Source organism: Arvicanthis niloticus, chromosome 17 (assembly GCF_011762505.2).
Source record: "Arvicanthis niloticus isolate mArvNil1 chromosome 17, mArvNil1.pat.X, whole genome shotgun sequence".
Lineage (NCBI taxonomy): Eukaryota > Metazoa > Chordata > Mammalia > Rodentia > Muridae > Arvicanthis > Arvicanthis niloticus.
In genome coordinates this window covers 586,213-647,160 of record NC_047674.1, presented here as the reverse complement: position 1 = coordinate 647,160, position 60,948 = coordinate 586,213, and the positions used below count along the sequence as shown (strand labels likewise).

The 60,948-nt window shown below is 48.5% G+C and overlaps 1 pseudogene; it reads left to right on the top strand.

Moving 5' to 3' along the window:
- Positions 1-16,410: 16,410 nt before the first annotated feature.
- LOC143434886 (igE-binding protein pseudogene) lies at positions 16,411-21,477 on the top strand (annotated as a pseudogene).
- The last annotated feature ends 39,471 nt before the right edge of the window (positions 21,478-60,948 follow it).

The window sequence follows — 60,948 nt, the reverse complement described above, 5'->3', positions numbered from 1 at the left end:
AGGGACATTCTTTCAACTGTTCACCAAACAGATGTCCTTCCCACTGTCCTCCACAGGGACATCCTCCTCTGTACCACAAGGACATCCGTACCACTGTCCCCAACATGGTTGTTCTCACCAATATCCACTACAGGGACGTCCTCACCACTGTTCACAACATGAATATCCTCCACACTGTAAACCACAGGGACATCCTACACATTGTCCACAACAGGGAAGTTCTCCCCACTGTCCACAAAAAGGAACATCCTGCCTTCCCACCACAGTGATGTCCACCACACTGTACACTTCAGGGTCTTCTTCCTGTGCACAACATGGATGTTCTTACCACTGTAGACCCCACAGATATCCTCTGCACTCTCCACTACAAGGACATCCTTCTCACTGTCCACCAAAGAGACATTCTCTTTGCACCGCAGCAACGTTGTTCTTACTGTCTACAAGGCTATCATCTGTACTGTCCACCACAGTGACATCCTCCCAACTGTCCACAAGAGGGATGTCCTCCCAACTATCAAACACAGTGAAGTCTTTCCCACTGTAAACAACAGGGACATCCTCTCCACTGGGCAAAACAGGGATGTCCTAACCACTTTCCACCACAGAGATATCCTCCGCACTCTCCACCATATGTGCATCCTTCTGATTATGCACCAGAAGGATGTTCTCGAGGGCACCACATTAACATCCTCCCCACTGTCCACCAAATTTAAATCCAATTCACTGTCCACCACAGGGATGTCCTCCCAACTGTCTACAATCAGGGTGTCCTTACCACATTTCAAATCAGAAAGGTCCTCCCTGCTGTCCACCACAGGGACATCCTTCCCTATGTCCACCTTAGTGATACCCTCCCATCAGTCCATAACAAGGATGTCCTTCCCACTTTCAACCACAGGGATGCCCTCCCCACTCTCCACAAGAGGGTCATTCTTCCCACTGTCCACCAAATGATCTTTCCCAATGTCCACAACAGGGACATCCTTCTCACAGTCCATAACATGTATGTCCTTCCAATGTCCACCACAAGGACCTCCTTCTCACTGTACACCACGAGGAAGTCCTCTCAACTGTCCACCAGAGTGATGTCCTTTCCACTGTTCACCACAGGGATATTCTCCACACTGTCCACAACAGGCCTTTTCTCATTCACTCTCTACCCCAGGGACATCCTTCCCACTGTCCACCACAGAAAGGTACACCCTGCTGTACACAACATGAGTGTACTTCCCAATGTCTACTAACTGATGTCTTCTCCTATGTTCACCACAGAGACGTCCTTCCCACTGTCCACCACATGGTGTTTCTCCCCACTGTCCATGAGAGGGACATTTTCCCACTGTCCACCACACAGAGGTCTTTACAATGTCCACAACATTGACATCCTTTTCACAATCCACAACATAAATGTCCTCCCCACTGTCCAACACATGGACCTTCTTACCACAGTTCACCACAGAAAGGTCCTCTCTACAATCCACCTCAGGGATTTTCTTACCACTTTCCAAACCAGTGACATCCTCTGCACTTTCCAAAACAGGGATGTCCTTACCAATGTCCAACACCAAAAGGTCCTCCCCACTGTCCACCACAGGGATGTTCTTACCACTTTCCATCTAAGAGACATCCTCCCCTCTGTTCACAAGAGGGACATTCTTCCCACAGTTCACCTCAAGGAGGTCTTTCCCAATGTTTACAAAATGATGTTCTTCCCACAATCCACAATAAATGTCCTTCCCACTGTACAAGACAGGGACCTCCTTCCCACTCTCCACCACAGGGACATCCTCTATACTGTGAATCAAAGTGATGTTCTTTTCACTGTCCACCACAGGGATGTACTCTGCACTGTCCACCACAGGGATGTTCTTACCACTCTCCACCCCAGTGATATCTTCTGCACTCCCCACTACAAGGACATCCTTATCACTGTCCACCAAAGAGACATTCTCTTGTTCACCAAGGGAATGTTGTCCTTACTGTCCACAAGGCTGTCATCCACACTGTCCACCACAGTGAAATTCTCTCAACTCTCCAACACAGGGACATCCTCCCAACTGTCCACAACACGGATGTCCCCCAAACTATCAAACACAGTGAAGTCCTTCCCACTGTAAACAACAGGGTCATCCTCACCACTGTGCACCACAGGGACATCCTACTTTGCACAGTAGGGATGTCAGCAACACTCTCAACCCCAGAGAAGTCCTCTGCAGTCTCCACGACAGGGACATACTCCCCACAATCCAGCAAAGAAACATCTTTCCTACTATTCACAAGGATGTCATCCCAAATGTCCAACACAGAAAATTCCTCTTCACTGTACACCACAGTGATGTCCTTGCCCCTGTCTATCACAGGGATGTCCTTCCCACTGTCCACCAGAGGGATATTTTTCCCACTGTTCACCATAAGGAGGTCCTTCTCAATATTGAAAACAGGGCCTTCCTTCCCACTGTTCACAACATAAATGTTTCTTCCCACTGTCCACCACGGTGTGTTTCTCTCTACTGTCCACCACAGAGATGTACTTTCCACTGTCCACCAAAGGGGCGTTTTCCTTTTTACCAGAGAAATATCCTCACCAGTTTCCACCACAGAGCACCAGTGTCCACCACTGTGATGTAATTTCCACTTTCCACCATGAGGAGGTCCTCTCCACTGTCCACCACAGAAACATCCTTTCCACTGTTCACCACAGAAACATCCACATCATTGTCTCTCACAGGGACATTTTTACCACTATCCACCACAGAGTGGTCCTCCCTGCCTTCCACCACAGGGACGTCATTCACACTGTCCACCACAGGAATGTCCTCTCAGTTGTCCAAAACAGAAACATCCTCCTCACTGTCCACCACAGAGAGGTCCTTTCTGCTGTCCACCACAGGGATGCCCTTCACACTTTCCACCATAGTAACATCCTCTCAGTTGTCCAAAACAGAAATGTCCTCCCCACTCTCCACCACAGGGACATGCTACTTACTGTCCACCACAGGGAGAACCTATCCACTGTCTACAACAGAGACGTCCTTCCAATTGTCCACCACATGGACATCCTTTAACTGTCCACAAGAAGACTTTCTCCTCACTGTTTACCACAGGGAAGTCTTCCTAACTGTCCACCACACATATCTGTTCCCAACTGTCCTCTACAGACACAATCCCTCCCATTGTACACTACAGGGACATAATCCCCACTGTCCTCCACAAGGATTTTCATCCAACTTTCCACAACAGAAAGGTCCTACCCACTGTTCACCAAAGGGACATCCTCCCAATTGTCCACCCCCAAAAGTTCCTACCCGCAGTCCACCACATGGACATCCTTCCCACTGTCCACCACAGGGACATCGAACCCCACAGTACACCAGAGTGTGGTCCTCCTCACTGTCCACCACAAGTCATCCTCCTGTGCACAACAGAAATGTCCTCACCACTGTGAAAACAGGGAGATAGTTTGCATTGTCCACCAGATGGACCTCCTTCCCATTGTCCACCACAGTGAGGACCTCCCTCCTGTCCACCACAGGCTCATCGTCACCACCGTCCACCACAGGAATGACCTCCTCACTGTATAAAACATGGAAGTACTCTCCACTGTACACTTCAGAGATGTCCTCTTTACTTACCACCACAGAAACTTTCTCCCCAGTGTCCACCAGAGGAACATCCTCACCACTGTCCATCAGAGGGACGTCCTACCCACTCTCCACCATAGAAATATCTTCCCCACTCTCCACTACAGGAACGTCCTTCCCACTGTCCACCACAGAGAGGTCCTCTCAACTGTCCACCATAGGCATGTCCACTACACTGTCCACCACAAAAACATCCAATCAACTGTACACCACAGAAACGTCCTCAACACTGTCCATCACTGTGACATCTTTCCCACTGTCAACCACAGAGAGGTCCTCCCTGCTTTCTACCACAGGGACATCCTTCCCATTGTCCACAACTGTAACGTCCTCCCCACTGTCCAAAACAGGGATGTCCTCCCCACTGTCCACCACATGGACGTTCTACCCACTGTCCACCACAGGGAGGTCCTTCCTACTGTGAACCACAGATACGTACTTCCAGCTGTCCACCACAGGGACATCCTTCTCACTGTTCACCACAGGGAGGTTTTTCCCACTGTCTACCACAGCGAGTTCCTCCCAGCTGTCCACAACAGGGATGTCCTTCTCACTGTTCACCAAAAGGACATCCTCCACACTGTGCACCACAGGGACATTCTCCTGTGCACACCATGAATGTCATAACCACTGTCTACCCCAGAGATGTTCTCCACACTCTCCACATAAGTGACATCATTTCCAATGTCCACCAAAAGAACGTTCTCATTTGCACCAGAGAAACGTCCTCACCACTGTCCAACATAAGACATCCTCCCCACTGTCCACCATAGGGATGTACTCACCTCTGCCCACCGAATGAAAGTCCTCACCACTGTCCACAACAGGGATGTCCTTCCCACTGTCCACCATAAGACATCCTCCACCCTGTCCAACACAAATACGTACTCCACACTGTCCAGCAAAGGGAAGTCCTGTCAACTGTCCACAAAAGGGACATCCTTCCCACTGTCCACCAGAAAGACATCCTTCCAACTGTCTACCACAGGGACATCCATCCCAGTGTCAACCAAAGTGCCGTCCACCCCACTGTCCAACACAGGGATGTTTTTCACAAAGCCCAACACAGGGGCAACCTCACCAATGTCCACCACAGGGACATCATACTTACTGTCCATCACAGGGAGGTCCTCCCCACTGTCCACAACATGGATGTCCTTCCCACTGTAAACCAAAGAAATGTTCTTTAAACAGTCCACCACAGGGACATCCTTTCAACTCTTGACTACATGGACATCCAACCTAAGGTCCAACAGAGGGAAGTCCCCCCCACCGTCTACCACAGGGAGGTCCTCCCCATAGTCCACCACATGGAAGTCCTCCACAGTGTAATCCACAGGGATGTTCTCCTCAGTGTGCACTACAGTGAAGTTCTTACCACTCTATACCACATGGTTGTCTTTCCAATTGACCACCTCAGTGACTACCTCCTCTCTTTCCATCACAGGGACATCCTTCTCACTGTACACCAGAGAAAGGTTCTCCCTGCTGTCCACCACAGGGACATCCTTACCACTATTTACCACAGGGTCGTCCTCACCAATGTCCACCACAGGGAAATCCTTCACACTTTTCACCACAGGAACATCCTTTCCACTCTGCACCACAGGGAAATTCTTCTGTGAATAACTGAAATGTTCTTACCACTGTTCATCACAGAGATGTCCTCTGCACTCTCCACTCCAGGGAAATCCTTCCTTCTGTCCACCAAAGAGACGTTTTCTTGTGCACCACAGGATCATCCTCCACACTGTCCACCGCAGTTCACCACAGTGAAATTCTCTCACCAATGTTCACCGCAGAGATGTCCTTCCCACAGTCCACCACAGGGATTTCCTCCCAACTGTCAAACACAGGGACATCCTTCCCACTGAAAACTACAGTTACATCCTCCCCACTGTGCACCACAGGGACATCCTCCTGTACACAACAGAGACATTCTCACGAATGTGCACCAGAGGGACATCTTCCGGTGCACACCATAGATGTCCTCTGCACTCTCCAAAACAGAGACATCCTTACCAAAGTCCACCAAAATAATGTTTTCCTGTGCACCACAGAATAGTTCTCACCACTGTCCACCACAGGGACGTCCTCATCACTGTCCAGCACATGGATGCCCTTACCTCTGACCACCACAAGGACATCCTCCAAACTGTTCAGCACAGGGATGTTCTTCTGCCTGTCCACCACAGGGATGTCCTCCCCACTCTCCACAAAAAGACATCCTTCCCAGTGTCCACCACAGAGATGTCATCCTAACTGTCCAAAACAGAGAGTTCCTCTTCACTGCATACCAGAGAGATGTCCTTCCACTGTCAACCACAAAAATTTCCTCGCAACTGTCCACCAGAGGGATATCCTTCCCACTGTTCACCACAAGGAGGTCCTTCCCAATGTCCACAAAAGGAACGTCCTTTTTACGGTCCACAACATAAATGTTTTTCTCACTGTCCACAACAGGCACATCCTTCCCAATGTCTACCACATGGAGGTCCTCTCTACTGCACACCACAGTGATGTCCATTCCACTGTTTACCACAGAGATGTCCTCCTCACTGTCCACCCCAAGGACATCCCTCCCACTGTCCACCACAGAAACCACCGCCACACTGTCCACCACGGGAACGTCCTACACTCTTTCATCCACAGGGACATGCTGCCCAAATTCCACCACAGGGATGTTCTCACCAATGTCCAACACAGAGTTGTCCTCAGCACTTTTCACCACAGGGACATCTTTCCCCCGTCACCCACAAAGACGTTCACCCCACTGTCCATCACAGAGATATTTCCCCACTGTCCACAACAGGGGCGTCCTCACCAAAGTACACCACAGGGGTGTTCTTTCCCAATGTTCAAAACAGGAACATCCTCCCCACTGTGCACCACAGGGACATCCTCCTGTGCACAACAGGGATGTCTTCACCACTGTCAACCACAGAGATGTCCTCTGCACTCTCCAAAACAGGGACATTCTTCCAAAAGTCCACCAAAATGATGTTCTCCAGTGCACCACAGAAACATCCTCACCACTGTTTACTACAGGGATGACCTACACACTGTCCAGCACAGGGACATCCTCCCCACTGTCCACAACAGGGATGTTCTTCCCATTGTCCACCACAGGGATGTCCCTTATACTGTCTACCAAAGGGATGTCCTGTCCATTGTCCACCACAGTGACATTTTTTCCACTGTCCTCCAAAGTGTTGTCCTTCCCAAAGTCCACCACAGTGACATTCTTCCAACTGTCTACCACATGGACATCCTAACCACTATCCACCAATTCAACATCCTCCCCACTGTCTATGACAGGGATGTCCTTCCAACAGTCCATCAAAGGGACGTCCTTCCCACTGTCCACCACAGGGACATCCATCAAATTGTCCACCACAGTGACATCCTTCTCTCGTCTACCACAGAGATGTAAAAACCACTGTCCACCAAAGGCATGTTTCCCCACTCTCCTCCACAGGGTTGTCCTCATCAATGTCCACCACTGAGGTGTTATTTCCAACTGTTCACGACAAGAACATCCTCCCTACTGTGCACCACAGGAACAATCTCTTGTTCACAACAGTGATGTCCTCACGACTGTGCACTACAGGGACACCTTTCAGGGCACACCAGGGACGTCCTCACCACTGTCCATCCCACAGATTTCCTCTGCACTCTCCATAACAAAGAAATCCTTCCTAAGGTCCACCAAAGACACGTTCTCATGTGCACCACAACATTCTCACCACAGTTCACCACAGGGATGTCCACCACAAGGACATCCTTCCCACTGTTTACTACAGGGACGTCATTCTCACTATCCACAACAAAGACGTCCTTCCCACTTTCCACCACAGAAATATCCTCCCCACTGTCCACAACAGTGATGTCCTTCCCACAAACCACAAAGAAGACTTTCTACCCACTGCCCTCCACAGGGACATCCTACGCACTCTCTACTAAAGGTACATCTTTCAACTGTCCACCACAGAGACATCCTCCCCACTGTCCACCACAGGGACATACTCCCCAATGACCACACGAGGACATTCTTCATACAGTCTACCATAGACAAGTCCTCCCTGTTGTCCACCAAAGTGACATCCTTCCCACTGTCCAACACAGGGACATAGTCCAAATTGTCCGCCACAGTTACATCCTTTTCACTGTTCACCACTGTAACATCCTACCCACTTTGCACAACAGGAACATTTTCCTGTGCACAACCGGGATATCCTCACCACTGTGCACCACAGGGCCATATTTCTTTGTACACTAGGGATGTCAGCAACACTCTCCACCCCAGAGATATCCTCTGCACTCTCCATAACAGAGACATCCTTCCCACTACCCACCAAAGAAACGTCTTTCCCACTATTCACCAAGGGGATGTCATCCCAAATGTCCAACACAGAAAAGTCCTCTTCACTGTCCACCATAGAGATGTCCTTTCCCCTGTCCACCACAGGGATGTCCTCCCCACTGTCCACCAGAAAAATATCCTTCCCACTGTTCACCACAAAGAGGTCTTTCCCAATATCCACAACAGGGACTTCCTTCTCACTTTCCACAACATAAATATTCTTCCCACTGTCCACCACAGAGTGTTTCTCTCTACTTTCAACCACAGAGATGTACTTTCCAATGTTGACCAAAGGGATGTTTTTCTTTGCACCAGAGAAAATTCCTCACCACTGTCCACCACAGAAAGTCCTCACCACTGTCAACCACTGTGACGTCCTTTCCACTTTCCACCATTAGGAGGGCCTCTCCACTGTCCACCACAGAAACATCCTTTCCACTGTTCACCACAGAGACATCCTTCCCAATATCCACGACAGGGAGGTCCTCACCACTGTCCACAACAGGGACGTCCTTTCCACTGTCCATCACAGGGACATTTTTACCACTGTCCACCACAGAGATGTCCTCCCTGCTGTCCACCACAGGGATGTCCTTCACACTCTCCACCACAGCAATGTCCTCTCCATTGTCCAAGACAGAAACGTCCTCCCCACTGCCCACCACAGGGACGTCCTACTTACTCTCCACCACAGGGAGAACCTCCCCACTGTCTATAACAGGGACATCCTCCTTATTGTCCACCACATGGACATCCTTTCACTGTCCACAAAAAGGACTTCTTTCCCACTGTTTACCACAGGGATGCCTTCCTAACTGTCCACCACACAAATATGTTCTCAACTGTTCACTACAGAAACATCCATCCCACTGAAAACAACAGGGACATATTCCGCCCTGTCCTTCACAAGGACATCCATGCCATTGTACACAACAGCAAGGTCCTACCCAATGTCCACCACAGGGACAACCTCCCAACTGTCCACCCCACAGAGTTTCTCCCCCAGATTTTACCACAGGGACGTCCTTCCCACTGTCCACCAAAGGGACATCCTTCACACTGTCCACAACACGGACATCTTCCCCACTGTTCACCACATCGATGTCTTTCCAACATTCAACCACAGGAACGTCCTACCCTACAGTCCCTGAGAGTGTGGTCGTCCCCACTGTCCTCCACAAATACATACTCCTATGCACAACAGGGATGTCCCCACCACTGTTCACCTCAGGAACATACGATGCATTGTCCACCACAGGGTCGTCCTTCACACTGTCCACCAAAGTGAGGTCCTCCCTGCTGTCCACCACAGGGTCATCCTTACCAATGTCCACCACAGGGTCTTCCTCACCACTGTCCACCACAGGTAATTCTTTCCCACTGTCCATCACAGGAACACACCTTCTCACATTCCACAACGGGGTCATCCTCCCCATTGTCCACCATAGGGACATACTTCCCACTATCCACCATAGAGAGTTCCAACACCCTGCCCACCACAGGGACATCATACCCATTGTCCACTATAGAGAGTTCCAACACCCTGTCCACCACAGGGACATCATACCCACTGTCCACCAAAGAGATGTCCTTCCAACAGTCCACCACAGGGACATTTTTCCAACTGTCAACCACACGGACATCCTCCCGACTGTCCATTGCATGGATGTCTTCACCACTGTTTACCACAGGGATGTCCTTCCCACAGTCCATCAAATGGACATCCTTTCCACTGTCAACCACAGGGACATCCTCCAAATTGTCGACCACAGTGACATCCTTCCTTCATGTACCACAGAGCCTTAAACCCCACTGTCCACCACAGGGATGTTTCCCCACCACAGGGTTGTCCTCATCAATGTCCACCACTGGGGTGTTCTTTCCCACTGTTCAAGACAGAGACATCCTCCCTACTGTGCACCACAGGAACAATCTCCTGTTCACAACAGGGTCGTCCTCATAACTGTGCAACACAGGGACATCTTAAAGTGCTCACCAGGTACATCCTCACCACTGTCCAACCCAGAGATGTCCTCTGCACTGTCCACAACAGGGAAATCCTTTCTACAGTGCACCAAAGAGATGTTCTCATGTTCACCACAGAAATGTTCTCAACACTGTTAACCACAGGTATGTCCACCATTGTGTCCACCACAGGGACATCCTTCCCACTGTCCACCAAAGGGATATCCTTCCCACTATCCACAACACAGACATCTTCCCCACTGTCCACCACATCGACTTCTTTCCAACTTTCAACCACAGGAACATCCTACCCCACAGCCCACCAGAGTGTGGTCCTCCCCACTGTCCTCCACAAATACATACTCCTGTGTACAACAGGGATGTCCTCACCACTGTTCACCTCAGGAACATACTATGCATTGTCCACCACAGGGAAGTCCTTCATACTGTCCACCAAAGTGAGGTCCTCCCTGCTGTCCACCACAGGGGCATCCTTACCACTGTCCACCACAGGGTTGTCCTCACCACTCTCCACCACAGGGATGTCCTTCCCACTGTTCACCAGAGGGACATGTTCCCCAACGTGCACAAAATGACATCCTTTTACTGTACACAACAGGGATGTCCTTCCCACTGTCCATCACAGAGAGGTCCTCCCTGCTATCCACCACAGGGACAGTCTTTCCACTGTCCAGCATAGAATGTCCTTTCCACTTTCCATCACAGGTACATCCTCTCCACTGTCCACCAGAGGGATGTCCTTCCCATTGTACACCACAGAGAGGTCCTTTCCGCTGTCCACAATAGGGACATTCTTCCCACTCTCCACCACAAGAATGTCCTCCATATTTTTAACAGGGATGTCCTCCCCACTATCCACCACAGAGAAATCCTACCCATGTCCACCACAGGGAGGTCCTCCCCACTGTCCACCATAGGGATGTACTCCCCTTTTCTACAACGTGGACATCCTTCCAATGTCCACAACAGAGATGTCCTTCCCACTGTAGACCACAGAGATGACCTTCCTGTTGTCCACCACAGAGACATTCTCCCCTATTTCCATCACTGAAACGCCCTCCACACTGTCCACCAAAGGGATGTCCACCCCACATTCTGCCACAGAGACGTCCATCCCACTGTCAACAACAGAAATATCCTCCCCACTTTCCACCACAGGGAGGTCCTCCCAACTTTTCACCACAGGGACAGTCTTCCCACTGTCCACCACAGAGATATTCTTCCCACTGTCCACCACAAGATGTCCTCCCCACTCTAATCCAGGGTGTCCTCCCCAGAGTACACCACAGAGACATCCTACCCATGTACACCACAGGGAGGTCCTTTACACTGTTCACTATAGGGATGTACTCCCCTTCTCCAAAACATGGACATACTTCCAATGTCCTCCCCACTTTCCAACACAGGGACATACTCCCAACTGTCCACCACAGGGACGTCCTTTCCACGGACCACCAAACAGATGTCCTTCCCACTGTCCACAACAGGGACATCCTCCAAATTGTCCACCCCAAGGAATTCCTCCACACACTCCACAACTGGGGTGTCCTTCCAACTGTCCTCCTCAAAGACATCATACCCCACAGTCCACCAGATTGTGGTCGCCACCACTTTGCACCACAAGGACAGCCTCCTGTGCACAACAGCAATATGCTCACCACTGTGCACTACAGGGACATACTTTGCATTGTCCACAACAGGGACGTCATTCCCGCAGTCCACCAAAGTGAAGTCCTCCCTGCTGTCCACCACATGGGAATCCTTACAACTGTCCATCACAGGTTCGTCCTCACCACTGTCCACCAAAGGGATGTCCTTCCCACTCTTCACCAGAGGGACATCTTCCCCAATGTGCACAAAAGTGACATCATTTTACTGTTCACAAAAGGGATGTCCTTCCCACTGTCCACCATAGTACGTCTTTTCCACTGTCCACCACAGGTACATCCTCTCCACTGTCCACCAGAGGGATGTCCTTCCCATTGTACACCACAGAGAAGTCCTTTCCGCTGTCCACCACAGGGACATTCTTTCCAATGTCCAACACAGAGATGTCCTCCCCACTGTCCATCACAAGGATGTCCTCCCCAATCTAATCCAGGGTGTCCTCCCCACAGTCCACCACAGAGACATCCTACCCATGTACACCACAGGGAGGTCTTTTCCACTGTTCACCATAGGGATGTACTCCCCTACTCCACAACATGGACATCCTTCCAATGTCCACAAAAAGAACATTATTGCCACAATTTAGCACAGGAATGTCCTCCCCACTGTCTACTACAGCAACGTTCTACACATTGTCCACCACAGGGAGGTCCACCCAACTGTCCACCACAATGATTTTCTCCCCACTGTCAATCAGAGAGGTCCTCCGCACTGTCCACCACAATGTCATCTTCACCAATATCCAGCACAGTGAAGTCCTTCCCACTCTTCAGCACAGGGACATCCTCCTGTTCACAACAGGGACATCCTGTCCAATGTGTACCACAGGGACATCCTTTCCACTGTCCACCAGAGGGACATCCTCCCCAATGTTCACTACAGAGTGTCACTACAGAGTGGACAACCCCACAGTCTACCACATGGACGTCTTTCCCACTGTCCACCAAAGAAACATCCTGCTCACTTTGCACTACAGGAACATCATCCTATACACAAAAAAAGACATCCTCACGACTGTGCACCACAGGAATATTCTTTCCAGTGTCCATCAGAGAGATGTACTTCCCACTGTATAACACAGAGATGTCCTCCCTGCTGTCCACCTCAGGGACATTCTTCCCATTTTCCACCACATAAACGTCCTCCCCACTGTCCACCAAAGAGATGTCCTCCCCACATTCTGGCAGAGACGTCCATCCCACTGTCCACAACAGAAATGTCCTCCCCATTGTCGACCACAGGGAGGTACTCCCAACTTTCCATTACAGAGACATCCTTTCCACGCTCCACCAAAAATATATCCTTCCCACTGTCCACAACAGGGACATCCTCCTGTGTACTAAAGGACATTTTTACGACTGTACACAACATGGATGTCCTCAACAATATGCACTACAGGGAAGTCCTCACCACTGTCCACCACACGAATATCCTCACTGTCAACCACATGGACATCCTTATGCCTGTCCACAACAGTGATGTCCTCCCCACTGTCCTCCAAAGGGACATCCTTTCCACTGTCGACCACAAGGACATCATTTCAATGGTGTACTACAGGGAAGTCCTCTTCACTGTCCACCACAGGGATGTCCTTCCCACTGTCCACCACAGGGACATCCTCCTGTGCACAACAGGGATGTTCTTACCATTTTCCACACCAGTGATGTCTTCTGCACTCCCCACTACAAGGACATCCTTATCACAGTCCACCAAAGAGACATTCTCTTGTGCACCACAGGAGCGTTGTCCTTACTGTCCGCAAGGCCGTCATCCACATTGTCCACCATGGTGTGTTGCGCGCGCCTCTTGAGTCCTCTTCGCCCGCGAAAGAGAACACGAGAGACAGTATTCGGGTAGTTACTACAAACGAGGCTTTACTCTGTATCACACACGTGAAGAATGCGGAAGGCCTGAAGACAGGAAGAGGCACCGCTTAAATACACGCTAGAGTGACATATTCACTTCTGATTGGCTGTTCACTCACCACCCAATATTACGCCTCGGGATTGGCCAGTGACTTTGGCGCGCTTTCTGCCTTTGCAGCTGCGCAGTTACTTGTTTACTTGTGGGAGGACAGGATGCCCACGCCATCTTGGAATGGCAGGTTATACCACCACTAACAGTGGCTTCCTACATCTCCCCCTGTTTAAATTATTAATATGAAACAGCCTTTTGCTTATTAAGCGCAGCACCAATCAAGATTCGAACTCAAACCCGATCAAGCAAACTCCATCTTGGGGGAATAAGCGATCAAGAGCTTATAGCCCGAAGATTCTCCTTTACCCTACCAGGTGCAATGGAAACAAGTCCTCTGGGTGCAAGGGCTAAGGGGATGTAAAGAGGAATTGACACCCGTCCCTGTGCAATGGAGTATAGCTCCCAGGAGTGCAAGGGCTGTCAACCTACTATTCAGGTACCACAGCTGTTTAGGCAAGGGCTGGCCGGACTTTTAGACCTCTCATCGACCCAGTGCAATGGGCTGAACCCTTGGGGTGCATTGACTGAGGGTCTCAGTCATCGGTTACTTTCTCAGCCTAGATAGTCAAATTTCAGGGAGAGATGCTTGCTCCAAGACTGCGAGTGCTTGGGCTATAACGGCCTTGTCACGTTTTTGTTGGGCTCTGAGCTTACAGACCAACCATCATGAACACCAATCCACAATATAGGGCTGCATCAAAGAGGGTCATCCTCACCACTGTCCACCACGGGGATGTCCTTCACACTTTTCAACAGAGGCACATCTTCCTCAATGTGCACAAAAGGGGACATCCATTTACTGTCCAAAACAGGTATGTTCACCACTGATAAGTCCTCCCTGCTCTCCACCACAGGGACAGTCTTCCCACTGTCCACCAAAGAACATCTTTTCCTCTGTCCAACACAGGTCCATCCTCTCCACTGTCCACAAGAGGGACGTCTTTCCCATTGTACAGGACAGAGAGGTCCTTTCTGCTGTCCACCACAGAGACATTTTTCTCACTGTCAATCATATAGATGTCCTCTCCACTGTCCACCTCAATGATATCCTTCCCACTTTAAACCGGGATTGTCCTCCCCACTGTCCACCACAGGGACGTTTTTCCATGGTCCGCCAAACAGATGTCCTTCCCACTCTCCACCACAAAGATGTTCTACCCACTGCCCTCCACAGAGATGTCCTCCCCACTGTCCAACAAATGGACGTCCTTCCCACTGTCCACCAAAGGTACAATTTTTAAACTGTCCACCTAAGTTATGACCTCCCCTGTCTCCACCAAAGGGGCATCCTTCATGCTGTCCACCACAGGGAGTTCCTCCCCAACGTCCACCAGAGGGACATCCTTCCCACTTTTCACCACAAGAAGGTCTTTCCCAATGTCCACAACAGGAACGTTCTTCCCACAGTCCACAATATATATGTCCTTCCAATGTCCACCACAGGGACCTCCTTTACACTGTCTACCAAAGGGAGTTCCTCTATACTGTCCACCACATTTATTTTCTTTCCACTGTCCTTTATAGGCATGTCCTCGGCCCTGTCCACAACAGGCATGTCCTTTCCATATTCCAACACAGGGACCTCTTCCCACTGTCCACCACAGGGATGTCCTTTCCACTGTCCACCAAAGGGATGTCCTCAGCACTCTCCACAATAGGCATGTCTTTCCCACTGTCCCCCACAGAAAGGTACACCCTGCTGTCCACAACAGGAACTTACTTCCCAATGTCCACTAAATGATGTCCTCTCCTATGTCCACCACAGAGACATCCTTCCCACTGTCCAGCACATGTTGTTTCTCCCTACTGTCCATGAGAGGGATACGCTTCCCACTCTCCACAACACTGACATCATTCCCAACATCCACAACATGGACTTCCTTCCCACAATCCACAACATAAATGTCCACCCCACTGTTCAACACATGGACTTTCTTCCCACTGTTCACCACAGTAAGGTCCTCTTTAGTGTCCACCAAAGGGATGTCCTTACCACTGTCCAAACCAGTGACATCCTCCACACTGTCCACAACAGGGATATCCTTCCCACTGTCCACCACAGAAAGGTCCTCCCCACTGTCCACCACAGGGATGTCCTTCCTGTAGAGATCTGTGCCCGTGTTTATGAATAATCGCTATTGCAGGATGTCGCCCACATCAGCTGATGATTTTGGTGGATAGGTTCCGTGGGCATGCGCAAGGGCTAAGAGCGTGCCAACTCATGGCTCAACCCGGGGCATCATATGGGTAATGAGCGAACAGCCAATCAAGTATGTACATGCCACTTTAAGGACTATTTAAGCTGGCACCATTTGGGGTTCTTTGTCTTCCTCTTTCCATCGCAATAAATGCTTGCTGCAGAAGGATCCTGGTGCCCGCGTGCATTTTTGCTGGTGAGATGATAGCACGGGTTACAGCTGGTGCTAAAACCTGGGAACTCTGGGAAGCCTCACCATCTCCTGCTCCGAGGAGACCCTCTGTTATCACGGAGAGGATTCAGAACTGCAGGACAAAGGTAAGCTCTGAAATGCATGTTTGGTCTTGATTTGGCCCATTTCTCACCTCAATTAACAGGAGCGGTTGTAGCATTCCCTCTGGTTTTAGTAGTTCTCATTCTCTTTCTTTTGGTTTCATTTTGCTTCCATAAAGGCTGGTGTTAAGAGACTTGCTGCCATTGGGCGTGGTTAGACAGATGTACATAAGTGGTGCCCCTCCCTGTGTGTCAGCTTCTCTGGTAGATAAGAGAGCAGCATGGGGGCTTCACATTCCGTGATTATGGTGCTTCAGTCGCTCTTGCGACAGTATGAATTAAAAGTCTCTACAAAAAACATTGGAGGGGTTTGTGAAGGAGGTAAACCACATGGCGCCCTGGTATATATGCTCAGGGTCACTAAGCTCACCTCCTGGGACAAACTGGAGGGTGACTTGATTAGAGAACAGCAGAATGGGAAATTAATGCCTAGAACTAGACTGCTGTGGAGGCTTGTGAGATCGTTTTTACAGGACGAGAAATGCCGCTCGACTATAGCCACAGGCCAGGGAGTATTGGAAGAGTTACAGGACAGCATGTCAGAAGCAGAGTGGGATAAAAGGTTAGGAGCTCACAAAGAAAGAAAAGGTATACCTAAGATGAAAGTCCCTTCCAAAGACGGCCAGTCTGCGGAGGAGAGAGATAAGGGAAAGGATGCCCTGGGAGAGAAACTTAAGGAGAACAAAGATAAGAGAAAGGATGCCCTGGGGGAGAAGCATGAGGAGGGAGAAAGGAAGCCGGAAAGGAAATCTCTTTATCCGGTACAGGAACTGGAGGCCTTAGAGATTGATAGCTCTGAGTCAGAGGAACTAAGCCCCTCTGAGGAGGAAGACTTAGATGAAGAGGCAGTCCGCTATGAGGAGGAACGGTACTATCCAGATGAGCGGCTGCCGCTACAAAATCGAAAGCAAAAGAAAACAGGAAATAGGAACTGCACAGCCTCTCAGCCTGTTGCGCCCACCCAACCTATTGTCCCCAGTGCCCCTCCGCCTTATGCAGAGAAGTGCTGCTCAGACTCCTTCCTTTCAAAGGGAGATAAAAGAAAGTTATTACAAGCCTTTCTGGTGTTTGAGATTGCGGAGGGAGATTGCGCCCACGTACCAGTAGACTATACCCCTATTAAGGAACTTGCTGAACCAGTTAACAGATATGGAGTTGATGCTAATTTCACAGTCATGCAGCTTGAGAGACTTGCCACTATGGTAATGACTCCGAATGATTGGCAAAATACAGTAAAAGCTGTTCTCCCTAATATGGGACAGTACATGTAATGGAAAGCGTTATGGCATGATGCTTCTCAAGTACAGGCAAGGGCCAACGCCAATGAGGAAGGCAATTAAAGAGAGTGGACGTTTGAACTGTTAACAGGACAAGGACAGTTTGTTAATGACCAAACAAATTATGATTGGGGAGAATATGGCCAAATTTCAGCTGCTGCTATTAAAGCATGGAAGGCCCTCTCAAAGAAAGGTGAGGCCGGGGGACACCTAACAAAAATATTACAAGACCCACAAGATCCATTCTCAGACTTTGTGGCTAGGATGACAGAAACAGCAGGCAGGATTTTTGGAGACCCAGAGCGAGTTAAACCACTGATAGAACAACTGGTGTATGAAAATGCCTCACCAGAGTGCAAGGCAGTCATTACCCCTAGAAGGAACAAAGGTTTGACAGACTGGATAAAGGTTTGCTGAGGACTTGGAGGCCCGCTTACTAATGCCAGCCTTGCAGCAGCTATCTTACAAAGCCCAAACCGCCCAAGTCCTGGCAGCCGTAAAGTCTGGATAACTGTGGCAAACCGGGTCATTTGAAATGAGAATGTCGTGCTTCCACGCAAAAACGAACTCCAGGGCTTTGTACCAAATGCAAAAAAGGTTATCATTGGGCTAATGAGTGTTGTTCAGTTAGAGATATTCGAGGAAGTCTTATTCAACATGATTCCCTACCAGTGGAAAGAGATGAAGGCATTCCAAAACACGGGTTTCCGGGCCCCAGATCCCAGGGCCCCAAAAAATATGGGACACAAGTCGGCAACTGAAGGACACCTCTAGCCGCAGAGCTACAAGAGGCTCCACAGGACTGGACATCCGTTCCATCTCCCAATTCTTATTAATGCCTCATGTGGGCGTACAACCTATCACGTTTGATTTTAAAGGTCCCCTGCCTGAGGGAAGTGTCGGCCTCATTCTAGGTCGCTCCTCTCTTACCTTGAAAGTGCTTGTGGTTCATCCTGGTGTGATAGACCAAGACTATACCGTGGAACTTCAAGTTCTCTGTTCTTGTCCACAAGGCATATTTTCTATCTCTCCCAGAGATAGGATTGTTCAATTGGTTGTCTTTCCAAGTTTACATAATTGTTTCCCATCCACCAGGATGCCTAGAGGGGCCAAGGGACATGGTTCTTCAGGAACTGACTTTGCTCACTTGGTAGTTGACCTTAAAACTAGACCCACCTTACAATTAAGAATAGAGTGGAAGAACTTTATCAGAATTTTGGACATAGGAGCTGATAAAAGTATTATTTCCTACAACTGGTGGCCTAAGGCGTGGCCTGTTACACAATCATCCCACTCCTTACAAGGGTTGGGATATGAAAACAGCCCTGCAGTCAGTTCACACTCACTCATTGACTTGGCAGGCCCCAGAAGGTCAAACAGGAAGCTTTATACCTTATGTGCTTCCTCTCCTCGTTAATCTCTGGGGAAGAGACATCTTACAAGACCTAGGATTAACATTAACTAATGAGTACTCTCAACAAGCTATCGATATTATGAAAAGGATGGGATATAAGGAAGGAAAAGGCCTTGGCAGAAAAGAACAAGGAAGATTAAGCCCAATCTCACAAGAGAGTAATACAGGAAGACAAGGTTTGGGTTTTCCCTAGTTGCCATTGAGGGTTCTATGCCCATACCCTGGCTTACAGAGGAGGCTGTTTGGGTTCCTCAATGGCCCCTATCCTCTGAGAAATTGGAAGCTGCTACAAGGCTGATTAAAGAACAAGTACAGCTTGGTCATTTAGAGCCTTCCACCTCTCCTTGGAATAAACCTATTTTTGTCATAAAAAAGAAGTCAGGAAAATGGAGACTTCTCCATGATCTGAGGGCCATTAATGCACAGATGCAGCTGTTTGGCTCTGTACAACGAGGCCTACCTTTACTTTCTGCTTTACCTAAGCAATGGAGGATTATAATTATAGACATTAAAGATTGTTTTTTTCTCCATTCCTTTATGTCCACAAGACAGACAAAGATTTGCATTTACCTTACCTGCTGTTAATCACCTTGAACCAGACAAAAGATATCAGTGGAAAGTTTTGCCTCAAGGCATGGCCAATAGCCCCACTATGTGTCAGTTGTATGTGCAGATGACCCTTGAACCAGTTAGAAAACAGTTTCCCTCTTTGTTATTAGCCCACTATATGAATGACATTCTTATGTGCCATAAGGAATTAGTTGTTTTGCAGACTGCATACCCTTTATTACTAAAAACCCTGGGACAGTGGGGCCTGCATATTGCTACTGAGAAGGTTCAAATTTCAGAAATTGGCTCCTTTCTAGGGACAGTTATTTACCCAGAAAAAATAGTTCCTGAGAAATTAGAGATTCACAGAGACCATTTGCACACTTTGAATGATTTTCAAAAATTATTGGGTGATATAAATTGGTTGAGACCATTCCTGAAAATTCCCTCTGCTGAATTAAAACCTTTGTTTGATATTTTGGAAGGGGATGCTCATATTTCCTCGCCAAGAGCCTTAACACCGGCTGCAAGCCGCGCCCTATAAGTGGTAGAAAATGCCTTACAAGATGCCCAGGTAAAACGCATAGATGAAACCAAAGCCCTTGATTTATGTGTTTTTAAAACTAGACACTTACCAACTGCTGTGTTATGGCAGGAGGGGCCCTTGTTATGGGTTCATCCCAATGCTTCTCCCACAAAGATTATTGAATGGTATCCAGATGCAGTTGCTCAGCTTGCCCTTCGTGGGCTAAAAGTAGCCATTACCCATATTGGAAGGGAATCTAGGGTTATAATAGTGCCTTATACTGCCCATCAAGTCCAAATATTAACTGCTACCTCTGATGTTTGGGCGGTATTGGTCACTTCCTTTAATGGTCAGATAGACAATCATTATCCCAAACATCCCATTTTGCAATTTGCCTTAACTCAAGCTATTGTATTTCAATGCACTGTATCTCAGGAACCACTCCTAGATGGAATGGTAGTTTATACAGACGGGTCAAAAACAGTAGTGGGTGCCTATGTGGTTAATAACAAAGTCACATCCAAACAATACCATGAAACCTCACCTCAAATTGTGGAATGTTTAATGGTGTTAGAGGTTCTGGAAATTTTTCCAGGTCCTTTAAATATTGTTTCAGATTCCTTCTATGTGGTTAATGCTGTAAAGGCATTAGAAGTAGCTGGGTTAATTAAGACAGAAGTTTTTCAAAAGATTCAGCTAACCTTGGTTAATAGAAAATTCCCTGTTTTTATTACACATATTAGGGCTCACTCAGGTCTTCCGGGACCCATGTCCCGAGGAAATGACCTGGCAGATCGAGCCACAAAGTTGATTACGATTGCCCTTTCGCCAAAATTGGACTTGGCTAGAGACTTTCATAAAAGATTTCATGTGACAGCTGAGACGTTACATCGTCAATTTGACATAACTAGAAAAGAAGCTAGAGATATAGTGACTCAATGTCAAAATTGCTGTCAATTCTTACCTGTGCCTCATGTTGGAATTAACCCCTGAGGAATCCAGCCACTAAAGATCTGGCAAATGGATGTTACTCACATCCCATCTTTTGGCAAATTGCAATATTTACATGTTTCCACTGATACTTGTTCTGGAATTATATTTGCTTCTCTATTAGCTGGAGAAAAAAGCAGCCCATGTTATTCAGCATTGTCTCGAGGCATGGAGTGCCTGGGGAAAGCCTAAAATCCTTAAGACTGACAATGGACCAGCTTACACTTCTCAAAAGTTTGGACAATTCTGTCTCCAAATGGGGGTGACCCATCTGATGGGTCTCCCTTATAACCCTCAAGGACAATGCATTATAGAACGGGCTCATCGCACTCTCAAGTCTTATTTAATAAGACAAAAAGGGGAGTCGAGGAGGCCCTACCCTCAGTGCCATGAGTAACCATCTCTATAGCACTCTTTACTCTTAATTTTCTAAATCTGGACAGTCATAGCCATACGGCAGCTGACCATCATTGTTTAGAGCCTGATAGGCCAAAGGAGATGATCAAATGGAAAGATGTCCTGACTGGTCAATGGAAAGGTCCAGATCCCGTTTTAATAAGATCCAGGGGAGCTGTTTGTGTTTTTCCACAGGAGGAAGATAACCCGTTCTGGTTACCTGAAAGATTGATGAGAAAGGTCCTAACACCTGGAAATGAACCAATGGATTCCTTGGAAGTTAATTCCAGTTCTCACGATGATTCTCCAGAATTGGGTTCCTAGTATATGGGGAGAATATTGTTGGGCTATTCTATCTGCCTTTCCAAAACCTGTGCCGGTCAGACATGATGAAAGTTTTTCCTAAAATCTTTACAACAAATAAGACTCTAGATCTGCCCTATTTGCCATATGACCCTACAAGGGCCCCATTAGGTGAGAATCACTCCTTGCCAGAATGAGGCTCTCTTTGTTTTCAAACAACTGAGAACAGAGACTGTATACCTCTCTCGAGGAGGGCTTTGGGGGTGGTTTTATGATAAGAGAGGATGGGTGAAACTGACAATTAAGGGAAACAATAACCTTACTGAGTTCTCACAATCCTTTTGGCAACCGGCTGTTTGGCTAAACGGGACATTTTTACCACCCAACTTCTCAGATGGGGAGCACCCCTGTCAACCCAAAGTCTCCCCTCTTTATAGCGTAGAAGATGAGGGAGGAATTCTGCCCTGGTCTGAACGTCAGTCCTGTATAACACGATGGACAGATACCAATAAGACTTTCTCTTTCTCACCCAACATGATGTTGGACCCCAAATCTGATACGGTAATGAGAGAAGGCCCTTTTTTACAGGGCCATAATATGAACCCTTTTCACAAATGGCTACTCTGTGAAATTAATGGTAGTTGTGCTGCTATTAACCCCCTAGTATTTCTTCAAGGTGGGGCGGCTGGAAGGCCATCCTTTACGGGAGTTATTAATGGAGCCATGGTGAAGCAGGGAGGTGATCAGGCTCCACAATTAACAAATGTAACTCAGTTGGTCACCGGAGTGAATAAAACCCTGATTAATCAGACAGATTTTTTACATATTCCTGTCTGTGTTTATCCCCTTTCTTGTTTATTCTTTCAAATAATTCATTTATAGACTGCACCAATGAGACTTGTGAAATGTCTCCGTGCTGGGATACCCAATGGGTGTCCCAGGCCATGGTTGCTAGAGTTCCACGATGGATTCCAGTTCCAGTGGAGACCCCCCCTACCTTGTCTCTATTTCGACAGAAAAGAGACTTCAGAATTACTGCAACCATTGTAACGGCTATATCTCTTGCAGCCGTTGCTGCGTCTGCTGCTGGATTTGCCATGGCCACAACAGTATAAACAAGTACAACACTCAACCAGTTATCAGCTACAGTTGCAGAGGCTATGAATACCCATGCATCTGCTACAGCCCAGTTAAAATGTAGGCTGATGGTTGTTAACCAGCACCTTGATTTAGTGGAAGAGAGATTAGACATCCTCTTTCAATTGGCCCAGTTGGAATGTGAAAGAATGCTTGGATCACTTTGCATTACTAGCGTACAGTATGAAAATTTTACTCGAGCTGCCAATTTGTCTAGAAAATTGTCTCTATATCTTACAGGAAACTGGTCCAAAGGATTTGAGGAAACCATGGAGTCATTGAGAGCAGCGATTGTGACCATCAATGCAACACGAGTTGACCTGTCGCTGACTGAAGGATTTTCCTCCTGGATCTCTTCAGCCTTTTCCTTCTTTAAGGAGTGGGTGGGGGTAGGCCTGTTTGGTACAGCCCTATGTTGTTGTTTAGAGTTCATGCTCTGGTTGGTCTATAAGCTCAAAGCTCAACAAAAATGTGACAAGGCCGTCATTGCCCAGGCGCTTATGGCCATGGAACAGGGAGCCAATCCAGCAGTGTGGTTTTCTATGCTGAAGAAAAACTGCATCTACATCTCCAAATATCGGTGAAAAGTTGCCTTTACTGCTTAGCCAGGAACAGCCTTTGCACCCCATCGAGGCTTCGCCTCATTGCACTGGGATAGGTGTTCCTGGCCTTTACTGGGCCTCTAACATGAGCCCTTGAGGAGTGCTGTATTACCAGTTGAGGTTGTTGAGTGAGCACTGGACAAGGAATGTTCCACGGATGTGGATAGATTTCCCGAAAACATGCCTGATTGCACAAAGGTTTGATGCCATAGCCCCCTCTATGAACATGGATGGCCGCCAGGTGTGATGGAAAGGAGGCCTCCTTTCCCCGACAAAAGGCATTGGGATGGGTATGGGGAGTATTACTCATTGTGTGATGACAAGAGAAGAAACCCATTACAATATCTCCATTTGCACAGGGGATCAGGCCTCTGTTTTTCCCTCATTGTACAGTTGCACTCAGATACAACTGATTCACCCTACCCAATTAATAAAACAAAAAGGGGGAGATGTAGAGAGCCACGTCAGGGCTTACAAATAATCGCTATTGCAGGATGTCGTCCACATCAGCTGATGATTTTGGTGGATAGGTTCCGTGCGCATGCTCAAGGGCTAGGAGTGCGCCAACTCACGGCCCAACCCGGGGCATCATATGGGTAATGAGCGAGCAGTCAATCAAGTATGTACACGCCACTTTAAGGACTATTTAAGCTGGCACCACTTGGGGTTCATTGTCTTCCTCTTTCCATCGCAATAAACGCTTGCTGCAGAAGGATCCTGGTGCCTGCGTGTGTTCTTGCTGGCGAGACGATCACGCGGGTTACACCTTCCAACTGTCCACCCCAAGGAATTCCTCCCCCACAGTCCACCAAAGGGACATCCTTCCCACTGTCCACCAAAGGGACCTCCTTCCCACTGTCCACAAGATGGACATCTTCCCCACTGTCCACCACATGGACGTCCTACCCCAGAGTCCACCAGAGTGTGGTCCTCCTCACTGTACACTACAAGGACATCCTAATGTGCACAACAGGGATGTCCTCACCACTGTGCACCACAGGGACATACTTTGCATTGTCCACCACAGGGAGGTAATTCCCACTGTCCACCAAAGTGAGGTCCTCCCTGCTGTCCACAACAGGGGCATTCTTACCACTGTTCACCACAGGGTCGTCCTCACCAATGACCACCACAGGGAAATCCTTCCCACTGTTCACCACAGGAACATCCTTTCCACTGTGCACCAAAGGGACATTTTTCTGTGCATAACAGAATTGTTCTTACCACTGTCCATTGCAGAGATGTCCTCTGCACTTGCCACTCCAGAGAAATACTTCCCACTGTCCACCAAAGAGACGTTTTCTTGTGCACCACAGGAACGTCCTCCCCACTGTCCACAAGAACATTATCATCACTGTCCACCACAGTGAAATTCTCTCACCAATGTCCACTGCAGAGACATCCTTCTCACAGTCCGCCACAGGGATTTCCTCCCAAATGTCAAACACAGGGATGCAATTCCCATTGTAAACCCCATGGACATCTTCCCCATTGTGCACCACAGGGATATCCTCCAGTGCACAACAAAGACATCTTCATGAATGTGCACCACAGGGACATCTTCAGGTGCACACCATAGATGTCCTCACCACTGTCTACCCCAGAGATGTCCTCTGCACTCTCCAAAACAGGGACATCCTTCCCACAGTCCACCAAAATAATGTTTTCCTGTGCACCACAGAAACATCCTCACCACTGTCCACCACAGGGACATCCTCATCACTGTCCAGCACAGGGACATCCTTCTGCCTGTTCACCACAGGTAAGTCCTCCCCACTCTCCACAAAAGACATCATTTCCACTGTCCACCACAGGAATGCCATCCTAACTGTCCAACACAGAGAGTTCCTCTTCACTGTCCACCACAAAGCTGTCCTTCCCACTGTCCACCACAGGGATGTCCTCCCAACTGTCCACCAGAGGGATATCCTTCCCACTGTTCATCAAAAGGAGGTCTTTCCAAATGTCCAAAAAAGGGACATCCTTTTTGCTGTCCAAAACATAAACTTCCTTCTCAATCTCCACAAATGGGACATCCTTCCCACTGTCTACCACAGAAAGGTCCTGTCTACTGTCCACCACAGTGATGTCCTTTCCACTGTCCACAACAGGATCATCCTCTTCACTGTGCAGCACAAGGACATCCTTCCCACTGTCTACCACAGAAATCACCTCCACAGTGTCCACCATGAGAACATCCTACACTCTGTCATCCACAGGAACATCCTGCCCAATGTCCACCACAGGGATGTTCCCACCAATGTCCAACACATAGTTGTCCTCAGCACTCTTGACCACAGGGACATTTTTCCCCTGTCAACCACAAAGACGTCCACCACACTATCCACCACAGAGATATTTCCCCACTGTCCAATACTGGGGTGTCCTCACCAATGTCCACCACAGGGTGTTCTTTCCTATTGTTCAAAACAGGAACATCCTCCCCACTGTGCACCACAGGGACATCCTCCTGTGCACAAAAGGGTCATCTTCATGACTGTGAACCACAGAAACTTTCTCCTGTACACAGCATGGATGTCCTCACCACTGTCTATTCTAGAGATGTCCTCTGCACTCTCCAAAATGGGACATTGTTCCCGAGGTTTACCAAAATGACGTTCTCCAGTGCACCACAGAATCGTCCTCACCACTGTTTATTACAGGGATGACTTTCCCACTGTATAGCACAGGGACATCCTCTTCACTGTCCACAACAGAGATGTCCTTCTCACAGTCAACCAAAGAGTTGTCCTTTCCACTGTCCACCAAAGGGACATCCTTTCCAAAGTCCACCACAGTGACGTCCTTCACACTGTCCAACAAAGGGATGTCCTTACCAGAGTCCACCATGGGGACGTTCTTCCAACTGTCCACCACATGGATATGCTCCCCACTGTCCATCACATGGACATCCGCACCACTGTCTACCACAGGGACGCCCTTCCCACTGTCCATCAAAGGGACATCCTTCCAATTGTTCACCACAGGGACATCCTCCATTTTGTCCACCAAAGTGACATCCTTCCCCTGTGTACCACAGAGATGTAAACCCCACTGCCTACCACAGGGATGTTTTCCTACTATCCACCACAGGGTTGTCCTCACCAACGTCCATCACTAGGGTGTTCTTTCCCACTGTTCAAAACATGGACATCCTGCCTACTGTGTACCACAGTAACATCCTTCTGTGTACAACAGGGTCATCCTCATGACTGTGCACCACAAGGACATCTTCTAGTGCACAACAGGGACATCCTACAAAGTGTCCACCACAGTGACATCCTTCCCTCATCTACCACAGAGATATAAACATCACTGTCCATCACAGGGATGTTTCCCCACCCTCCAACACAGGGTTGTCCTCATAAATGTCCACCACTGGGATGCTCTTTCCCACTGTACAAGAAAAGGACATCCTCCCTACTGTGCACCACAGGGAAAATCTCCTGTTCACAACAGGGATGTCCTCATGACTGTGCACCACAGGGACATCATCCAGTGCACATCAGGGACGTCCTCACCACTGTCCACCCCAGAGATGTCCTCTGCACTCTCCACAAGAGGGAAATCCTTCATACAATCCACCAAAGAGACGTTCTCCTGAGCACCACAGAAACGTTCTCACCACTGTTCACCACAGAGATGTCCACCCCACTATCCACCACAGGGACATCCTTCCCACTGTCAACCACTGGGATGTCCTTCCCCCCTGTCAACAACAGGGATGTCCTTCCCACTGTCCTACATGAAGATGATCTACCCACTACTCTTCACAGTGTCATCCTACCCACTGTCTACCACAGGAACGTCCTTTGCACTGTCCAACAAAGTGACGTTTTTCCCACTGTACACCAAAGGTACATCTTTCAAATGTCCACCACAGAGACATCCTTCTCACAGTCCACAACCAGGACATCCTCCCAACTCACCACCACAAGAACGTCCTACATACAGTCCACAATAGAGAAGTCCTCCCTGTTGGCCACCAAAGGGACGTCCTTCCCACTGTTCACCACAGGGACATCCTCCAAGTTGTCCACCACAGTGACATCCTTTTCACTGTTCTCCACTGGGACATCCTACCCACTTTGCACAACAGGGACATTTTTCTGTGCACAACAGGGATATCCTCACCATTGTGCACCACAGGAACATCCTCCTTTGCACACCAGGGATGTCAGCAACACTCTCCACCCCAGAGATTTCCTCTGCACTCTCCACGACAGGGACATCCTCCCCACTATCCAACAAAGAAACATCTTTCCCTCTATTCTCCACAGGGATATCAGCCCAAATGTTCAACTCAGAAAAGTCCTCTTCACTGTGCATGACAGGGATGTCCTCCCCACTGTCCACCAGAAGGATATCCTTCCCAAATTTCACTACAAGGAGGTCCTTCCCAATATTGACAACAGGGACTTCTTTCCCACCGTCCACAACATAAATGTTCTTCCCACTGTCCACCACAGTGTGTTTCTCTCTACTGTCCCCCACAGAGATGTACTTTCCACTGTCCACTAAAGGGATGTTTTCTTTTACTCAGAGAAACTTCCTCACCACTGTCTACCACAGAAACTTCCTCACCACTGTCCACCACTGTGACGTCCATTCCACTTTCCACTATGAGAAGGTCCTGTCCACTCTCCACCACAAAAACTTCCTTTCCACTCTTCACTACAGAGACATCCTTCCCAATATCCAGAACAGGGAGGTCCTCACCACTGTCCACAACAGGGACGTCCTTTCCACTGTCCACCACAGACACATCCTCATCACTGTCTATCACAGGGACATCTTTACCAATGTCCACCACAGAGAGGTCCTCCCTGCTGTCCACCACAGTGATGGCCTACACACTGTCCACCACAGTAACGTCCTCTCAATTGTCCACACAAAGGAATTCCTTCCCACTATTTACCACAGGGACATCTTCCTGTCTAGCACACAAATTTGTTCCCAACTGTCCACGACAGACACATCCATCTCACTATACATGGCAGGGAAATACTCCCCACTGTCCTTCACAAGGATGTCCATCCAACCAGAGAAACATCCTCACCACTGTCCACCACAAGACGTCCTCCCCAATGTCCACCACAGGAACATACTCCCCACTGTCCACCAAAGGATATTCCTCTTATCTGTCCACAATAGGGATGTCCTTCCAACTATCCATCACATGGAAGTCCTTCCCACTGTCCACCACAGGGATGTACTCGCCACTGACTATAACAAGGATGTCTTTCCCACAATTCAAAATAGAAAGTCCTCCCTGTTGTCCACCACAGGGACATCTTTCCCTCTGTCCACCTCAGTGATATCCTCCCCTCAGACCATAACAGGGATGTCCTTCCAACATTCTACCACTGGGACATCCTCCCCACTGTCAACAAGAAGGTCAACCTTCCCACTGTCCACCAAAAGGTCTTTCCCAATGTCCAAAACAGGGATGTCCTTCCCACAGTCCACACCATATATGTACTTCCAATGTTCATCACAAGGACATCCTTCCAACTGTCCACCACAGGGAAGTCCTCTCTACTGTCCACCAGAGGGATGTCCTTTACACTGTCTAACAGAGGGATGGCCACTGCACTGTCCACAACTGTTATGTTCTTCTCACTGTCCACCACAGAAAGGTACACCCTGCTGTCCACAACAGGAACGTACTTCCTAATGTCCACCTCAACGATGTATTTTCTTCTGTCCACCACATGGACATACTTCCCACTGCCCACCACAGGGAGTTCCTCCCCAATGTCCACCAGAGGGACATCCTTTCCACTGTTCACCACAAGGATGTCATTGCCAATGTCCACAAAAGAGACTTTCTTCCCACAGTCCACAAAATATATGTCCTTCCAATGTCCACCACAGGGACCTCCTTCTCACTGTCCACCACAGGAAAGTCCTCTCTCCACTGTCCACCACAGTGATGTTCTCTGCCCTGTCCACAACAGGCATGTCCTTTCCATGGTCCGCTACAGGGACCTCCTTCCCACTGAGAACCACAGGGAAATACTCTCTACTGTCCACCACAGGGATGTCCTTTCCACTGTCCACCCCATTGACGTCCTCTGCACTCTCCACAGCAAACATGTACATCCCACTGTCCACCACAGAAACATCCTCTCCACTGTCCACCACAGGGATGTCCTCCCAACTGTCCACCAGAGGGACGTCCTTTCCACTGTTCACCAAAGAGATGTCCTTCCCACTGTCCACCACAGGGACACACTCCTGTGTGCCACAAGGACATCCTTACCACTGTCCAAAACATGGTTGTCCTCACCAATGTCCCCTAAAGGGATGTCCTCATCATTGTCCACAACATGAATATCCTCCACATTGTAAATTACAAGGACATCCTACACATTGTCTACCACAGGGAGGTCTTCCCCACTGTCAACAACAGGAACATCATTCTGCCTGTCCACCACAGATGATGTCCTCACCACTGTACACCTCAGGGACATCCTCCGGTGCACAACAGGGATGTTCTTACCACTGTACACCCCAGAGACCAGAGATGTCCTCTGCAATCCCCACTAGAAGGACATCCTTCTCACTGTCCACCAAAAAGACATTCACATGTGCACCACAGGAACGTATTCTTACTGTCTACAAGGCCGTCATCTGTACTGTCCACCACAGTGACATCTTCCCAACTGTTCACAATGGAAATGTCTTCCGAACTATCAAACACAGTGAAGTCCTAACCACTGTAAACAACAGGGACAGCCTCCCCACTGGGCACAACAGAGATGTTCTAACCACTGTCCACCACAGAGATGTCCTCCGCACTCTCCACCATATGGACATCCTTCTGACTATGCACCACAAGGAAGTTCTCCAGTGCACCACAGAAACATTCTCCCCACTGTCCACCAGAGTGAAATCCTCTCCACTGTCCACCACAGGGATGTCCTCCCCACTGTCTACAACAGGGATGTCCTTCCCATAATTCAAAACAGAGGTCCTCCCTGATTTCCACCACAGGAACGTCATTTGCCCAGTCCACCAAAGTGAGGTCCTCCCTGCTGTCCACCACAGCGGAATCCTTACCACTGTCCACCACAGGGTCGTCCTCACCACTGTCCACCACAGGTATGTCCTTCCCACTGTTCACCTGAGGGACATCTTCCCCAATGTGCATAAAAGAGACATCTTTTACTGTCCACAACAGGGATGTCCTTCCCACTGTCTACTACAGAGAGGTCCTCCCTCCTCTCCATCACAGGGGCAGTCTTCCCACTGTCCACCAAAGAAGGTCCTTTCCATTGTCCAACTCAGGTCCATCCTCTCCACTGACCACCAGAGTTACGTCCTTCCCATTGTACACCACAGAGAGGTCTTTTACCCTGTGCACCAGAGGGACACTCTTCCCACTCTCCACCATAGAGATTTCCTCCCCACTGTCTACCACACGGATAACCTCCCCACTTTAAACAGGGATGTCCTCCTCACTGTCCACCACAGAGACATCCTACCCATGTCCACCACATGGAGGTCCTCCTCACTGTCCACCTATGGACATACTATCCTTGTCCACAACATGGACATCCTTCCACTTTCCACAAAATGGACATTATTCCCGCAGTTTAGCACAGGGATATCCTCCCCACTGTCCACTAAAGGGACGTTCTACACACTGTCCACCACAGGGAGGTCCACACAACGGTCCACCACAGGGATTTCCTCCCCACTGTCCATCAGAGAGGTCCTCCCCACTGTCCACCATAGGGATGTCCTCCTGTATATGAAAAGGACATCCATAAAACTGTCCATCACAGGGTCATCTTCACCAATGCCCAGAACAGTGACATCCTTCCCACTATACAACACATGGACATCCTCCTGTGCAAAACCTGGACATCCTGATCAATGTGCACCACAGGAACATCCTTTCCATTGTCCACCACAGGGACATCCTTTCCAGTGTTCACTATAGAGTGGACCTTCCCACAGTCCACCACAAGGATGTCTTTCTCAGTGGCCACCAATGAAACATCTTCCTCACTTTGCACCACAGGGACATCCTCATATGCACAACAGGGACGCCCTCAAAACTGTGCACCACTGGAATATTCTTTCCAATGTCCACAACAGAGATGTCCTTCCCACTGTAGACCACAGAGACGTCCTCCCCACTGTCCACGAAAGAGATGTCCTCCCCACATTCTGCCACAGAGACGTCCATCCCACGGTCCACAACAGAAATGTCCTCCCCACTGTCCACCACAGGGAAGTCCTCCCAATTGTCCACCACAGGGACGTCCTTTCCACTGTCCACCAAACAGATGTCCTTCCCACTGTTCACCATAGGTACAGGCTCCTGTGTACTACAAGGACATCCTTACCACTGTCCACAACATGGTTGTCCTCAACAATATGCACTACAGGGAAGTCCTCACCACCTTCCACAACACAAATATCCTCCTCACTGTAAACCACAGGGACATACTTCTGCCTGTCCACCACAGTGAATTCCACCCAACTGTCCTCCAAAGGGACGTCCTTCCCACTGTCAACCACATGGACACCCTCTTGTGCGCAACAGAGACGTTCTTTCCACTGTCTACCCCAGAGATGTCTTCTGCACTCCCCACTACAAGTATATGTTCCTCCCTGCCCACCAAAGAGACATTCTCTTGTTCACCAAAGGAGAGTTGTCCTTACTGTCCACAAGGCCATCATCCACACTGTTTACCACAGTGAAATCCTCTCAAATCTCCAACTCAGGGACATCCTCCCAAATGTCCACAACAGGGATATCCTCCCAACTATCAAACAATGGGAAGTACTTCCCACTGTAAATAACAGGGACATCCTCCCCACTGTGCACAACAGGGATATCCTAACCACTGTACACCACAGAGATGGCCTCTGCACTCTCCACCATATGGGCATCCTTTCAACTATGCACCACAGGGACATTCTCATGTGCACCACAGTAACATCCTCCCCAATGTCCATCACAGTGAAATCCTCCCAACCATCCACCAACAGGATGTCTTTCTCACTCTCTACAACAGGGATGTCCTTCCCACTAATCACACCAGAAAGTTCCTCCCCACTGTCCACCAAAAAGATGTTTTTCCCAATGTCCACAACAGGGACATCCTTCCCATTGTCCACAACATATATGTCCTTCCCACTGTCCACCACAAGGACCTCTTTCTGACTGTCTACCACAGGGAAATACTTTCTACTGTCTACCACAGGGTTGTCCTTTTCACTGTCCACCATATTGACGTCCTCCCCACTGCCCACAAAAATCATGTACATTTTACTGTCCACCACAGCAATGTACTCCCAACTGTCCACCACAGGTACTTCCTTTCCACTGTTCACCAAAGTAATGTTCTTCCCACTGTCCACCACAGGGACATCCTCCTGTGTACCACAAGGACATCCTTACCACTGTCCACAACACAGTTGTCCTCACCAATGTCCACTACAGGGACGACTTCACCACTGTCCACAACATGAATATCCTCCACACTGTAAACCACAGGGACATCCTACACATTGTGCACCACAGGGAGATACTATTCACTGTAAACAACAGGAAAATCCTTCTGCCTGTCCACCACAGTGAAGTCCTCCCCACTGTACACCACAAGGACATCCTCCTGTGCACAACAGGGATGTTCTTACCACTGTACACCCCAGAGACATTCTCTGTATTCCTCATTATAAGGACATCCTTCTCACTGTCCACCAAAGAGACATTTTATGTGCACCACAGGAATGTGTTCTTCCTGTCTACAAGGCCTTCATCTGCACTGTCCACCGCAGTGAAATCCTCTCAACTCTCCACCACAGTGACATGCTCCATACTGTCCACAACAGGGATGTCCTCCCAACTATCAAACACAGTGAAGTCCTTTCCACTCTAAACAACAGTGACATCCTTCCCAGTGTGCACCACAGGGACATCCTCCTGTGCACAACAGGGATGTCCTAAACACTGTCCACCACAGAGATGTCCAACGCACCCTCCACCATAAGGACATCCTTCCAACTATGCACCACAGGGACATTCTCCAGTGCACCACAGTAACATCCTCCCCACTGTCCATCAAAGTGAAATCCTCCCCACTGTCCAACACCGGGATATCCTCCCCACTGTCTACAACAGGGATGTCCTTCCCACTATTCACACACAAAATGTCCTCCCAGCTGTGCACCAAGAGGACGTCCTCCCCACGGTTCACCTCAGTGATATCCCCTTCTCAGATGATAACAGGGATGCCCTTCCCACTGTCCACCACAAGGAGGTCCTACCTACTGTCCACCAGAGGCATACCCTTTCCTCTCTACATGACAAAGAGGTCTTTCCCAATGTCCACAATAGGGGCATCCTTCCCACTGTCCACAACATATATGTCCTTCCCACTGTCCACCACAGGAACCTCCTTCCCACTGTCCACCACAAGGAAGTCCTCTCTACTGTCCACAACAAACTTGTACATCTCACCCTCCTCCAAAGAAACATCCTCACCATTGTTCACCACAGGGACGACCTTTCCACTGATCACCAAAAAGATGTCCTCCCAACTGTTTACCATAGGGACATCCTCCTGTTTACCACAAGGACACCCTTACCACTGTCCACAACATGGTTGTCCTCACCAATGTCCACTACAGGGACGTCCTCACCACTGTGCACAACATGAATATGCTCCACACTGTAAACCACAGGAACATCCTATACATTGTTCACCACATGGAGTTCCTCCCCACTCTCCACAACAGGAACATCATTCTGCCTGTCCACCATAGTGATGTCCTCCCCACTGTACACCTCAGGTACATCCTCCTGTGCACAACAGGGATGTTTTTACCACTGTACACCCCAGAGATGTCCTCTGCAATCCCCACTACAAGGACATACTTCTCACTGTCTACCAAAGAGACATTGTCTTGTGCACCACAGGAACATTGCTCTTACTGACTACAAGGCTGTCATCTGCACTGTCCACAACAGTGAAATCCTCTCAACTCTACCACAGTGACATCCTCCCAACTGTCCACAACAGGGATGTCCTCCCAACTATCAAACACAGTGAAGTCCTTCCCACTCTAAACAACAGGGACATCCTCCCCACTAGGCACAACAGGGATGTCCTAAACACTGTCCACCATAGATATGTCCTTCGCACTCTCCACCATATGGACATCCTTCTGGCTATGCACCATAAGGATGTTCTCCAGTGCACCACAGTAACATTCTCTCCACGGTCCACCACAGTGAAATCCTCACCACTGTCCACCACATGGATTTCCTCCCCAATGTCTACAACAAGGATGTTCTTCCCACAATTCTTCCCACTGTTCACCACAGAGAGGTCCTCTCTACTATTCACCACAGGGATGTCCTTACCACTGTCTACCTAAGTGATGACCTTCTCTCTCTCCACCACAAGGACATCCTTCCCACTGTCCACCAAAGGGAATTCTTCCCCAATGACCACCAGAGAAACATCCTTCCCACTGTCAACCACTAGGAGGTCTTTCCCAATGTCCACAACAGGGACATCTTTCCCACAGTCCACAACTTTTATATCTTTCCAATGTCCAACACAGGGACCTCCTTCTCACTCTCCACCACAGGGAAGTCCTTTCTACTGTCCACCAATGGGATGTCCTTTTCACTGTTCACCAAAGGGACATCCTCTGCACTGTCCACAACAGTTTTTTCCTTCCAACTGTCCACCACTGAAAGGTACACCCTGCTATACACAACAGGAACATACTTCTCAATGTCCACTAAATGATGTCCTCTCCTAGGTCTACCACAGAGTCATCCTTCCCATTGTTCACCAGATGCTGGTCCTCCCCATTGTCCATGAGAGAGACATGCTTCCCACAGTATACCACACGGAGATCCTTCCCAATGTCCACAACATGGATGTCCTCCTCACAATCCACAACATAACTGTCTTCCCCAATGTCCAACACATGGACCTTCTTCCCACATTTCACCACAGAAAGGTCCTCTCTACTGTCCACCAGAGGGATGTGCTTACCACTGTCCAAAACAGTTACATCCTCCCCACTGTCCACAACAGGGATGTCCTTCCCACTGTCCACCACAGAAAGTTCCTCCCCACTGTCCACCAAAGGGATGTCCTTTCCACTGTCCACCTAAGCGACATCCTCTCTTTCCCAATGTCCACAACAGAGATGTTCTTCCCACAGTCCACAACATAAATGTCTTTCCCACTGTCCACCACAGTGACCTCCTTCCCACTGTTCACCAAGGGAGGTTCTCTCTACTCTCCATCAAAGTGATGTCCTTTCCACTGTCCACCACATGTACGTCCACCCCAGTGTCCACCAGAGGAAAATACTGCCCACTGTTTAACACAGGGACGTCCTACCCACTGTCTACCACAGGGAGTTCCTCCCCAATCTCCAACACAGTTAAGTCCTCTCCACTGTCCTCCACATTGACGTCACTTCAACTGTCCACCACAGAAATTTTCTTCCCACTGTCCACAACAAGTACACCCTCCCCACTGACCAGAAAAAGGATGTCCTGCATACAGTCCACCATAGGGCAGTCCTCCCTGTTGTCCACAAAAGGGACATCCTTCCCACTGTCCACACAGAGACACATCCTCCAAATTCTCCACCACAGTGACATCCTTTTCACTGTTCTCCACTGGGACATCCTACCCACTTTGCACAACAGGGACATTTTCCTGTGCACAACAGGGATATCCTCACCACTGTGCACCACAGGAACATCCTCCTTTGCACACCAGGGATGTCAACAACACTCTCCACCCCAGAGATGTCCTCTGCACTCTCCACGACAGGAACATCCTCCCCACTATCCACCAAAGAAACGTCCTTCCCACCATTCACAACAGGGATTTCATCCCAAATGTCCAGCACAGAAATGTCCTCTTCACTGTCCACCACAGGGATGTCCTTCCCCCTGTCCGCCACAGGGATGTTTTCCCCACTGTCCACCAGGGAAATATCCTTCCCACTGTTCACCACAAGGAGGTCCTTCCCAATATCGACAACAGGGACTTCCTTTCCACTGTTCACAACATAAATGTTCTTCCCACTGTCCACCACAGTGTGTTTCTCTCTACAAAGATGTAATTCCACTGTCCACCAAAGGGACATTTTCCTTTGCAACAGAAAAACTTTCTCACCAGTGTCCACTAATAAAACGGCCTCACTACTGTCCACCACTGTGATGTCCTTTCCAATTTCCACCATGAGGAGGTCCTCTCCAATGTCCACCACAGAAACATCCTTTCCACTGTTCACCACAGGGACGTCCTTCCCAATATTCATGATAGGGAGGTCCTCACCACTATCCACAACAGGGACATCCTTTCCACTGTCCACCACAGAAACATCCTCATCACTGTCTATCACAGGGACATCTTTACCACTGTCCACCACAGAGAGGTCCTCCCTGCTGTCCACCACAGGGATGTCCTTCACACTGTCCACCACAGTAACATCCTCTCAGGTGTCCAAAACAGAAACATCCTCCCCACTATCCACCACAGGGATGTCCTACTTACTGTACACCACAGGGAGAAACTCCCCACTATCTACAACAGGGACATCCTTCCCACTGTCCACCACATGGACGTCCTTTCACTGTTGACAAAAAGAACTTTTTTTTTCACGGTTTACCACAGGACGTCTTCCTAACAGTCCACCACACAAATATGTTCCCAATGTCCACTACATAAATATCCATCCCCCTGTACACACCAGGGACATACTCCCTACTCTCTTCCACAAAGATTTCCATCCAACTGTTCATAACAGAAAGGTTCTACCCACTGTCCACCATAGGGACATTCTCCCAAATGTCCCCCCAAAGAGTTCCTTCCCACAGTCCACCACAAGGACGTCCTTCCCACTGTCCACCAAAGGGACATCTTTCCCACTGTCCACAATACGGACATCTTCCCCACTGACCACAACATAAATGTCCTTCCCACTGTCCACCACCATGACGTACTACACCACAGTCCAACAGAGTGTGGTCCTCCCCACTGTCCACCTCAGGAACATCCTCCTTTGCACAACAGGGATATCCTCACCACTGTTCACCACAGGGACATACTTTGCATTGTCTACCACAGGGATGTCATTCCCACTGTCCACCAATATTAGGTCCTCCCTGCTGTCTACCACAGGGGCATCCTTACCACAGTCCACCACAGGGTCGTCCTCACCACTGTCCACCACAGGGATGTCCTTCTCACTGTATAAAACAGAAAAATACTCTCCACTGTATACATTAGGTATGTCCTCTTTACTTACCACAACAGAAACTTTCTCCTCAGTGTCCACCAGAAGAACATCATTACCACTGCCTACCAGAGGGACGTCCTTCCCACTCTCTACCACAGAAATATCTTCCCCACTGTCCACTAAAGGGACATCCTTCCCACTGTCAACTACAGGGAGTTCCTCTCCACTGTCCAAAACAGGCATGTCCACCACAGGTAGGTCCTCTCCACTCTCCACCCCAAAAACATCCAATCCACCCTCCGCCACAGAAACGTCCTCACCAATGTCCATCACTGGGACATCTTTCCCACTGTTAACCACAGAGAGGTCCTCCCTGCTGTCTACCACAGGGATGTCCTTCTCACTGTTCACAACAGTAATGTCCTCCCCATTGTCCAAAACAGCCATGTCCTCCCCACTGTCCACCACATGAACATCCTACCCACTTTCCACCACAGAGAGGTCCTTCCTACTGTCAACCACAGAGAGGCCCTCTTAGTTGTCCACCACAGGAACATACTTCTCACTGTTCACCACAATGACATCCTCCCCACTGTGCACCACAGGGACATCCTCTTATGCACAACAGTGATGTTTTCAACATTGTGCACCACAGGAACATCTTCCTTTGCATACCAGGGTTGTCCTCACCACTGTCTTCCCCAGAGATGTCCTCCACACAATTCACAGCAGGCACATCATTCCCAATGTCCATCAAAGGACATTCTCTTTTGCACCAAAGAATTGTCCTCACCACTGTCCACCACAAGACATCCTCCCCACTGTCCACCAAAGGAACATATTCCCCACTGTCCACCAAAGAGAAGTCCTTTCCACTGTCCACAACAGGGATGTCCTTCCCACTGTCAAACATAGGGAGGTCCTCCTAGCTGTCCACCACAGGGACGTACTCCCCTCGGTACACCAAACTCAAATCCTCTCCAATGTCCACAACAGGGACATCCTTCCAACTATCCACCACAGGGACGTCCTTCCCACTGTCCACTAGAAAGATGTCCTTTCAACTGACTACCACAGGGACAATCTCCCAAGTGTAAACCAAAGGGACTTCCACCCCACTGTCCACCACAGGGATGTTTTCTGCACGGTTCAACACAGGGGCATCCTCACCAATGTCCACCACAGGGACATCCTTTCTACTGTCCACCACAGGGAGGTCCTCCCCACTGTCCACAACATGGATGTCCTTCCTACTGTAATCCAAAGGAATATCCTTCCCACAGTCCACCACAGTGACGTCCTTCCAACTCTCGACTACATGGACCTCCACCCCACTGTCCACCACAGTGAGTTCCTCCCCACCATCCACCACAGGTAGGTCCTCCCCATAGTCCACCACACAGATGTCCTCCACAGTTTAATCCACAGGGATGTTCCCCTCATTGTGCATTACAGTGAAGTACTCACCACCCTATACCACAGGGATGTCCTCACAGACCACCTTTCTATCTATCACAGGGACATCCTACCCATTGTCCACCACAGAAAGGTCCTCCCTGCTGTCCACCACACGGACATCCTTACCACTATTTACCAAAGTGTATTCCTCACCAATTTCCACCACAGGGAAATCCTTCCCATTGTTCACCACAGGAACATCCTTTCCAATGTGCACCACAGGGACATTCTTCTGTGCATAACAGAAATGTCCTTACCAATGTCCATTGCTGTCAGAAGCCAGGAACCTTATCTCTTACCCTCATTTCCTACTTCTCCCCACCTATACAATGTCCACTGCAGCTTCATCTCCCTGGCAACCACAAGTTTCTGCTTGATAGTTACAAATAGATTTTTAGATGTAAAGCAGTGTACCTTATCTTTTGAAGTAAGCAGTTAGACCGCCATTGTTTCAGGGCACAGGCCAAGAAGATTCTGTACTTTCCCATCACCTGGATCCCTTTTACCCCTCCCTTTGCAAAATGTATTATAAATAAGCGCTTTGTGCCCAAATATATGACTCTTGACAAGCATTTGCTTCCTTGAGTCCATTCTCTCTCTCTCACCCGTTCTTCCAGGTTGTAATCCTCCTCATCCCTCACGAATATCCTAGGACCTGCTGGTCGGGTCACATGGTGCCCACACTTGGGGCTCAAGGTATGGATTCCTCTGGATGAACCTTCAGCAGAAGAAGTGCGCACAATATATATGGGGAGTGAGACAGGATCATCGCCTGTGACCTGTCCTTTTAGGGGTAAGTTTCATTTTCACTCCGTCCCATAAGAACGGGCCATTCTTTGTCGAAGGAGGCTTCCTTAATAAAGGACATCAAACATGCACTCAGAGAGAGGGGAATAAGGGTTAAGAAAAAGGATCTCATAAGTTTTTTTGTGTTTATTGAAAAGTGAAACTGATATTATTGTTATTGTGATAATTTTTTGAGATATTATTAAGGACATTATTGAAGATGCAGATAGAGATATAGGGAAATGATAATTCTTGTCTGTTGTTAACTCCCTCCTCCACTCACCTTTGCAACCCTGTCCTTTAAAAATCTGCTTCCCTCTGTTCCCCCTGCCTTGCTGCTAAGTGTCATTCCTCCTCTTCTCTCCCACTCCCTCAGCCGACAGCTTCAGCTGAGCTCCCCAGGCAGTTGCAGCAGCAGCAGCAGCAGCAGCAGCAGCAGCAGCAGCAGCAGCAGCAGCAGCAGCAGCAGCAGCAGAAGCAGCAGCAGAAGCCGCAGCCCATGGCTAAGATAGTTTTGGCTGCTTTCCCAGACCCAGAGCCTTTGAACTTCGGTGATGAAGCCACCGGATTTCACAATCCTGAGTGGCTTTCTCTCGGGGTGCCTTCTGCTCCCCTCCCTACACTTGCCTTTCCGACCTTCCCTGCCACTTTGTCTAACTCTCTTTCTGATATGTGGGACTGCCTTTTTTCTCAAGTTCATGAGCTGAGGGACATTCTCCACCTCCAGAAACAAGTTTTGCACTTCTCGGTCCATTGCTCTTTCTTTGCCTCTTCTCCAGATTCTTTCCACCTAGGCTTTCCTGTTACCAGATCACAAGTTCCTTCCTTACAGACACCTGCAGATTCTGATTCCAAATCTTGGCAGACTTCGCCGCCCCCCCTTCCTGCCTTGCACCTGCTTCTTCTTCTGGGGCTTGATGCTGAGAGAATGCACTGCTTGGTCATTTGGCTGCTTAGACCCAGGACTCACCTTTAGAATTAAACTTTTTAAGACCATCCCTGCTGGGGGCCAGCCCAGCCCCAACATGGGGAGAGAGGGAGAGAGAGAGATACAGCTGCTTCTTCTTTCTTCTCTTCCTTTGTCCTTCAGGTTCTTCTTATATAGTAGCCTCTATGCTACTATAGCTGACCTACAGTCAGCAATCCTGTGGCAAGAAACTGACACTTGTATCCCAGCCTTAAGACCAGCAAGGAGTTAAGTAAATAGCCTTGTACTATCCTAAAAACTTCTTCTGAGGATAAGAGACTGCAGGCTAGGGTGATAAACACCTGTAGCCTAACAGCAGAGGATTAGGCAAAGTGGCCTTTGTTCTATCTCAGCAGGAACTGCTGGGTTCTAACTGCTGGGTCACAGGAAGAAAAGACATTTTAAAAAGTTGCTATAAAGTTTATTAACTATAAAAAATATTTTATAAATCTATCTGAGGAGAAACATAGAAGGGTCCTGACTGAGGAAGTAGAAGAGATTCTAACAAAGTAAATTCTAAGTGATGGGGTCTTAACTAATTAATTGATTTCTATTTTGCTAAATCCTAATTTGCTAATTTCTAATTTGCTAATTTAATTAACTTATTATTTTAACTGACCATTCTAACTAACTAATTCTCATCTCTTTGTTTTCAGAACTTATACATCTTTCAGAGAATATGGTCACATGTTATAAGGTTCATCACAAGTTTACATCAAATTTCAAGTTATAAATTAACATAGAAGTTTATAATATAAAATGTTTATATGAAAATCCATTAAGAATAATTACTAGCTAGACATTTATCACCTGTCTAGCTTCATAGGTTTACAGAACGTTTGAAATTATAATTTAAGAAATTATTAAAATTTTATATAGATAAATCTAGATAATATTTTTCTTTTGTTTTGGTATCTATAATAAATTGTGGATTCCCCTTAGTAATCTACGCTAATTGTTTTATGATTTTTTAAAATGTGTTTTAAGTAGGAGAAAGTCCAGTTATTGTTTCTCTTGGGGCAATTAATTGATAATACTTGGGAGAGTGATAGAGTTTTTATTATAGTTTGATTATGTTTGAGAGATTTAATAGTAGTTCTGTTATAAAAGAGCTTAATAATTATTCATATAATTTTAGGAATTTTTATAGGGTTATTATTAAGATTTAAGAAGTTATCCATTTGCTTATGTAGTATCACTACAAGATAGTACATCTTCGTAGATCTGCAGAGATCTGCAGAGATCTGCTACAAAGGGGAGTGCTATTGTTTGGTGATATATATATATATATATATATATATATATATATATATATATATATTATTAATAATAGGAATCTTTCCTAAAATCACCTCCACCATAGCCTTGCTAATGGGGCACATTTGTTATAAATTATATGATAATCTGAGGCAAACATTTTGAGATGATCATCTACTCATTGTTAGCTTGTCCCATTATGGCTTCTGATATTTTAGTTCTGCTGACCTTACTATTCCCTTGGTAAATGCTTTTCTTGAGGCTATCCATAATACCAGTGATCCTAATTATCAACAATGCTGGATTTGCTTTTCACTTACTTCTCCCTTCTATGAAGAGATAGCTATCCTCTCCCCTCCCATTTTTACCAAAGATGGTGACAGACTCCTTGGGATTCATTCACCTGACGGCGGTCTTACCCTTAGCTCCATTTCAGAAATAGGCCTCTGCCTTTTGGGGTCCTTCATGCTCCCCCCTAGAGACTTGATTCTGGTGTGTGTAACCAGACATTGATTCTCAATGATATCTTTTTATATATCCTGGCACCCAATCATATATATTTTGCCTGTGCTTTCAGTTTGATTATATATATATATATATATATATATATATATATATATATATATTCAGATTTTTATATTTTAGAGATAATTTTGTAGTTGTTATTATTTTTCCATATTTTTATATATGACCCAGAGTCCTTCCTTTACATTATAGATTGAGGAGCTTTTTTGAGAACCAGGAGAGAACCCCTGACTGCCCTTACCTTATCTGTCATACTAGAGATTAGTGCCATTGGTGCAGGCATGGATATATCTTCCTTGGCACTTTCAATAATCACTATGCTCATCTCCAATCCCTCACTGATAAACATTTAATAATTTGAGCGAAGGAGTACAAGACCTTAAAGATTCTGTGACTTCTCTTTCTAAGGTGGTGTTACAAAACAGGAGAGGACTTGAACTTGTCTTCCTTAAGGAAGGGGGTCTCTGCATGGCCCTTAGAGAAGAATGTTGCTTTTATTCTGATAAGACAGGCCTTGTCCAAAATAGCCTGGACAAAGTCAAAAAGAGTTTAGAGGAAAGAAAAAGAGCCAGAGAACAACAAGAGTTGTGGTATCAAAATTGGTTCTCTACTTCACCTTGGCTTACCACCTTGTTGCCTAATTTTTTAAGATCCTTTGTTGATATTTTATTGTTTTTGTCTTTTGGCCCTTGGGCTTTTAACCATCTCATAAGTTTTGTCAAGAACGAGATTGATGCTGCCATCAAGAAGCCTGTTGAATTTCATTACCATCAACTGAAAACTGAAGGAGATCCAGAAGTGATTCTGCTGGAGACAGGCACAGCTGCCAGCCCCCTGCCTCCCCTTATGGCCAACCCCTACATTTCCACACCCTCAAGAAAGGTTCCTGGCATGCCTGGCTTTGCCTTCGTTTCTCTCGCTAGGGAGCCTGGCCTCTTGATCATCCTGACAAAAATTGGCTTTTTCCTAAATTAAGGCCTGCATTTGATGTGGCCCTCTAATTTCAGGGAGTCTTCCATTATGACAATATTCCACACCAAATGACAAATGGCTGATAACCTAGGCATTCACACAGGGATTAGGATGGCTGTGAGTTAGCCCAATGATGGGATTATTGTAGGTCCACTTCCCAGGGGCCCACCCAATGCAGCCGGAAAGGAGTGCATGGTGCTGGGAGTGGGTACAGCCTACATAGCCTAAGACAGGGCTCTCACCCTCCTTTCACCCACCTCGGGGTCCCTTGATGTTGCCCATTGTGGACAGCCTAAAGCCTTTAACCATCAACATGTCTCGTCTCACATCAATGTCTTGGGGTTATGAACTTGTCCAAGACCCCCCACAATTTGACCTCCAAATTCTAAATTCATGTAGTTGGGATTGATCACGAGATGCCTTCTCCATCTACACAGAGAAGGGGGAGATGTCAGAAGCCAGGACCCTCGCCTCTTATCCTCACTTCCTAATTCTCCCCACCTGCACAATGTCCACTGCAGCTTCATCTCCCTGGCAACCACAAGGTTCTGCTTGATAGTTACAAATAGATTTTTACATGTAAAGCAGTGTACTCTATCTTTTGAAGTAAGCAGTTAGACTGCCATTGTTTCAGGGAACAAGCCAAGAAGATTTTGTACTTTCCCATCACCTGGATCCCTCTTACCCCTCCCTTTGAAAATGTATTATAAATAAGTGCTTTGTGCCCAAATATATGACTCTTGACAAGCATTTGCTTCCTTGAGTCCATTCTCTCTCTCGCCCATTCTTCCAGGTTGTAATCCTCCTTGTCCCACATGAATAACCTAGGACCTGCTGGTCAGGTCACAACAACGATGTCCTTCTCACAGTTTACCACATAGAGGTCCTCCCTGGTCTCCACCGCAGGGACAGTCTTCCCACTGTCCACCATAGAACAACTTTCCACTGTTCACCACAGGTATATCCTCTCCACTGTCCACCAGAGAGACGTCCTTCCCATTGTACACCACAGAGAGGTCCTTTCTACTGTCCACCACAGGGTCATTCTTCCCAATGTCCACCACAGAGATGTCCTCCCCTCTGTCCACCACAAGGATGTCCTCTTCCAGGGATGTCCTTCCCACTGTCCACCACAGAGTCATACTCCTCATGTCCACCATAGAAATGTACTTCCCTTGTCTACACAATGGACATCCTTCCACTGTCCACAAAAAGGACATTATTCCCACAGTATAGCACTGGGATGTCCTCCCCATTGTTCACTACAGGGACGTTCTACACACTGTCCAACACAGGGAGGTCCACCCAACTGTCCACCACAGGAATTTCCTCCCCACTGTTTATCAGAGAGAGGACCTCCCCACTGTCCACCACAGGAATGTCCTCCTGTGTACCACAAGGACATCCATAAAACAGTCCACCACTGGATCATCTTCAGCAATGTCCAGCTCAGTGACGTCCTTCCCACATTTCACCACAGGGACATCCTCCTGTGCACAACAGGAACATCCTGACCAATGTGCGCCACAGAGACATCCTTTCCACGGTCCACCACAGGGACATCCTCCCCAGTGATCGCCACAGTGTGGATCTCCCCACAGTCCACCACCTGGATTTCTTTTCCACTGTCCATCAAAGAAACATCCTCTTTACTTTGAACCAAAGGGACATCCTCCTATGCAAATCAGGGATGTCCTCAGAACTGTGCACCACAGGAATATTCTTTACACTGTCCACAACAGAGATGTTCTTCCCACTGTAGACCACAGAGACATCCTCCCTCATGTCCACCACATTCTTCCTTCTTTCCACAACAGAAACGTCCTCCCCACTGTGCACCAAAGGGATAACCTCCCCAAATTCCACCACAGAGACATCAATCCCACTGTCCACAACTGAAATGTCCTCCCCACTGTCCACCACAGGGACATCCTCTTGTGTACTACAAGGACATCCTTAAAACTGTCAACAAATTGGTTGTCCTCAACAATATGCAATACAGAGAAGTCCTCACCGCAGTCCACCACATGAATATCCTCTTCAATGTAAACCTCAGGGACAGCATAACCACTGTCCACCACAGAAAGGTCCTCCCCTCTGTCCAACACTGGAACATCCTTCTGCCTGTCCACAGAGATGTCCTCCGCACTCTACATGATATGGACTTCCTTCCAACTATGCACCACGGGGACATTCTCCAGTGTAACACAGTAACATCCTCCCCACTGTCCATCACAGTGAAATCCTCCACACTGTCAACCACCAGGATTTTCCTTTGTACCAAAGAAACTTGCTCACCACTGTCCACGACAGGATCATCCTCACCAATATCCATCACTGTGAAGCCCTTTCCACTTTCCACCATGAGGAGGTCCTCTCCACTGTCTACCACAGAAACATCAATTCCACAGTTAAACACAGGGATGTCCTTCCCAATATCCACCACAGGGAGGTCCTCACCACTGTTCACAACAGGGATGTCCTTCCTACTGTCCACCACAGAGAGGACCTCCCTGCTCTCCACCACAGAGACAGTCTTCCCACTGTCCACCATAGAACATCCTCTCCACTGTCCACCAGAGAAACGTCCTTCCCATTGTACACCACAGAGAGGTCCTTTTGGCTGTCCACCACAGGGACATTCTTCTCACTGTCCACCAAAGAGATGTCCTCCTCAGTTTGCACCACAGGGATATCCTCCTATGTACAACAGGGACATCCTCACAACAAAGTACCACAGGAATATTCTTTCCACTGTCAACAACAGAGATGTCCTCCCAATGTTCACTACAGAGTGGACCTGCCCACAGTCCAGCACATGGACGTCTTTCCAACTGTCCAACAAAGAATCATCCTCCTCACTTTGCACCACAGGTACATCCTCCTATGCACAACAGGGACATCCTCACAACTGTGCACCACAGGAATATTCTTTCCACTGTCCAAAACAGAGGTGTCCTTCCCATTGTAGACCACAGAGATGTCCTCCCTGCTGTCCACCACAGGGACATTCTTCCCACTTTGCACCACAGAAACGTCCTCCCCACTGTCCACCAAATGGATGTCCTCACCACATTTCACCAAAGAGACGTCCATCCCACTGTCTACAACAGAAATATCCTCCCCACTGTCCACCACCGGGATGTCCTCCCCACTGTCTAAAACAGGGATGTCCTTCCCACAATTCAAAACAGAAAGATCCTCCCTGCTGTCCACCACAAGGAAGTCCTTCCCTCTGTCCACCTCAGTGATATTCTCCCCTCAGACCATGACAGGGATGTCCTTCCCACTGTCCACTACAGGGACGTCCTCTCCACTGTCCACCCTACGGTCATCTTTCCCATTGTCCAACTCAAGAAGGTCTTTCCAAATGTTCAAATCAGGGATGTCCTTCCCACAGTCCACAACATATATGTCTTTCCAATGTCTAACACAGGGACCTCCTTCCTACTGTCCACCTCAGGGAAGACTTCTCTACTGTCCACCACATGAATGTCATTTTCACTGTCCAGCCAGTGGTATGTCCTCCGCACTGTCCACAACAGGCATGTCCTTTTCCACAGTCCACCACAGGAACTTCCTTCCCTCTGTCCACAACAGGGAAGTCCTCTCTACTCTCCAACACAGGGGTGTCCTTTCCACTGTCAAACACAGGGATGTCCTCTCCACTATCTACAACAGGGATGTTCTTCCCACAACTTAAAACAGAAAGGTCCTCCAAACTGTCTGCCACAGTGACGTCCTTTCCACTGTTCTCCAAAGAGATATCTTTCCCAATGTACACCACAGGGATATCCTCCTGTGTACCACAAGGACATCCTTACCACTGTCCAAAACAGGGTTGTCCTCACCAATGTCCACTATAGGGATGTCATCACCACTGTCCACAACATGAATATCCTCCACACTGTAAACCACAGGGACATCCTACACATTGTCCACCACAGGGAGGTCCTTTCCACTGTCTACAACAGGAACATCCTTCTGCCTGTCCACCACAGTGATGTCCTCCCCACTGCACACCTCAGGGACATCCTCCTGTGCACAACAGAGATGTTCTTTTCACTGTACAACCTAGAGATGTCCTCTGCACTCCCCACTACAAGGACATCCTTCTTACTCTCCACCAAAAAGACATTCTCTTGTGCACTAAAAGGAACATTGTTCTTACTCTCTACAATTTAGTCATCTGCACTGTAAACCACATTGAAATCCTCTCAACTGTCCCCCACAGTGATATCCTCCCAAATATCCACAACATGGATGTCCTCTCAAATATCAAACTCAGTCAAGTCCTTCCCACTCTAAACAACAGGGACATCCTCCCCACTTGGCACAAAAGGAATATCCAACCACTGCCCACCACAGAGATGTCCTCAGCACTCTCCACCATATGGACATCCTTCTGACTATGTATAACATGCGCCTCCCGTGTCGCCCCACGCCCGTGGACGAAAACACGAGAGACACTATTCAGGTAGTTACTACAAACGAGGACTTTAATCTGTAACCCACACATGGAAAATGCGGAAGGATGCGGAAGGGTGGAAGGGCTGAGATCCAGAAGGGGCCTAGCTTAAATACAGCCTAGAGTGACGTATTCACTTCTGATTGGCTGTTCGCTCACCACCCAATATTATGCCTCGGGATTGGCAGTGACTTTGGTGTGCTTCCTGCCTTTGCAGCTGCGCAGATAATTGTTTACATCTGGAGAAGACACGAGGCCAGCGCCATCTTGAAATGGAAGATTATATCACCATTAACAGCGGCTTCCTACAACTATGCACCACAAGGACGTTATTAAGTGCACAATAGTAACATCCTCCCACTGTCCACCACAGTGAACTCCTCAACACTGTCCACCACAGGAATATCTTCCCCACTGTCTACAACAGGGATGTCCTTCCCACAATTCAAAACAGAAAGGTCCTCCCTGCTGTCCACCACAAGGAGGTCCTTCCTTCTGTCCACCTCAGTGATATCCTCCCCTCAGACCATGACAGGGATATCCTTCCCACTGTCCACTACAGGGACGTCCTCTCCACTGTCCACCTGACAGTCATCTTTCCCACTGTCCAACTCAAGAAGGTCTTTCCAAATGTTCAAATCGGGGATGTCCTTCCCACAGTCCACAACATATATGTCTTTCCAATGTCCAACACAGGGACCTCCTTCCTACTGTCCACCTCAGGGAAGACTTCTCTACTGTCCACCACATGAATGTCATTTTCACTGTCCACCAGTGGTATGTCCTCTGCACTGTTTACAACAGGCATGTCCTTTTCCATAGTCCACCACAGGGACTTTCTTCCCACTGTCCACATCAGGATAGTCCTCTCTACTCTCCAACACAGGGATGGCCTTTCCACTGTCGAACACAGGGATGTCCTCCCCACTGTCTACAACAGGGATGTTCTTCCCACAACTTAAAACAGAAAGGTCCTCCAAACTGTCCACCACAGTGATGTCTTTCCACTGTTCTCCAAAGAGATGTCCTTCCCAATGTACACCACAGGGATATCCTCTTGTGTACCACAAGGACATACTTATCACTGTCCAAAACAGGGTTGTCCTCACCAATGTCCACTACAGGGATGTCATCACCACTGTCCACAACATGAATATTCTCCACAGTGTAAACCAGAGGGACATCCTACACATTGTCCACCACAGGGAGGTCCTTTCCACTGTCTACAACAGGAACATCCTTCTGCCTGTCTACCACAGTGATGTCCTCCCCACTGTACACCTCAGGGACATCCTCCTGTGCACAACAGAGATGTTCTTTTCACTGTACAACCTAGAGATGTCCTCTGCACTCCCCAGTACAAGGAAATTCTTCTCACTGTCCACTAAAGAGACATTTTCTTGTGCACTAAAAGGAACATTGTTCTTACCGTCTACAAGGCCATTATCTGCACTGTCCACCACAATGAAATCCTCTCAACTCTCCACCACAGTGACATCCTCCAAACTGTTCACAACAGGGATGTCCTTCCAACTATCAAACACAGTGAAGTCATTCCCACTCTAAACAACAGGGACATCCTCCCCTTCGGGCACCAAAGGGATGTCCTAACCACGGTCCACCACAGAGATGTCCTCAGCACTCTCCACAATATGGACATCCTTCTGACTATGCACCACAAGGACATTCTCCAGTTCACCACAGTAACATCCTTCCCATAGTCCACCACAGTGAAATCCTCCCTACTGTCCACCACAGGGATGTTCTCCCCACTGTCTACAACAGGGATATACTACCCATTGTCCACCACATGGACATCCTTTCACTGTTCACAAAAAGGACTTCCCTCCTACTGTTTACCACAGGGACATCTTCCTAACTGTCCACCACACAAATATGTTCACAACTGTCCACTACAAAAACATCCAACCTACTGTACACAACAGGAATGTACTCCCCACTGTCCTCCACAAGGACGTTCATCCCACTGTCCACAACAGAAAGGTATTACCCACTGTCCACCACAGGGACATCCTCCCAACTCTTCTCCCCAAGGAGTTCCTTCCCCATAGTCCACCACAGGGACGTCCTTCTCACTGTCCACCAAAGGGACATTTTTTGCACTGTCCACAACACTGACATCTTCCCCACTGTCCAACACATGGACTTCCTTACGACTGTCAACCACAGGGATGTAATACCCCACAGTCAACTAGAGTGTGGTCCTCCCCACTGTCCACCACAAGGACATACTCCTGTACACAAGACAGATGTCCTCACCTGTGTGCACCCCAGGGACATACTTTGAATTGTCCACCACAGGGACATCATTCCCACTGTCCACCAAAGTGAGATCCTCCCTGGTGTCCACCACAGGTGCATCCTTACCACTGTCCACCACAGGTTTGTCCTCACAACTGTCCACCACAGGGATGTCCTTCCCACTCTTCACCAGAGGGATATTATCCCCAATGTGCACAAAAGGGACATAATTTTACTGTCAACAACAGGGATGTCCTTCCCAAAGTATACCACAGAGAGGTCCTCCCTGTTCTCCACCACAGGGACAGTCTTCCCACTGTCCAACATAGAACGTCCTTTCCACTCTCCACCACAGGTAAATCCTCTCCACTGTCCACCAGAGGGAAATCCTACCCATGTCCAACACAGGGAGGTCCTCCCCACTATCCACCATAGGGACATACTCCCCTTGTATGCAACATGGATATCCTTCCACTGTCCACAAAAAGGACATTATTCCCACAGTTTGGCACAGGGATATCCTCCCCATTTTCCAATATAGGGACATTCTACACATTGTTCACTACAGGGAGGTCCACCCAACTGTCTACTTCAGAGATTCCCTCTCTACTGTCCATCAGAGAGAGTTCCTCTTCACTGTTCACAACAGGGATGTCCTCCTGTGTACCACAAGGACATCCATAAAACTGTCCACCACAGGGTCATCTTCACCAATGTTTAGCACAGTGATGTCCTTCCCACTGTCCACCACAAGGACATCCTCCTGTGCACAAAAGGTACATCCTGAACAATGTGAACCACAGGCACATCCTTTCCACTGTCCACCACAGGGACATCCTCCCCAAAGTTCACTACAGAGTGGACCTCCCCAGAGTCCACCACATGGATGTCTTTCCCACTGTCTACCAAAGAAACATCCTTCTCACTTTGCACCACAGGGACATCCTGCTATGCACAACAGGGACATCCTCACAAGTGTGCACCACAGGAATATTCTTTAAACTGTCCACAACAGAAATGTCCTTCCCACTATGGACCACAGAGATGTCGTCCGGGCTGTCCACCACAGGGACATTCTTCCCACTTTCCACCACAGAAATGTCCTCCTTACTGTCCACCAAAGGGATGTCCTCCCCAAATTCTGCCACAGAGAAGTCTATCCCAATGTCCACAACAGTAATGTCCTCCCCACAGTCCACCACAGGGATGTCCATTCCACAGTCCACCAAACAGATGGCCTTCCCACTGTCCACCATAGTGACATCCTCCTGTGTACTACAAGGACATCTTTACCACTGTCAACAAAATGGTTGTCCTCAACAATATGCACTACAGAGAAGTCCTCACTACCATCCACCACATGAATATCTTCTGCAATGTAAACCTCAGGGACATCATAACCACTGTCCACCACAGGGAGGTCTTTTTATCTGTCCAAAACTGGGACATCCTTCTGCCTGTCCACCACAGTGATGTCCTCCCCACTGTCCTGCAAAGGGACCTTCTTCCCACTGTCGATCACAAGGATGTCATGTCATTTCAACTGTCCACCACAGGGAAGTCCTCTTCACTGTCCACCACAGGGATGTCCTTCCCACTGTACAACACAGCGACATCCTCCTGTGAACAACAGGGATTTTCTTACCACTGTCCACCCCAGAGATGTCTTCTGCACTCCCCACTACAAAGTCATCCTTCTCACTGTCCATTTTAAATACATTCTCTTGTGCACCACAGGAGCTTTGTCCTTACTATCCACAATGTCTTCATCCACGCTCTCCACCACAGTGAAATCCTCTCAACTCTCCAACACATGGACATCCTCCCAACTGTCCACAAGAGGGATGTCCTCCCAACTATCAAACACAGCGAATTCCTTCCCACAGTAAACCACAGCGACATCCTCCCCACTGTGCAACACAGAGACATCATCCTGTGCACAACAGGTATGTCCTAACCACTGTCCACTACAGAGATGACCTCCGCACTCTCCACCATATGGACTTCCTTCCAACTACGCACCACAGGAACATTCTCCAGTGCAACACAGTAACGTCTTCCCCACTGTACATCACAGTGAAATCCTCCACACTGTCAACCACCAGGATGTCCCTCCACTGTTTACAACAGGGATGTCCTTCCCACTATTCACACCAGAAAGATCCTCCCCGCTGTCCACCAAGAGGATGTCCTTCCCACTGTCCACTTCAGTGATATCCTCTCCTCAGAACATAACAGTGATGTCCTTCCCACTGTCCACGACAAGGATGTACTCCCCACTGTCTAACAGAGGCATACTCTTCCTACTGTCCACCACAAAGAGGTCTTTCCCAATGTCCACAACATGGACGTTTGTCCCACTGTCCATAACGTATATGTCCTTCCCACTTTACATCACAGAATGGTACACACTGCTGTCCACAAGAGGAACATACTTCCTACTATCCACCACAGGGATGTCCTTTCCACTGTTCACCACAGGAATGTCCTCCGCACTGTCCACAACAGGCATGTTTAGTTCAGTTTCCACCAGACGGAATTTCTTCCCAATGTCCACCAAAGGAAAGTCGTCTCTACTGTCCAACACAGTGATGTCCGTTCCACTGTCCACCAAGGGATATCCACCTCACTGTCTAAAACAGGCATGTCCTTTCCACTGTCCACCATAGGAAGGTACACCCTGCTGACCACAACAGAAACGTACTTCCTAATGTCCACCTCAATGATGTCCTTTCCTCTGTCCATCACCGGGACGTCCTTCCCACTGTCCACCACATGGTGGTCCTCCCCACTGTCCACCAGAGGGACATGCTTGCCACTGTAGAACACACAGTGGTCCTTCCTAATGTCCACAACATTTACACCCTTCCCACAATCCACAACATTAATGTCCTTCCCACTCTCCACCACAGGGAACTTCTTCCCACAGTTCACCACAGAGAGGTCCTCTCTACTATCCACCACAGGGATGTCCTTACAAATATCCACCTAAGTGATGACCTCCCCTCTGCACCACAGGGACATCCTTCCAACTGTCCACCACAGGGAGTTCCTACCCAATGTCTACAAGAGGGACATCCTTCCCACTGTTCACCACAAGAAGGTCTTTCCCAATGACCACAACAGTGATGTGCTTCCCACTGTCCACAATATATTTTTCCTTCCAATGACCAGAAGAGGGACATCCTTCTCACTGTCCTCCACAGGGAAGTCCTCCTGTACACAGCATGAATGTCCTCACCACTGTCTACCCCAGAGATATTCTGCGCACTCTCCATGACAGGGACATCATTCCCAATGTCCACCAAAGGGGCGTTCTCCTTTGCACCAGAGAAACCTCCCCACCAATGTCCACCACAAGATGTCCTCCCCACTGTCCACCACAGGGACGTACTCCTCACTGTCCACCAAAGGCAAGTCCTCTCCACTGTCCACAACAGGGATGCCCTTCCAACTATCTACCACAGGAACGTCCTTCACACTGTCCACCAGAAAGACATCCTTCCAACTGTCTACCACAGGGACATCCTCCCCAGTGTCAACCAAAGTGATATCCACCCAACTGTCCAACAGATGGATGTTTTCTACAGGATCCAACACAGAGGCATCCTCACCAATGTCCACCACAGGGACATCCTTTCTACTGTCCACCACAGGGAAATCCTCCCCACTGTCCACAACAAGGATGTCCTTCCTACAGTTAACCAAAAATATGTCCTTCCCACAGTCCACCACAGAGAAGTCCTTCCAAATGTCGACTACATGGATATCCACCACACTGACCACCACAGGGAGGTCCTCCCCACCATCCACAACACTGAGGTCTGCCCCATAGTCCACCACATGGATGTCCTCCACAGTGTAATCCATATGGATGTCCTTCTCATTGTGCACTACAGTGAAGTACTCACCACTCTTTACCACAGGGAGGTCCTTCCCTCTGACCACCTCAGTGACTACCTCCCCTCTTTCCATCACAGGGACATCCTACCACTGTCCACCACAGAAAGGTTCTCCCTGTTGTCCACCACAGAGACATCCTTACCACTATTTACCACAGGATTGTCCTCACCAATGTCTACCACAGGGAAATCTTTCACACTGTTCACCACAGGAACATCCTTTCCACTGTGCACCACAGGGACATTCTTCTGTGCATAACAGAAATATTCTTACCACTGTCCAACACAGAGATGTCCTCCGCAATCTCCACTCCAGGGAAATCCTTCTCACTGTCCACCAAAAGCCGTTTTCTTGTGCACCACAGGAACATCCTCCCCACTGTCCACAAGGCCATCATCTCTACTGTCCACCACAGTGAAATTCTCTCACCAATGTCCACCACAGAGATGTCCTTCCCACAGTCCACCACAGGTATTTCCTACCAACTGTCAAACACAGGGACGTCCTTCCCACTATAAACCACAAGGACCTCCTCCCCACTGTGCACCACAGGGACAAACTCTTGTGCACAACAGAGATTTCCTCACGAATGTGCACAACATGGACATCTTCCGGTGCACACCATAGACATCCTCACCACTGTCCATCCCAGAGATGTCTTCTGCACTTTCCAAAACAGGGACATCTTTCCCACAGTCCATCAAAATAACGTTTTCCTGTGCACCAAAGAAACGTCCTCACCACTGTCCACCACAGGGACGTCCTCATCACTGTCCAGCACAAGGATGTCTTTACCACTGTCCACCACAGGGACATCCTCCACACTGTTCACCACAGGGACATCCTTCTGCCTGTCTACCACAGGGAAATCCTCCCCCCTCTCCACAAAATACATCTTTCCCACTGTCCACCACAGGGATGTCATCCCAACTGTCCAACACAGAGTTCCTCTTTGCTGTCCACCACAGAGATGTCCTTCCAACTGTCTACCACAGGTATGTCCTCCCAACTGTCCACCAAAGGGATATCCTTCCCACTGTTCACCACAAGGAGGTCCTTCCCAATGTCTACAAAAAGGAAGTCCTTTTTACTGTCCATAACATAAACATCCTTCTCACTAACAACAACAGGGACATTCTTCCCACTGTCTACCACAGGGAGGTCTTATCTACTGTCCAGCAAAGTGATGTCCTTTCCACTGTCCTCCACAGGGACGTCCTACTCACTGTTCACCACAAGGACATCCTTCCCACTGTCCACCACAGAAACCACCTCTCCAGTGTTCACCACAGGAATGTCCTACACTCTGTCACCAACAGAGACATCCTGCTCAATGTCCAACACAGAGATGTTTTCACCAATGTCTAACACAGAGTTGTCCTCAGCACACTTCACAACAGGGACATCTTTCCCGCATCAACCACAAAGATGTCCACCCCACTGTAAACCACAGAGATATTTCTCCACTGTCCACAACAGTGGCATCCTCACCAATGTCACCACAGGGGTGTTTTTTCCCATTGTTCAAAACAGGAACATCACCTCACTGTGCAGCACAGGGACATCCTCCTGTGCACAACAGGGTCGTCCTCATGAATGTGCACCACAGGGACATCTTCCAGTCCACAACAGGGATGTCTTCACCACTCTCCACCCCCAGAGATGTCCTCTGCACTCTCCAAAACAGGGACATTCTTCCAAAGGTCCACTAAAATGACATTCTCCAGTGCACCACAGAAACATCCTCACCACTGTTTACTACAGGGATTACCTCCCCACTGTCCAGAACAGGGACATCCTCCGCAATGTCCACAACAAGGATGTTTTTCCCACTGTCCACAACCAGGACAACCTTTCAACTGTCCCCCCAAGGGACCTCATTTCCACTGTCCACCACAGTGACGTCCTTCCCACTGTCCTCCAAAGAGATGACCTTCCCAAAGTCCACCACGGGGACCTTCTTCCAACTGTCTACCACATGGACATGCACTCCACTGTTCATCACATGGACATGCTCACCACTGTCTACCACAGGGATGTCCTTCCCACTGTCCATAAAAGGGACGTCCTTCTAATTGTTCACCACAGGGACATCCTCCAAATTGTCCATCACAGTGATATCCTTCTCCTGTCTACCACAGAGACTTAAACCCCACTGTTCACCACAGGGATGTTTCCCAACTCTCTACCACAGGGTTGTCCTCACCAATGTCCACCACTGGGGTGTTCTTTCCCACTGTTCAAAAAATGGATATCCTCCCTACTGTGCACCACAGTAACATCCTCCTGTGCACAACAGGGTCATTCTCATGACTGTGCACCACAGAGACATCTTGCAGTGCACACCAGAGACATCTTCACCAATGTCTACCCGAGAGATGTCCTCTGCATTCTCCAAAACAGGGACATCCTTCTTACGGTCCAACAAGAGGACGTTCTCCAGCACACCACAGAAAGTTCCTCACCACTGTTCATCACAGAGATGTCCTCCTCACTGTCCATCACAGGGACATCCATCCCACTTTCCACAACAGTGTCGTCCTTCCCATTGTCCACCACAGGGAAATTCTTCACACTGTCCACCATAGAGAGTTCCAACCCACTGTCCACCAAAAGGATGTCCTTCCCACATCCACCACAGGGACATTCGTCCAAATGTCCATGGACATTCTTCCAAAAGTCCACCACACGGATATCCTCTCCACTGTCCATCACATGGATGTCCTCACCACTGTCTAACAAAGTTGTGTCCTTCCCACTGTTCATCAAATGGATGTCCTTCCCACTGTCCACCACAGGGACATTCTCCAAATTGTCCACCACAGGAACGTACTACCCACCGTCCATCACATTGACGTCCTCACCACTGTCTACCACAGGGATGTCCTTGCCACTGTCCATCAAAGTGACATCCTTCCTATTGGTCAACACAGGGACATCCTCCAAATTATCCACCACAGTGACATCCTTCCCTCATCTATCACAGAGATGAAAACCCCACTGTCTACCACAGAGATATTTCCTGACTCTCCACCACAGGGTTGTCCTCATCAATGTCCAGTGCTGGGTTGTTCTTTCCCACTGTTCAAGACAGGGACATTCTCCCTACTGTGAACCACAGGAACAATCTGCTGTTCACAACAGGGACGTACTCACAAATGTGCATCACAGGGACATCTTCCAGTGCACACCCGGGACATCTTCACCACTGTCCACCCCAGAGATGTCCTCTGCACTCTCCACAACAGGACAAATCCTTCCTATGGTCCACCAAAGAGACGTTATCCTGTGCATCACAGAAACAATCTCACCACTGTTCAACATAGGGATGTCCACCCCACTGTCAACCACAGGGACATCCCTCCCACTGTCCACCAGAGAGATGTCCTTCCTACTGTCCTCAACAAGGACATCCTTCTCAATGTTCACCACAGAAATATCCTCCCCACTGTCCACAATAGGGATGTCCTTCCCACTTTCCACCATGAAGACCTTCTCCAAACTGCCATCCACACAGACATCCTACCCACTGTCTACCACATGAACGTCCTTCCGCCTGTCCACCAAAGGAACGATCTTAACAGTGTCCACCAAAGGTACATCTTTCAACTGTCCACCACAGAGTCATCCTCCCCAATTTCCACCACGGGGACATCCTCCTCACTGACCACAAGGAAGTCCTTCATACAGTCCACCATAAAGAAGTCCTCCCTTTTGTCCACCAAAGGGACGTCCTTCCACTGTCCACCACAGTGACGTCCTTTTCACTGTTCACCACTGGGGCATCCTACCACTTTTGCACAACAGGGACATTTTCCTGTGCACAACAGAGATATCATCACCACTGTGCACCACAGGGACATCCTCCTTTTCACACCAGGGATGTCAGCAACACTCTCTACCCCAGAGATGTCCTCTGCACACTCCACGACAGGGACATCCTCCCCACTATCCATCAAAGAATCCTCTTTCCCATTATTCACCACAGGGATGTCACCCCAAATGTTCAACACAGAAAAGTCCTCTTCACTGTCCACCATAGGGATGTCCTTCCCCATGTCCACCACAGGGATGTCCTCCCCACTGCCCACCAGAGGGATATCTTTCCTACTGTTCTCCACAAGGAGGTCCTTCCCAATATCAACAACAGGGACTTCCTTCCCACTGTCCACAACATAAATGTTCTGTAAACTGTCCACAACAGTGTGTTTCTCTCTATTGTCCACCACAGAGATGTACTTTCCACTGTCCAACAAAGGGACTGTTTCCTTTGCACCAGAGAAACGTCCTCACCACTGTCTACCACTGTGACGTCTTTTCCACTTTCCACCATGAGGAGGTCTTCTCCACTGTCCACCACAGAAATATCCTTTCCACTATTAACCACAGGGACATCCTTCACAATATCCACAATAGGGAGGTCCTCACCACTGTCCAAAACAGGGACGTCCTTTCCACTGTTCACCACAGAAACATCCTCATCACTGTCTATCACAGGGACATCTTTACCACTGTCCAGCACAGGGACGTCCTTCACACTGTCCACCACAGTAACGTCCTTTCAGTTGTCCAAAACAGAAATGTCCTCCCCAGTGTCCACCACAGGGACGTCCTACTTACTGTCCACCAGAGGGAGAACCTACAAACTGTATACAAAAGGGACGTCCTTCCCATTGTCCACCATGTAGATATCTTTTCGGTGTCCACAAAACGGACTTCCTTCCTACTGTTTACCACACAGATGTCTTCCTAACTATCCACCACCCAAATATGTTCCCAACTGTCCACTACAGAAACATCCATCCCACTGTACACAACAGGGATGTACCCCCCCGTACTCCACAAGGACGTCAATATCATCTTCCACAACAGAAAGGTCCTACACACTGTCCACCAATGTGACATCCTCCAAACATTCCACCCCAAAGAGTTCCTCCCCCACAGTCCACCACATTGATGTCCTTCCCACTGTCCACTCTTGAGGACCACACCAGCCCCACGTTGGGTGCCAAAAAATGTTGGGAACTGCACTAGTCCCACGTTTGGGTGCCAAAAAAATGTCGTGGCGTGAGCAAAATGTTGAGGCCCAGGCTGCCCCGCATTTGGCGGCCACTGTATCCCGGTCCAAGCTGCTGCTCTGGTCCGCGGGTCAGGGTTCAGCAAGAGAGAGAGTGAGGACTCGAAGAATGGAGACCAGACAGAGTATGATTCAATCCTGTTTATTCTTCAATCTCTCTTCCTGGTCTAAGTCCCAAGTCTTAATTTCCTTGTTCCTAGTTCCTAGTGCCTCCAAGTTCCAAGTTACTTCTTCCAAGTTCTCTCCCAAGTGCCTGCTTCTCCATGTCCTCTCTGCAGTGTCTCCCTAATGTCTAATTCTCTGTCACCTGCCTCTGCCTTTTATGTCTCACTTCTAAGCCATGCCTTTTGGTCACACCTCTAATCATGCCCTTAGGTCTTGTCTCTAAATTTGATCTCTAGGTCACTCTTAAGTCACACACTTAAGTTACACACCTTTAATCTCACACACCTTTAATCTCGCATGCCCAAGGTATCTAAACCAAGATTATCAGAGTGTGCTCAGCTGTTGTAGGCTATTGTAATCCAAGTCTCATGTCAGGGTATATGGCTCAAGATGGCTGTAAAGCTGATAGCCACTTTCTGCTAAAAGTTGGCCCCCAACAGTCCACCAAAGGGACATCCTTCCCACTGTCCACAACACAGACACATTGTCTACCGAGAAAAGTCCTCTCTACTGTCCACCATATGGATGTCCTTCCCACTCTCCACCACAGGGATGTCCTAGCCCACGGTCCACCAGAGTGGGGTCCTCCCTATTGTTCACCACAAGGACATCCTCCAGTGCACAACAGGGATGTCCTCACCACTTTGCACCACAGGGACATCATTCCCCCTGTCCACCATAGTGAGGTCCTCCTGCTGTCCACCACAGGGGCATCCTTACCACTGTATTCCACAGGGTCGTCCTCACCACTGTCCACCACAGGGATGTCCTTCCTACTGTTCACCAGAGGGACATCTTCTAAATGTGCATAAAAGAGACGTCCTTTTACTGTCCACAACAAGGATGTCCTTCCCACTGTCTACCACAGAGAGGTCCTCCTGCTCTCCACCAGAGGGACAGTCTTCCCACTATCCACCATAGAACCTCCTTTCGACTGTCCACTACAGGCACATTCTCTCCACTGTCCACCAGAAGGACATCCTTCCCATTGTGCATCACAGAGAGGTCCTTTCCCTTGTCCACCACAGGGACATTCTTCCTACTGTCCACCACAGAGATGTCCTCCCCACTGTCCACCAAAAGCTTGTCCTCCCCACTTTAAAAAGGTATGTCCTCCCCACTGTCCATCACAGAGACATCCTACCTATGTCCACCACAGTGAGGTCCTCTCCACTGTCCACCATAGGGATGTATTCCCCTTGTACACAACATGTACATCCTTCAACTATCCACAAAAAAGACATTATTCCCACAGTTTAGCACAGTGATATCCTCCCACTGTCCACTACAGGGACGTTCTACACACTGTACACCACAGGGAGGTCCACCCAATTGTCCACCACAGGGAGGTCCACCCAATTGTCCACCACAGGGATTTCCCCCCATTGTCAATCAGAGAGAGTTTCTCACCACTGTCCACCTCAGGGATGTTCTCCTGTGTACCACAAGGACATCCATAAACCTGTCCACCACAGAGTCATCTTCACCAATGTCCAGCACAGTGA